Source organism: Choloepus didactylus, chromosome 7 (genome assembly GCF_015220235.1).
Source record: "Choloepus didactylus isolate mChoDid1 chromosome 7, mChoDid1.pri, whole genome shotgun sequence".
In the NCBI taxonomy this organism is placed as follows: Eukaryota; Metazoa; Chordata; class Mammalia; order Pilosa; family Megalonychidae; genus Choloepus; species Choloepus didactylus.
Window position 1 is genome coordinate 125,723,912 of NC_051313.1, and position 72,089 is coordinate 125,796,000.

Below are 72,089 nucleotides of genomic sequence, written 5' to 3' on the forward strand. Positions count from 1 at the left end.
TTATTAATAATAGCCAACCTGGTGGGTATGAAATAGTATCTCATCATGGTTTTTACCTGCATTTCCTTAAAGATGTTGAGCATCTTTCCATGTGCTTGTTGGCCATTCATACATCTTCTTTGGAGAAATGTCTTTTCATGTCCAATGACTGCTTTTTAAACTGAATTTTTGTTATTGAATTGTAGGAGTTCTTTATAAATTCTAGATATTAAACCTGTATTAGATACGTGGTTTCCAAAGATTTTTCTCTCATTTGTAGGCTGTCTTTTCACTTTCTTGACAATGTCCTTTGATGCACAAAAATTTTCAATTTTGATGAAATCCAATGTATCTATTTCTTCTTTTGTTGTTTGCACTTTCAGTGTAAAATCTAAGAACCCATTGCCTAATACAAGGTCCTGAAGATAGTCCCTTGTGATTTCTTCCAAGAATTTTTATAGTCTTAGCTCTTATATTTAGGTTGTTGACCCATTTTGAGTTAATTTTTGGATATAGTGTGACATAAGAGTCCACTTTTACTCTTTTTCACGTGGATATCCAGTTTTCCCAGCATCATTGTTGAAGAGACTATTCTTTCTCCCTTGAGAGGACGTGGCATCCTTATCAAAAATCACTTGGTCATAGATGTGTGGGTTTTTTTCCTGCACACTCAATTCTATTCCATTGGTCTATATGTCTGTCCTTATGCCAGTATCACACTGTTGTTATTACTGTCGTTTGTAATAAGTTTTGAAATTGGGAAGTGTGAGCCTTCTAACTTTGCTCTTCTTTTTCAAAATGATTTTAGCTATTTGCATACCCTTGACCATCAAATGAATTGATGATTGACTTTTCCACTTCTGCAAAGAAGGCTGTTGGAATTTTGATTGAGGTTATGTTGAATCTGTAAATCAGTTTGGGTATAATTCACATCTTAAGAATATTTAATCTTCCAATCCATGTCAGCCACCACTATGGCCCCAGTTCCTTTCCCTTGGCTTCAAATACGGCTACAGATGAATACCTTATGACCAGTAGATGGAGGAAGAAAAAGTCCAACTTTGATTCACAGATGGCCCAGCTTGAAAAGAGAAGTGCAAAACAAAAATGGTCTTTACAGCAAGGCTCTAATTATAGGTAGCCCTGAATGATGGTGGGTTGAGGGAAAATTCTCCAAATGGATAAAGTTTTGGACAGTGAAACTGGTCAACCACTTTCTTGAAAGAGATATGGCCAAGATAAGAATATACACAACTGTGGTGGTTTGAAGCTGTTATATACACCAGAATGGCCATGTTCTTTTAATCCACTTCTGTGGGCACAGAACTGTTGTAGGTGGGATCTTTTGGTTAGATTAATTCAAAGTGGGTCCTAATCCTTTTATTGGAGTCCTTTATGAGAGGAAAAAAGATAAAAAAGACAGAGAGCTCAAAGAAGCCCCAGAGAAGCTGAGCGACAGGGACACACCAACAGAAGCTGAGAGAGGAAGCCACTGAAGTTGATGCCTTGAACTGGACATTTTCACAGCCTAAGAACTGTGAATTGTAAGTTAATAGATCCCCATTGTAAAAGCCAACCCATTTGTGGTATATTGCATTCTGGCAGCTTTAACAAACCAAAATAACCTCATGGGTAGGGAAAAATGGCCTGGTTGGTTTGTCAGAGACTTCGTGTGCCAGTTTGAATGTATTATGTCCCCCCAAATGCCATTATCTTTGATGTAATCTCATGTGGGCAGACCTATCAGTGTTAATTAGATTGTAATTCTTTGAGTGTTTCCATGGAGATGTGCCCCACCCAACTGCAGGTGATGACTCTGATTGGATAATTTCCATGGAGGTGTTACCCCAACCATTCAAGGTGGGTCTAAATTAAATCACTGGAGCCATATAAATAAGCTGGCAAACAGAAGGGACTCAGTGCAGCTGTGAGTGGCATTTTGAAGAGGAGCTACAGCCAAGAGGGACACTTTGAAGAAAGCACAGGAGCTGCAGATGAGAGACATTTTGATGATGGCCGTTCAAAGCAGACTTTTCTCTGGAGAAGCTAAGAGAGGACAAATACCCAAGTGCAACTAAGAGTGACATTTTTGAGGAACTGCAGCCTAGAGAGGAATGTCCTGGGAGAAAGCCATTTTGAAACCAGAACTTTGGAGCAGACGCCAGCTATGTGCCTTCCCAGCTAACAGAGGTTTTCTGGACACCATTGGTCATCCTCCAGTGATGGTACCGGATTGTTGATGTGTTACCTTGGACACTTTATGGCCTTAAGACTGTAACTGTGTAACCAAATAAACCCCCTTTTATAAAACCCAATCCGTCTCTGGTGTTTTGTATTTGAGGAGCATTAGCAAACTAGAACACTTGGAACATAAAAGATAAGCAGATTAAAGATAAGGATACCTGGCATAGAGACATGTGAATAAACCTATGGGAGTGGGCATAAAGTATGAATATCCTTAAATTGCATGTTTTCACCCACTAAAGAGAATCCACCTTAAAGAGGCACTAAACAAGTAGGAATGTTTTGGCTGCTTGAAATCAATCAGCATCTATCATCAGTCACTCCAGTTGGAAAAACAGGCATATATAATGAGTATCAACGAGGAAAAATCAAGTGTATATGTGTACTCAGCAGTATGGCCTCCTACTTAACCAAATCTGATCAGCAATTGCTACTACTGAATATCCAGCTGCTCAGCAATCAAGACCAAAACTTAGCCCCTGATACAGTATTATCCCTTGAAACGATCACCAGCCACAACACTCCAGTTCATTACATGGGACACCTTATATCCTGGAAGAGGAAATGATTCTTCTTGACTGGGATCAACACTTTTGGGGGGTATGGGTTTGACTTTCTAACCTGCAAGGTCACAACTAGTACTTCCATCCGAGGGCTTACAGAGCATTTAACACACCAACACAGGATCCTAAATAACATTGCCTTAGAATATAGGATCCACTTTAAAGAAATGGGGATGTGGAAACAGGCATATGACCATGAGATCAATTAGTTTTATCAAATATCACACTATTTAGAATCTGTTGACCTACAGGATGATGACACCTTTACAAGGCACAGTGAAGCACAGGCTTGGAGATGACGTCCAGAAAGGACAGGGCACAATCCCCAAGATGTGATATACACCCTAATTTCACAACCATTCTAAGGTGCCTTGCCTCCAATAGGTAAAACACAGGGTCCAGGAACCAAAGCAGAAGCTGGAGTGGCCCCACTTACCATCACTCCCAGTGACTCAGTGACAGACTTGGAAAATTAGTGGGTCCCATATGCTTAAATTTAGATTCTGTGCATATAGAAATCTTGGTTCCCAGAGGATCACATGTTTCCACCATGGACCTAGAAAAAGTCCCATTGAACTTGCAACTACAACTATTGCCCCATTACTTCAGTCTTCGTATGACAAGAGACTAGTAGGCAAGTAAGTTACCATAGCGGCAGGTATAATTGTCCTTTGTCATCAGGAGGTAGGGCTGCTGTTACACATGGGGGCAGGAAAGAATATGTTACTGTTCCGGCTTGCTAATGCTGCCATTAGGCAAAATACCAGAAATGGATTGGCTTTTATAAAGGGGTTTATTTGGTTACAAAGTTACAGTCTGAAGGCCATAAAGTGTCCAAGGTAAGGCATCAATAATCTGGTACCTTCACTGAAGGATGGCCATTGGCATCTAGAAAATCTCTGTTAGCTGGGAAGGCACCTGGCTGGCATCTGCTTGCTCCCAGGTGGCGTTTCAAAATGACATTCTCCAAAATGTTTCTCTTGGGGCGTTTTGTTCTCTCTTAGCTGCAGCTCCTCTTCAAAATGTCACTGTCAGTTGCTCTGAAGTCCTTCTGTCTGTGAATTCCTTTATACAGCCCCAGTGATCCATCTGAATGGGTGGGGTAACACCAATCAAACTATACAAGCAAACATTTCACTCACAGTTGATTGAGTCACATCTTCATGGAAAAACCCAATCAAAGGATTCCAATTCAATCAACACTATTACATCTGCCCCTACAAGATTGCATCAAAGAACACGGCCTTTTCTGGGGGACATAATGTATACAAACCAGCACAGTTACCAATCATGTTATGCACAGGGTAATCACTTGACACTTTGCTTGCAAATTTTGACCCTAAATGAACGAGTGCAAGTTAAGAGCCTGAGGAGAGCCTGGAGACCATGGCATATTCTTCTCAGGAATGAGTGTCTAGGTCACTCACCAGGAAGCCACCTAGACCAGCAGAGGTGCTAGCCAAGTGTGACAGGAATCTAGAATGGGTTGTAGAGGGAAATAAGGAGTGTCAGCTGTGGTCTTGAAACCAGTTGCAGTGCTGGGGAGCTATCGATTGTCCCACAACCATTCTCCTATGAATTTCCCAAGGAAATGATGCAAGCAGAATCCTAGAGAAGCTGTTCACACATAAAGTGAAGCTACTATGTGAAGCAATTGGATCCAAGCGTAGCATGGGGTGAATGATGTGCTCCCCAGATCCCTCTTTCAGAATCAAGTCTCTCATTCCCACAGCTTCCGGCAGTGTTGCCTGATTTAATCTCACATCTGTAGCCACCTCTAGGAATGGCTACCTGCCAAAGGTTATACTCTCCCATGATTACCCTGAGGCAGGCCATATCCAGTGACTGCAATTTTGCCTCCATCTGGGACAATTCTGATAGCCATCCCCACTCCAAAGCTCACCATGGGACTGGCTGAGGCCTCTATTGTGACTACTTTGCAGTTTTGCAGTTTCATTTTTCCTTTCCTTCAATCCTAGTTTCCTCACCTCCTTACAGGAATTGTTTTAGCTTGTACTCTGCAATAGATTTTGTGCACTCAAATTTCTATCTCAGGGTCTGTTTTCCAGGAACTCAAAATAAGTCATTCTGTGAGACAGAGTCTTGATTTTAATATTATTTCTTTTCAATTCATAGACCCGTTTAAGTTTATAAATTATTCTCTGAGTACTGCTTCAGGTATATCCTATCATGTCTGCTATATAATATTTTCATTATCTTTGTTTTCTAGACATTTTATACTTTTTTGTTTATATTATCCCTTTGTCTCTAGATTTTGAAAATTTTTATAATTTTTAGATGATCAGAAAATATTGTTTCTATTATTTTTACATTTTAGAATATATTGAGGTTTTGTTTTTTTTTCTTTAGGTTGGGTGCTAATATAAGAGCAATTTTCATGAGCATACCATGGACAATTTTCTCATTTAGAGTCAGAACCTAGGAGTCTGATCTCTCACACATCAGTCAATGTGCATTTGAGTTGTCTCCAGGTATTTAATATTGTAAGCAACTTTACTACGAGCCCTTATGCAAACATTGCATGGTATATAAGTACAAGTATTTCTCGAAGACAAATTGTTGATTTGTTAGGTTATGTAAATGCTTAACTTATTGAGGCAATGCCAAACTATTTTCCAAAGTTGTAAAAATTATGCCTCCACTGGCAGCGTATGAAATACTGTATATACAAATTCTCTCCAACAATTGCATTCTTAGCTATTAATGACCTGAGCATATTTACAGCAATATCATAGCCTCTATCACGGCTGTTCATTTTAGAATTTCGAAGAATCGTGGAGAAAACCGTTTTACAGAATCTTGTAATAGAGATTCCAAATGAAGATCAATGAATTTCTCAGCAACTCTCTGCTCAAAAAAGGCCCAGCACCCACTTGCCAATACTCTACAAATGAGATTTTTCTACTACAGAGTCCATGTCTTCGATTTTGGTATAGTGGTAAGTATCCCCGCTTGTCACGCGGGAGACCGGAGTTCCATTCCCCTTCCGCGAGGCTGTAAGCTGAGTTTCACCTCTAGCGTCAAAACCAGTCTTTCGGGAGGTCTTCCCCCCAGGAAGACAGATCTTTCTGCCTATTTTCTGTGTTATTTATCTTTTTCGTTTTTTTGTTTTTTAAAGTGGGATTCCCGCGTGTTGGCTTACCGAGGAGTTCACCGAGCAAGCGACACTCTTCTGATGGAAATCCACTGCCGCCTTCTCTCTCGGAGGAGGGGACACCGACGGCTCCGGGAATCAAAACGTGACCCGTTGGCTCTGCAAATACTCCAGGATCTCTCATTGGTAAATTTCGTCTGTCGAATGTTTGGTTTGAGATGCGAGAATGGCTCTTTCTTTGCTGCAACGTGTTCCAGCACTTTGGTGAGAGTCGGCGGGAGCGGCGTAAGGGGGAGCCAAAGGTGGGGCATCATGGACGGGACAAGCGGTCGTGATTGGAAGAACAGGAGGAACCTTGAGCGGGGAGCAAGTGTGTGGGCTGAAAGGGACTCTTAAACTGGTCAAGCAGGAGCAAAAGTACAATCCTGTCAGAAGCGTGATTCGAACACGCCGCCAGAGGTGGAGCTCAAGACTCGCTACCTGGTTACAGGAAGCTTTAGCTTTAGTAATACGTTAAAACTGTAGGCAACACCTGGTCAAAGTTGTATTCAGAAAGTATTTTTTAAAGACTTCTGGACGAAACGGCAATTCCGGGTTGACTGTATACAAACTGGAAGGGCAGGAAAAGACGAGCTTCACTGGAGCTGGAGGTGATCGCGGGTGTCAGAAAGAGCACAGCCCTGCAGACCCGGAGCCTGCCCCCGCCGCCCGCTCCCCTACCCCATTCCCGAGAGGCTCCTCCTGGGCGAGCGTTCAGCGAACCTCAGAAGGACCCAAGTTGGTGGCTAGCGAGCGTGGGCGCGGGCCTCGCCGCAGCAATCTTTTTCAGCCAGATGTTCTCAGAAACCACGCTATCTCCCTCCGCTCAAATTTTAACTTAAGAAGTAGTATTGGTGTGGCGGACGACTGTGGGCGGGGCTTAAACACTTCGGTAAAACTCTAATTTCAGAATTTTAACTGTCCCACTATAGGTTCATGGCGTGCACGTTGAGCTTTACTTCTCCTCTTGAGGGTCCCACCCTGTCCCCACCATGTTTCCTCCTCTGGCCTCGTCCATTTCTCCCTCACCCTTTTCTCACTTCTCTTTGCCTCCTGCTTCCTGGTATGCAGTCAGCAATAGCTACTCTAATGGCATATAGCGGGGGACCCAGTAGGGCAGTTTTTTTGCAACGTAATCTCACGGACAGCCATCAGTGGTTTCCCAGAGACTCCAGAAGGCATAAAAGGAGGTTGCTAAAGCCTTTTCAGTGAAGGAATCTCTGGAGGGTCCTAACAGGTGTGCCTACTATGTCGCACATACAATGTTGGACAGATTCTAGAGCCTTTTGTTATAGGGGACTCCATTCAAGTGGGTCCGACATGTGAGCAACAACATAAATTCTTAAGAAAAAATTCTGAAGAGAAACATATTGCCTCCAGAATCCAAAAAAGCCCAAAAGATTTGGGGCTTGTTTTAACGTTATGGGTGCCAAGAGGGTCAATAGCTGTTTCTTGACAGTGTCAGGGATGTAACAGTTCTTCACTGACCATATAACACCTAGAAATTTTCCTGAGGTGACAGAACTTTGTACTTTTGTTTGGGGTTGTGGGTGGGGGGCAATGGCCCATCCCTTTTTCTGCACTCTTTTGTGAATCTATGTATTTCTTGAATGAGGACTGTTCTGATTTTGCTAATGCTGCCTTATGCAAAATACCAGAAATGGATTGGCTTTTATAAAGGGGGTTTATTTGTTTACAAAGTTACATTCTTAATGCCATAAGCATCACTGGAGAAAGGCCACAGACATCCGGAAAACCTCTCTTAGCTGGGAAGGCTGCTTGTTCCCAGGTTGTGTTTCAAAATGGCGTTCTCCAAAATGTCAGTGTCAGCTTCCAACGACCCTCTTCAAAATGTGTCTCTCAGTACAAATATGTTCTTTTACGAGGGAGAACAAGCAAATGTCAACCTTGCAAGGTGTTAAAAATGGGGAGGCATTGGGGGAGAGATGCAATCAGCATAAACTAGAGACTGTAACTAATAGAATCATTGTATTATGCTTCCTTTAATGTAACAAAGGTGATATACCAAGGTAAATGCAGATAAGAGGGAGGGATAGGGGAGGCATGTTAGACACTTGACATTGGTGATATTGTCTGATTCTTCATTCTACTTTGATTTAAGGTTATTTTTCCTTTTGCTGCTTCCTAGCTGTCATTTTTTTTTCCTCTTTCTTTTGCCTCTCTGCCTTCTTTGACTCTCCCTCCTGCCTTTTGGAAGAAATGTAGATGCTCTTATATAGATAGTGGTGAAGGTGGTGAACACATAAATGTATGACCATGCAGAAAACCATCGATTATTTACTTGGGATGGTATGTATGATGAGTGAACAAAACCATATTAAAAAAAAATGGGTTGATGACAAAACCTCGAGGGCAATAGACTGAGTGAAATAAGCCAGACACATAAGGACAATTATTACAGGGTCTCACTAACAGGAACTAATTATAATATGTAAACTCATAGACATGAAATATAAGGTACCAAGATATAGGTCGAGGTTTAAGAATGGGGAGTGGTTGCTTAATATGAGGAGAATGTTGAATTAGGATGAACTCAAATGTTTGGAAATGAACAGGGGTGTTGGTCGCAAGATGTGAGAATAACTAACAAGGCCGAATGCTGTGTGAATGAGGTGGAAAGGGAAAGCTCAGAGTCATATATGTCACCAGAAGGAAAGTTGGAGGTCAAAAGATGGGAATGTATAAAACTGAATCCTATGGTGGGCAATGTCCATGATCAACTATACAAATACTAGCAATCACTTCCATGAACCAGAACAAATGTATGACAATACAATTAGAAGTTAATAATAGAGGGGCATATAGGGAAGAACTATATACCTATTACAAACTATATACTACAGTTAGTAGTATTTCAACATTTTTTTTCATAAACAGTAACAAATGTACTATATCACTACTACGAGTCAACAATTGAGGGGGGTTGGTTAGGGATAGTGGAAGATTAGAGTTTCCTTTTCTTTTTTTCTTTTTGCATCTTTCACTTTATTTCTTGTCTGGAGTAATGAAAAGTTTCCAAAAATTGAACAAAAATTAAGTGTGATGGATGCACAGCTGTATGAGGGTACCCAGGGGCAAGTGATTGTACACTTTGGATCTTTGAATAATTGTATGGTATCTGAACAATCTCAATAAAAATGGAAAAAGAAAAAGAAAAAAAAAAGGTGCTTGTCATGAGAGCACATATTAACATGTTGACTTGAACTGAAAATTAAGAAGTCTTTTCCAATACAAAGTAATATGACTTGGCTGATTAGTGTAACAGTGAGAACTGGCTTTGCCAATAAGAATATGTGACCAATGTTTTTAATATATGAGTTAAATCTGCAGCTCCAATACGCTAATGATATTTAAAGCATGTAATAAGGTAAAGGGGTTTTATCCAAAAAATACTGTTTCAGCAAAAGTGTGTTGGAATTAACGTTTTTAGTTTCCCAAACTTTTCTGAGTATATCATGTTAAATAAGGTGCCTCTAAGTGAAAAAATAGCAGATATAATAATTCCAGAAATGGAGAACCTGAATAACACTTATGACCAGCTAACAAATCCTTTGTAGGTTTCTCAGTCTTTGCTTTCACAAAATGGAAGGAGGACCTAGTTAAGCTGTCAGATAGTAGCTCATTGAAAATAATTTTTCATGACATATTATTATATGTTTTTTAATCATGTAACTCAGAGGTATTAAAAGAATTGGCTGACATTCCTATAATGAAACGTCTTTCTTTCCCATCTAATTTATGCAAGCTAGGTTTCTCAGAGCTTATCTGTAAAAGTGAAAAATAGGAAGAAAATTAATGCTGAACCCAGTCTCAGTATAGCAATAAGTTATAATCATCCACAGATTTAATAATCATTTGGAAAAATTCAGCCCTATCAATGATCATTAAGAGATGTCTTTCAAAAATATTTACTTTTTATGTTTAGTAAATTATTTATCAATTGTGCCAGTTTGGATGTATTATGTCCCCCCAAAACACCATGTTCTTTGATGCAATCTTGTTGGGGCAGACCTATTAGTGTTGATTAGGTTGAAACCTATTGATTGAGTGTTTCCAGGGAGATATGACTCAATCAACTATGGGCAAGACCTTTGACTGGCTAATTTCCATGGAAGTGTTACACCCCCCACCCCCATTCAGGATGGTTCTAAATTAAATCAACTAGAGCCAAATAAAAGTGCTCACAGACAGAAGGAGGTGCTGCAGCCAAGAGGGACACTGTGAAGAATGCACAGGAGCTGAGAGAGAAGCTGGAACACAACCTGAGATCAGCAGATGCCAGCCATGTGCCTTCCCAGTTAACGGAGGTTTTCTGGACACCACTGGCCTTCTTTCGGTGAAGGTATATTTGTTGATGCCATAGCTTGGACACTTTTGTGGCCTTAAGACTGTAACTTTGTAACCAGATAAACCCCCTTTATAAAAGCCAACCATTTCTGGTATTTTGCAAAACGGGCAGCATTAGCAAACTGGAACATCAATATTTTAAAAATCCATGTTTTTTGATCCATTGTGGATTAATAATATTGTAATGATAAAATCCAGAAGAAATTTAGCATTTCGAACCCTTTGGTCACAGGAAATACTTTTTAAAAATTAATTACTGGTTGTATGCATATTTTTGTTGCAGAGAAGAATGCATAAAATACATCAGGATATAATTCTATGAGAAAAGTAGAATGAAAATAGTATTTCTAGAAGAACAATGAGGTTATAAAATTTCCAATTGTTAAAAAAAAAAAATAAATGTGTCTCTCAGCTGTGGCTCCTCTCTCAGCTGCGGCTCCTCTCTCAGCTCCTGTGCATTCTTCAAAGTATCCCTCTTGGCTGTAGCAAGCTTGCTTCTTCTGTCTGAGCTTATATAGAACTCTAGTTAACTATCAAGGCCCACACCAAAGGGGCAGGGCTACACCTCCATGGAAATTATCCAGTCAGAGTTATCACCTACAGTTGGGTGGGTCGCATCTCCATGGAAACACTCAATCAAAGAATTATAATCTAATCGACACTAATATGTCTACCCACACAAGATTGCATCAAAGATAATGGCGTTCTGAGGGACGTAATACATCCAAACTGGCACAAGTACTTTAAATAAGTCTCCTCAGAGGAGGTAATCAATGTAATGTCATACCTGTGTTGGTGGAGGAAGTTGGATGTCGTTTAAAGCTATTGAGGTGTCCCCAGGGGTGTGGGAAACTGAGTCTTCCATGTTGCCTGAGGCATATCTAGGGTGGTGGCTTAGAACGCTAAGCCTCAGGCCTGCATGGAACGCCATGCGGACCCGCCCTGTAAAGATATGTGTCTTGTGACTATGACGACAACGTTTACTATTGTCCTAAACCTAGATTGTTCCTTCTGATATGCAACAGGATGTAAACATAGGTATCTGGTGGGCTCTCCTGAGCCTGAGGACATTTAGCATATACTCCCTGATCTTCTGAAATAAATAACTGGAGCAAAGGTGCATTATTGTCCACTTAGCACGAGATGCCGTGGGCCCCCTGCTCCCTTAATTCTTAACTTTGTGCCTGTGTCTCATTCCTGCGCCGCCCTGTCAGCAACACAGCGGTAGCCAGGTAAAGGTGTATTGTGTCCCTTCAAAGACGAAGGCAAACTTAGAGGAAGGTTGTTGAAACTGGCAATGAACAGAATGTATTATCCAAATCTGTGACTGTAGAGTATATCCAGTTACTGATTGAATGGCATCAGTAATTTCAATAATATTTGGTATGAAGATGTTAATGGGTGTGTTCTGGTTTGCTAATGCTGCCAGAATGCAAAACACCAGAGATGGATTGGCTTTTATAAAGGGGGTTTATTTGGTTACACAGTTACAGTCTTAAGGCCATAAAGTGTCCAAGGTAACACAGCAGCAATCGGGTACGTTCACTGAAGGATGGCCAATGGTGTCCGGAAAACCTGTGTTAGCTGGAAAGGCATGTGGCTGGTGTCTACTCCAAAGTTCTGGTTTCAAATGGCTTTCTCCCAGGACATTCCTCTCTAGGCTGCAGTTCCTCAAAAATGTCACTCTTAGTTGCACTTGGGATAGTTGTCCTCTCTCAGCTTCTCTGAAGTAAGAGTCTGCTTTCAATGGCCGTCTTCAAACTGTCTCTCATCTGCAGCTCCTGTGCTTTCTTCAAAGTGTCCCTCTTGGCTGTAGTTCCTCTTCAAAACATCCCTCAGCACTGAGTTCCCCCTGCCCGTCAGCTCATTTATATGGCTCCACTGATCAAGACCCACCCAATGGGTGGGCCAACACACCATGGAAATTATCCTATTAGAGTCATCACCCAGAGTTGGGTGGTGCGCATCTCCACAGAAACACTCAGAGAATTGCAATCTAATCAACATCGATAACATCTGCCCACACAAGATTACATCAAAGATAATGGCATTTGGGGGACACAATATATTCAAACTGGCACAAGGTGGGATTACAAACATTAGGTTGCAGCAATATACCATGAGGTTTCATTCATTCTTTCCAGGTTTAAGGATTGGACTGTTGGAGAAGCCATGGAGATAGTCACCCCTTCTCTAAATAGGCCTTGTATAAATGTTTTGAATCCTTGAAGGCCCTGTTTTAATTTATATTGTTCTATAGCAACTATTTTGACTGCTGATGGTGATGGAGGGAAGGTCCATGGGATCTCATTTTGTCAAGCTGATTGTAAGTGTCAAAGACTTAATTTTACTTACTTTATCCATTACTTACTGGGATAGAGTGCCCATGCCCACTATGGATAATTTAGGGTAATGAGGACAATATTATCATGGGGAACTTAGACAAGGCAATAGTTCTGATGGTTAAAGTGAAGCATACCTATTTGTCCACCATCTTATGTTTAGTAACCCCCCTAAGAATATAGGGACAACTTGTTTAAATATAATAGGACCCCTAGGTATCAGAGATCTTGTTTTAAGTTAGTGGGATGCCCAGGTGTAACTGTAATTTGAGCCCCATTAACAATTAAGCCTATAAAGATTTATCAATCGGTGTATTTCAGCAGATGTTAAAATTAATTTAGAACCTGTGTTGTAGAGGCACAAAAGCCAATTGGCAATCTTTTTATCTTTTATTGTATATATTTTTAGTAAATTTAAATTTCCAATTGAGTCCAATTGTGACCTCTGTTTCAGTTTTTTATTTCCTCCCCCTTTATTCTGGTTGTGTGTGTGTGTGTGTGTGTGTGTGTGTGTGTACTGGATATACTTGGGGCTGGGGGTGGGTCCTCTCCACCCTGCTCACATTTATAAGTTTCTTTTCTGACGAGTCCCAAAACAGTATTGTCAGGGTTAGGGGGCTGCCCCTTGGTAATTGTTTCTTTATTAGGTTCAGGGCTCCCAGCCTTAAGTTTGGTTTGATTTGACTCCTTGGTATGTTGATAAGCCATCATACTCAATCAAACCCTGAGTCTTTGTTGGTCTGTTTCATAGTCACCCAATAGGGTGATAGAGGTGTGGAGACAAAGCATTAAGGGCTGTTTTTTATGGTCTGCACTATGAAGAGAGAGATGCCATGAGTGTTTTTAACTTTCAGGTCAGGATAAGGATTTTGTTTTGATGACAGAGTGAGAGGTGGCAGCAGCAACAGCATAGGGTCCTAGTGAGCCATCTGCTTTTAGGAGTGTTGACCTCAGCGTACAATATTGTGCCTGCTCTTCCTCACATGAGTGATCACCTGAGGGGGCCATGTATTGCACAAGATATCAGCATTTCCCGAGTGTTCTGTAGAATAGGGCCAATGCCTGGTTGCAACACACAACCAATGGGTTGTTCCACTGAGCCTGGCATCAGTCACAGTTTATGCTGAAATCAAGACCACAATTCAATCTGAGACACATAGGTCCAGGTTAAGACACATGGCACAATATGGGCCACTTTAAGGAGGACTCTAGTACCGTACTCCTGTCCCTGAGTGCTAATTATTAAAACTTCCAACTTAGTTGTGTTAAATCTATAAAAGCTAGGACTCAGCAAATTCAGCACGTGCAGGACAGCTCAAAGTGCATGCTCTCCAGCAGGCAGCTTTCTGGTTCCAAGATCATGCTAGCCAGTAGGCAGCAGCTCATAGTACATACTCATCAGCAACAGCAGAGCAAGTTAGCAATCCATAGCAAGAGAGGAAAGACTCCTTGTGGTGGTGTCATCACCTAGATATCCTGCTCACAGAACCAATTGTTGTGGTCACTTAGTAGAGAAGGATGGATCCCCTTCTAATTAATGGTCAGATGTTGAGACCGGTGATACCACACACAAACCAAGAGGATGAGAGCAGATTCATTCACTAATACACTGGGCCTTTCTAGGGAAAGGCACCCAAGCAGTCTGTTTCATGAGTGAAGGGAAGGGAGAGTGACACTGGGTTTTACTGTAGTTAGCGGTTGGGGCCAGGGTGAGGATTCCTGCCGGCAGTGCAGACTGGGGCTTTCATGGTTTGAGCTCCTCCCTCCCCCACAGCCAAGGAAGGAGGCAAGCACCTGGGATTTCTTATCAGCTTGGCCACAGGTAGGGCAAGAGGCAAAGATGGAGTGGTGAAGCTTGAAAGCTGTCAGCAATAAAACACAAAAAGTAGAGTCAGGTTCTTTATTACAACAGCATTGACACATAGAGCATTTTGTTATTTTTTTATTTGATTATTGAATTATCCATGTCTAATTAAGCCACATTTAGATTAGGTAATTGGAACCAACACAGTTGAAATTTTGAGGAAAGAATCCTTTAGGAATCTGGCGAACTATTCATAGATCAACATATTATCTTTCTGTAGTCTGTCCTCATCCTGGGCTGAGGAGAAAAAGCATACTCAAGTTGTCAAAGACAGATCTTCTCCTTAACACTTGTAAATCATAATTTCAGTTCCAGAAAGATAATGCGCTAGTTATTTCTATATACAATTCAAATAATATGTGAGACTAAAGTAAAATCCAGGAAAGTGTAGCTATTATCATTATCATTATTATTATTATTTGCTGAGAGTAGACTATAGACATTTAATATTACATAGACATTAGAGAATAAAGCTGATGGAAAGCAATTAAGAGGACTACTGGGTAGGAATGAATAGAGGGTAGGGGCATTGGAGTGGTTCCAGAAAAAGATCAAGTTTTTCTCAGATCAGAGGTGAAGGAAAGACTGCAAGAAGTCTCTTTCCCCCCAGATGCTGGTGACTTCCCCAATAATGGCGTATGGTATAACAAAAATTCCTGACAATGGAGGACTTAAACTCATGCTTTCAGAACTCAATTAACTGATCAAGTCCTTAACAGTGAATATCACAGATTTTGATCTCTTTTATGCCATCTCAATACTGGTAAAGGAATTTCCACACTGCACTTTGACAAGGCAATCGACTACCTGAATAGAAAAACGCCAGAGAACGTAAAATGTGGGAAAGGGAGAAAAACCTGAATTTAACTTTTCCAGGCTATGTAAAACAATGAGTACTTAATATTAATTTAGGTTCCACCTTCCTTTTTACAGCTTTCACACTTGACAATGCTCGTAGCCATGTCTACACACACCCTCACATTCTTTGGCCAAAACTTGCTGGTACACAATATTTAAAGAAGAGAGAAATTCAGGAGAGTCTTGAGATGAAAGAGAGAAGTTAGAAGAGACGGGTGGAAACAGAAGGAAAATAAATTAAGGAAAATGAATAAAATTGGACTTGTGCAGGAAGCTGAAAGAATTCTTATGAATGAAGGAGACTGATTTCGGCCGCTTACCGTACTTTAGCAGAGTGGCGCAGCGGAAGCGTGCTGGGCCCATAACCCAGAGGTCGATGGATCGAAACCATCCTCTGCTAGGAGGTTTGCTTTAGGCGTTCTCTCCTTTTTCTTTTAGAAAAGACGTTTGTATAATTACGAATGCTATTTGCTATTTTCCCCAAATTTAAGCCGCAGTCCCGCAGTCCACCGCAAATAACATTACGCTGCTTTCCATTTCTTGTCCTGTTCGATGGCGTCACCGCCAAAGGTTTTTAAACTGACGTTATTGTAGGAAACATCAGATCTCAAAGGTGCTCAAAAATGTCTCGTAAAAGATTGAAGACCTAACGGGACCAGGACCGCGAATACTACTACCGCGACAGCCAGGTCGTTCTTGTCTTTGAAGCTCAAGACAGAGGTGGTGAAACACACTAGAGGAAGACCTGGATTGACGTGGAACTCCTGGTGTTCAGGTGGATTACCAAGTGGTTCCATTTTGCCTTAGTAGACAGGAAAGAAGCAACCTACATGGTAAACGACGTGTCACAGAACAGAACAGAGAAGACGGAAAAGGAAGAGAGGGGACTGGGTGGAGAAAAGAAGGAGAAAGAAAGAAAGTGAGAACTAGGGCGGGCATGCTGAAGCGTGAGAAGCAGGAAAGAAGTGGGTTCTGAGGGATGTGGTCTTCCCCAACTACAGAAACCCTTGGAAGTGGATGTCACATCCCACCCTCGTTTTTTTCCCCCGGCCCTAAAAATTCCTGGAAATCCCAACTATAAAGTTCAGGAAAACTCCGAACGGGTCAACGGTCTTAAACCACCTGCCTTGTGCTATTAGACATAACCATCTACTTTCCTCGTCTTTTCTTTCCTTGAGTTTTCTCTTTGCTTATTTCAGCCATTCCTAAATTGAACACATTCTCTCCTCCTCAGATTCATTAGAGCCTGTGCATCCTGCTCTTCTCTTATCTCCTACCAGTATATTCCATCTCCCAGGACTCCTCTGCTCTGCCCAACAACCCCTTTTCCGCAATCTCTGACACGGGTGAAAATGCTTCTGAGTGGATCCCGCTCTGTTCTGAGCCGGATTTCCATCTTCATCCCCCGGCAATTGTGCGCATTAATCTCCCTTTTAAAGAATAAACAGAGAAGAGATTAAATGATCTGCTTGGTGATAATAGCCTCCAGTGCCGGTCCGAAACCTGGGTGACCGAGCCACACTTTTGGGAGAAATGGGCTTCTCTAGCTCCTTTTGGAGACCTCATCCATTTACACATCGAATTAGGACTCTGGCGTAGACTGGAGGGCTCAGTCGGGAGAAGATCATACTGTTGATCTTTTAATACATGTTTCAGTTGAGGGGCTACTTCACACGATGTCGGGCACATCTAGATACAGAGGATTGCTGCTGCCCTGCACGCTGGAAGATTTCTGGGGTACATTTTAAGGAGGGAAACCCCACAACTTTTCACATGTGTTTCTCTGACAGGAATTCCTTCACTCCTCTTCCCCTCAGGACACATGACATCGTGGAAATAAGGGAAATGGGCATGAAGTAAATGCAATTCTGCTCTTCACACGCAGTATCCACCGTGGACTTCTTGGCTAGTAGCCATTTAAAGTCTTACAAAAAGTATAATACACAGAAAAAGTGCACAGAAGCTCATTTTCAGGGTTTTTGTAGATTTATATCTAAATCCCAGGGGAAGGAGAACAGTTCTGTAATGAATGCACAAAATAGACAGCTTTCATTGACAATGTCAATTTCAATGTCAAAAGGTTTGGACTGTACTTTATCAGCTGCTTTTTGCAGGGTGGTGCAGAACTTCAGTGCACTAAGGCCTAGTCTAAGACGCGGGGAACCTGGGAGACCAAAGAGGCTCTCAAAGAGTGTATATAAGAGTGTATATTCTAACAGGGCCTACCCCTGTAGCGCCCTACCATCTAGAACAATTGGCCAACTCCACACCAAGGAGTTTTTTTTTTAAGTATCCCTTTTCCTTCGATTGCCCACGTTTCTAAATCCTCTTAGGAGTCTCTCCAGGAGCGGTCGAGGTAATAAAACTAGCTCCGATGAGGTTAGCCCACAAAAGACCGTGTGTTTATTTGGGCAAGAGTTTAACAGGAGACCTAAATGGAAACTACACTTAACGCCTGAACAGGGACTTGAACCCTGGACCCTCAGATTAAAAGTCTGATGCTCTACCAACTGAGCTACCCAGGCTTCGAAGAGAGACGTTCATCGATCCGAAACAACTGAGTGTCGTATGTAATTTAGTGCACCAGGAAGACCTAGAGGAATCTATGCCTTCAGGAATGGTTAGGGTCTTCCAAAAGTGTAGCTCAGTCACCCGGGTCTCAGGATTCCTGAGTCACTTACCACTAAGCGAATCATTTAATTTTCACACTGTACATTCATTAAACAGCAGATTTATGTGAGCAATGTCAGGGAGAAGGATTGTTCTAGAGTCAATCATTGCGGAAAGGAGATACTAGGCTTGGACATAGGGTCCCTCGGAGACCGCATTTACTCCTCAGAGGTGGTGAGATTTCCCCTCACCAGTCTGTGGGAGATCGAGGAGGAGGTGACCATTTTAGGAAGGACTGGAGTAATCGAGGAGAATCTTGGAGAAAATCTGCAAAGGGAGACAGTGTGCACAAAATCCCAAAGCAAAAGTGGCAGAAAAGAAGATAGGAGCTGTACCAAACATGGACTGCCTAAGCCAGAAATACTTATTTTGAGTCAATACTACTTCTATCATTTAAGACACAATTTATTATTTTTTTCCATACATGAAGACAAATACATTCCTGACCAAATAGGAGGAAATAATGCATAAATGTGATATTACCCATGGCACCAACTATTGTAAAACAGTGTGTGTATAAATGTCATTTTGTTATATAGATTGCACATAGAATTTCAGAGATTAAAAATAATATGACATATATATATATATATATGAATGACATTTAGATATTACTAAATGTTGATCAGAGGTTGTTTTCACTTGACCTAAAAAACAAACCATCACATCTGCAGGGTTTTGGGGGTTTTGCTCCACCACCACCCCGCCACCCTCCACCCTTGAATGTCCAAGTAATGTACGAAACAGACATCCTCATTCACTCTCTGAGCTTCAGGCCATTTAGGTACCTTTTCCTGACTCTCAAGGTCATTGATGAGGTAAAAGTCAGAGATGGAAGAAAGGATGGGATCAGGTGTTTGGGGATGGAGCAATGGGTAAGATGGGATGATGATTGTGGTTTGGGAAAGGGTGGAGGTCAGTCTGGCAATGAAATTGTAGGTTGCACAAAATTTCTATTCCAGCTACATAGGTCCTTGCTTTTACTCAAAAACTCCAGGCCTCATCGCACTTCATCAACCTTGCTCTTGCTGTTCCCTCTGCCTGGAAATACCTACCCCAGATAGTCAAGTGACTCAGTCCTTTTATTCTTTCAAGTCTTCGTTCAAATGTCACCTTCTCAGTGAGGCCTTCAGTGACAACACTATTTAATATTGCAAAAAGCTCCCTCACATCCCACATCCCTTCCGTACTTAGGTTTTCTTTGTGACACTCATCACCATCTAGTCATCTGTGTCATTCAGAAGCTGGCCTGGCACTCAACGGTAGGTCCTGATGTTCTCCTGTTGAACATAAACAATTTTACAGAACGTCACCATCAGACAAGTTCCCTGAAGACAAAAAGCAAGACCACCCCATAACGGTGTCGGAACAGACAAGATGTAAACACTGCCCAAGCCACAAACACCAAACATCTCTCTCTTACAGTTAATATGCGTGACTGTTGCTTCTTTACCAACTAGAGCTTCAGCTTTACCAACTAGTCTGCTCTTCCCTAAGAGAAGACTCATTAAGCTATCCAACCATAGAATTACTCTCACTACTTAACAGTATCAAACCAACACAAAGCCCCACTTCCTTAAACCCTCCCCCAAATCTCCCAACCAAAACCCAAATCCTGTAATTGTTTCCTTCTGACACTCTCTTACTGCAACACTCTGCAGTTCCTGAGGGTCTGTATTCTCCCTTGCTGCAGCAAGTAATACTTATCCAAATTGGTCAACTACAGGTTTGTGTCCCTGGTGGTTTTTGGCACTGACTAGTTTGGTTTATTGTCTGACCCCCCCCCCCCCCCCACCGCTCCACTCTGTATCTTTGGTGCCAACTACAGAATCTGAAACTGAGTATATACTCAATAAATATGTGTTAAATAAATTAATACATTATTAAAATTTATCACAGGAAAGAAAAAGTTCCCATTATTGGGAAGGGAAAATCAAGAGCAGCACATCCTGTCATGTGCCTGACTCTCCAGAGAGGCTGGATCAGTACAACTGGAATAAAGCAGGCTACTTTCACTCAGAGTAGCATGCTGCCCTTCTTGTCAACTTCATAAGCAGATCACTGGTGTATACCCTCTGTGCCTCCACTCCCCCCTTATTGCCAGGAAAAACCTGCCAAGAGTGAGAGTTTTAAAATTAAGTCAACCATTTTCCAACTGGAAGCTCGCGCTATCTCTCTCTCTCTCTCTCTCTATCTATCTATCTATCTATCTATCTCTATCTCTATCTATCTATCTATCTATCTATCTATCTATCTATCTCTCCCTCTCTCTTGTCTCCCTCCCTCCCGCTCCCAGTTCAGGTCTCTTCTTTCTACCACGTGGTCATTTCTTTCAGAATTTCCTACTTTGCAAATCCCAAAACAGTAAATCTGTTGGACCTACCTAATAAACATTTTCCTATTGGGAAGATTTTTGATTTAGACCTCACAGGTCGCTTGACTGGCTGTATTAGAGGTACCTCTGGTCTTCAGTTGGGTATTGGCAAGTGGCTTTATAGATCATGGATATCCCCGTTTCAAGTGAAAATTAGGTCACTTGTCTAAATGGAAAACTTTTCTTTAAATGAAGCCTCTGGAAATAGCAGTCTCGTTGACAGTCCTGCTCAAAACTATTCCAAATATCTCAAACTACTTTCCATCACTTACACCTTATTGTAGTTCTTCCACAGCGTGCCTCTACTTGTGTTGACACTGAAAAAAAGTGTGCTCTTTTCTGAACATTTCAAAAATCGTTTCACCGGTGAGAATTTCCGTGTCCATTTCCTATTTCTAATCTTTTAATTTTGGGTTGCATAGTTGCGTGCATGTAGGTGAGAAGTTGCAATCCAATATCACACGACTCTTGTGTGGCGCAGAATTAAGTGCATTGCTTGTTAAACAGGCTTCTTGCCCATAGATCACATCGTCTCATTCTTCCTTTCAGGAAAGCTTCCAGATCTGGCGGTTCTCACAACCTGCTCTGCTGCCCGCCTGCCCAAACCATCATCTCTGCCTGGGTTACTGCAATGGTCTTCTGACCATGGAGCCTGAATTCAAACCCACTTATACCTGTCTCGAGGCCCTCACTCGTTCCGCGTCTCCACATGGCACTAAAATAATAGTTTAGATGCTACGTCAGGACAAAAAATTAGACAAGTAAAAACAAACGAACGAATTCCTCTTTAGCCATCGCCCATACACAAAGCAGCCTGAAAATGACTAATTTGCAATCGGTGTGTCTAACGTCTGGAACCTTCCCGTAGGAGATGGAAGCGACGGAAGCTACGAACTAGATAGGACCATTTTGTCAAAAAACGAAGAATGAACAATGGATTCAAAAAACGCCCACCTTCACCACTTCACAAGGCAGGAGGGATGGAGGGAGGTAGTGGGGGGCGGGGGGGGGCAGATTGAGAGAGAGAGAAAGAGGGAGGGAGGGAGGGAGAGACTATTTATTACAATGGGCATCCGTCCATTTTACTCGTTTCTCTATTATCGTACGTCATGTATCACGTCCCATTTCTTCTCTTCAGATCGCCTCTCCCTAAGATTGCAAGAAGAAGAGAATGGGAGAAAGAAAATGAAGGATTAAAAGCCAGCGGGTGAAGAAAAGTGATGGAAGGAGAGATGAGATTCCTGGGGAGGAACACCGGGCGGAGGGAGCTATAGTCTGTCACGTACTTTTAGAGGGACAGATAGTTCAAATGTTGAAAACAAGTTTATAAAAGGAGGGTTTAAGTCCTTCTCTCCGGCTCCCTTTTTACCGATGTTACTTCTTAAATGTCATTGTGGGAAGGAGTGAGAGTGAGCACAGCTAGAAGCGGCTGAAGAGTTCTCCGCAGCCAGAGCTAACACGGTTTACAGACCCGTTGTCGTAAGTTCGAGAAATTCTCGCATCCTAGCCACCGACTTGAGTGGTGGGGCTGCGGGTCAGTGGGAGGAGGGGAACCTCCAGCGATAGCCTCTAGATGCCATCAAGATTCGTCTTTTCTTCTCTTTCCTTTTCGCAGAACTCGTGTTTTAGCCTTCATAGCCCGGTGTTCTCCCGGCTCTCACTGGCAGCCGGACCCAACCGGCGGCTGTGTCAGGATGGCCGAGTGGTCTAAGGCGCCAGACTCAAGCTTTCGCTTCCCTTATCGGGGCTTCTGGTCTCCGTATGGAGGCGTGGGTTCGAATCCCACTTCTGACACGCGCTAATATTTTGTTCCTGCCATGCTCCGTCAAACGTTTCGTCGAAGTTCGTCTCTGACTTCGTAACACCTGAGGTTGCTTCGTGCTCTTCCCTCCGCGACTCCTCTCATTGACCATTTCACCAGATCTTCCCACTGCCCCTCTGTCTTGTACTTTTACGTTGAATTCACGAAGAAACATTATGAAATCTGCAACAAAAGCTAATTTCCAAAGCCATGCAGTGATTGATGACAGTGGTTGAGGACGGTTCTCATCCAGAAAAATTTCAAACTTGGACTTGAGCTGAAAAATTCACCAAAAAAAAAATCTTTCCCACTGCTAACCTTTGAACTGCTGTGAGGTAGGGTAAGCCAGGATATTCAGCTTGTATTAAAAAAAAAAAAAAAAAAAAACATTCACTGAACTGGAGGCAGTTAAGCCTGTGAGAATGAATAAAGTTCACTGTTGACACTACTGGTTCAATAACACATGACAGTTTCAAATATTTTCAGCAAAGTACCTGCTCATGAATAATACAGTCAGTAACCACAGGCTTTAACCACCTTTCATTTTCACAACCCTTGTCAATTTGTCCAACTAAACGTTTTCTGCTCCATTTTTTACAGAGTTTTATCACCCCAGCATACAATCCATCCAAACTGTATAATCAGTGGCTCCTAGTTTAATAACAGATTTATGCATTCACCACCACAATATATTTGAGAACATTTTCACTGCTCCAAAAAAGATTCCCATATCCTTTATGCCCCACTATTATTTATGCTTAGCTTGATATATTACCTTTTTTATGGTTGATGAATTTTTCAGTGTTACTGTAAGCTATAATCTTTCATTTTCTTTAGTTGTAGTTTTCCCATATACCACTATATTATTAACTCATCATAATAGTGATGTACATTTGTTCTAGGTCATGTAAGAACTTTCTTATATTTGTACAATTAACCACAATCATCATCCATAACAATTTTCGCTGTTATACAGTCCCATGTTCTCTCTTCTAGCTTTCCTTCTAGTGATGTACATGACCCTAGACTTTCCCTTTCAGCCTTACTGACACTCAGCACTTACCATATTGTACTACCATCACCTCTATCCATTTCCAAACATTTACAATCAACTTTATTAAAAATTTGCTACACCTTATGCTCATCTGCCCATTCTCTATCCTCTTTCTATCTCCTGGTAACTCATACTCTAAATTTTAACTCCCAGAGCTTGCTCATTATAATTAGTTCATATTAGTGAGTCCACACACTATTTTGCCTCTTGTGTCTGGCTTATTTTGCTCAACATAATCTCCTCAAGGTTCATCCATGTTGTTGCATGCATCAGGACTTCATTCCTTCTCACAGCTGCATAATATTCCATCATATGTATATACCACCGTTTGTTTATTCACTCACCAGCTCATGGGCACTTGGGCTGTTTCTATCTTTTGACAATCATGAATAATGCTCCTATGAACACTGGTGTACAAATATCTGTTCATGTCCCTGCATTCAGTTCTTCTGAGTATATACCAGCAACAGGATTGCAGTATCATGTGGCAGTTCTATACTTAGATTCCTGGTGAACCACCAAACTGCCTTCCAAAGCGGCTGCACTATTCTACATTCCCACCAGCAGTGAATAAGCATCCCTATTTCTCCACATCCTCTCCAGCACTTGTAGTTTTCTATTTTTTTTTTTTTTGAAATTGGCCATTCTAGTGCATGTGAAATAATATATCATTGTGGATTTGATTTGCATTTCCTTAATAACTAGGGATGTTGAGTATCTTTTCATGTTCTTTTTAGCCACTTGTATTTCTCTTTGGACAAGTATCTATTCAAATCTTTTGTCCATTTTTAATTGGGTTCTTTGTCTTTTTTATTATTGAGTTGTAGGATTTCTTTGTCTATTCTGGATATTAAACCCATAATCACATATGTGGTTTCCAAATATTTTCTCCCATTGAGTATGCTGCCATTCCACTTTCTTGACAAAGTCCTTTGAAGCAAAAAAGTATTCAATTTTGAAGAGCTCCCACTTATCTATTTCTTCTTTCATTGCTTGTGCTTTGGGTGTAAGGTCTAAGAAACCACCTCCTACCACAAGATCTTAAAGATGCTTCCCTACATTTTCTTCTAGGAATTTTATGGTCCTGGCTCTATTGTTTAGGTCTTTGATCCATTTTAGTTAATTTTTATATAAGGGGTGAGATACAGTTCTTCTTTCACTCTTTTATTGAATACATTTATCATCATCCATTTATTGAAGAGACTGTTCTGTCCCAGTTGAGTGGACTTGGCATCCTTGTCAAAAATCAAGTGACCACAGGAGAGAGAAGATGGCAGCGTAGAGAGGAGTGGAAGCTAAGTGGTCCCCGTGGAACAACTACAAAAAAACAACTAGTAAATAATCCAGAATAACTACAGGGGGACAAACGAGACCATCCACTCATCATACACCATACACCAACCTGAAATGGGAGGAATGCCCAAGAACACAGCATAAAATCTGTAAGTAAAACCTGTGGATCCCTCCCCCATAGCCTGAGCTGCAAAGCCTCATGGTGCCAGAGAGAAGCTCTCTGCCAGCAAGCAAATATAGCTCAGCTGAGCTCTAACTGGGGTTTTCAGTAGTGAGTGTGAACTGCTCACTACAGGTACACATCCCCAAAAAACAGACAGAGGCTTTGGGTGACGACTGACCTCGGAGAGCTGGAGGGTCGCCTTGGACTAGGTCTGAAGGGGACTATCTGTTTCTTTTTCAGCTCAGTGGAGAAAGCCCCAGTCATTTTCTGTTTCCAGGGCTGTGACTCAGAGAAGGGTGGAGACAGCACAAGCAGAGAGAGAGACCACTGAAATGCTAATGACCTCCCCCTAGGGGCTCTATCTTCTCTAAGAGGAAAGGGGTGGAGCCCTTTCCATTCAGAACCAGACCCCAGAACCTGGGGGAACACGGCCATACCTCCACACACCAGTCAAGAATTATAGGCTAACAGGCATCACCTGCTGGGCAGAAAAGCACAGTGACCTGAGGCATCACAGGGTGGAGCAATTTTATAAGACACACCCTCAGGGAAACCAGATACTGAATATTTTTTCCCTCTGGGACCTGAGCGTGTTCTGGTCTGGGAAAACCTGATTTGGATAACCAAGGAAACCATGCCTAGACAACAGAAAATTACAACCTACACTAAGAAAAACAAAGTTATGGCCCAGTCAAAGGAACAAACATACACTTCAACTGAGATACAGGAATTTAAACAACTAATGCTAAATCAATTCAAAAAGTTTAGAGAAGATATTGCAAAAGAGATAGAGGCTGTAAAGGAAACACTGGGCATATATAAGGCAGAAATCGAAAGTTCAAAAAAACAACTAGTAGAATCTATGGAAATGAAAGGCACAACACAGGAGATGAAAGACACAATGGAAACATACAACAGCAGATCTCAAGAGGCAGAAGAAAACACTCAGGAACTGGAGAACAAAACACCTGAAAGCCTACACTCAAAGGAGCAGATGGAGAAAAGAATGAAAAAATATGAGCAACATCTCCGGGAACTCAAGGATGAAACAAAGTACAATGATGTATGTATCATTGGTGTCCCAGAAGGAGAAGAGAAGGGAAAAGGGGAAGAAGCAATAATACAGGAAATAATTAATGAAAATTTCCCATCTCTTATGAAAGACATAAAATTACAGATCCAAGAAACGCAGCGTACTCCAAACAGAAGAGATATGAATAGGCCTAAGCCAAGACACTTAATGATCAGATTATCAAATGTCAAAGACAGAGAGAATCCTGAAAGCAGCAAGAGAAAAGCGATCCATTACATACAAAGGAAGCTTCATAAGACTATGTGTGGATTTCTCAGCAGAAACCATGGAGGCAAGAAGGAAGTGGTGATTTATTTAAGATACTGAAAGAGGAAAACCACCAACCAAGAATCCTATAGCCAGCAAAGCTGTCCTTCAAATATAAGGGAGAGCTCAAAATATTTTCTGACAAACAGACAATGAGAGACTTTGTGAACAAGACACCTGTCCTACAGGAAATACTAAAGGGAGCACTACAGAGTGATAGAAGACAGGAGTGCGTGGTTTAGAACACAATTTTGGGAGATGGTAGCACAACAATGTAAGTACACTGAACAAAGATAACTATGAATACGGTTGAGAGAGGAAGGTGGGGAGCATGTGAGACACCAGAAGAAAGGAGGAAAGATAATGACTGGGACTGTGTAACTTGGTGAAATCTAGAGTATTCAACAATTGTGATAAAATGTACAAACATGTTCTTTTACGAGGGAGAACAAGCAAATGTCAACCTTGCAAGGTGTTAAAAATGGGGAGGCATTGGGGGAAGGATGCAATCAACGTAAACTAGAGACTGTAACTAATAGAATCCTTGTATTATGCTTCCTTTAATGTAACAAAGGTGATATACCAAGGTAAATGCAGATAAGGGGATAGGGGAGGCATGTTAGACACTTGACATAGGTGGTATTGTCTGATTCTTTATTCTACTTTGATTTAAGGTTATTTTTCCTTTTGCTGCTTCCTAGCTGTTATTTTTTTTCCTCTTTCTTTTGCCTCTCTACCTTCTTTGACTCTCCTTCCTGCCTTGTGGAAGAAATGTAGATGCTCTTATATAGATAGTGGTGAAGGTGGTGGACACATAAATATATGACCATACAGAGAACCATCGATTATTTACTTAGGATAGACTGTATGGTGAGTGAACAAAACCATATTAAAAAAAAAAATGGGTTGATGACAAAAGCTTGAGGGCAATTTACTGAGTGAAATAAGCCAGACACATAAGGACAATTATTGCAGGGTCTTACTGATAGGAACTAATTATAATATGTAAACTCATAGACATGAAATATAGGGTACCAAGGTATAGGACGAGGCTTAAGAATGGGGAGTGGTTGCTTAGTATGAGCAGAATGTTCAACTAGGATGAACTTAAACATTTGGAAATGAACAGGGGTGTCGGTAGCAAGATGTGAGAATAACTAACAGGGCTGAATGGTGGAAAGGGGAAGCTCAGAGTCATATATGTCACCAGAAGGAAAGTTGGAGGTCAAAAGATGGGAATGTATAAAACTGAATCCTATGGTGGGCAATGTCCATGATCAACTGTACAAATACTAGAAATCGCTTCCATGAACCAGAACAAATGTATCGCAATACAACTAGAAGTTAATAATAGAGGGGCATATAGGGAAGAAATATATACCTATTGCAAACTATATGCTACAGTTAGTAGTATTTCAACATTTTTTCATAAACAGTAACAAATGTACTGTACCAATACTACAAGTCAACAATTGAGGGGGGTTGGTTAGGGATAGGGGAGGATTAGAGTTTCCTTTTCTTTTTTCTTTTTTCATCTTTCACTTTATTTCTTGTCTGGAGTAATGAAAAGTTTCTAAAAATTGAACAAAAATTAAGTGTGGTGATGGATGCACAGCTGTATGAGGGTACCCAGGGGCAAGTGATTGTACACTTTGGATCTTTGGATAATTGTATGGTATCTGAACAATCTCAATAAAAATGGAAAAAAAAAACAGAATTAGAAAAAAACAATCAAGTGACCATAGATCTAAGAGTTTATTTCTGAACCCTCAGTTTGATTCCATTGATCAAGATAGCTATCCTTATACCAGTACCATGCTGTTTTAGCCACTATAGCTTTGTAATATACTTTAAAGTCAGGAAATTTGAATTCTCCAGCTTCATTTTTCTTTTTCAAGGTGTTTTGGCTATTCAGGACCCCCTGCCCTTCCAAATAATTTAATAATTGGCTTTTCCATTTCATCAAAGTAAGCTGTTGGAATTTTGATTGGGATTGCATTGAATTTGAAAATCAATTTGGGTGGAATTTACACCTTAACTATATTTTGTCTTCCAATCCATGAACACAGACTGTCTTTCCATTTATTTAGGTCTTTCTTGATTTCTTTTAGCAATGTTTTGTAGTTTTCTGTGTATAGGTCCTTTACATTCTTGGTTAAATTTATTCCTAGATATTTGATGCTTTTACTTACTACTGTGAATGGAACTTTTTCTTTATTTCCTCCTCAGTTTGCTCCTTACTAGTGTATAGAAACACTACTGATTTTTGCATGTTGATCTTGTATCACGCCAATTTGCTTAACTCATTTATTAGCTGTAGTAGCTTTGTCATAAATTTTTTGGGACTTTATAAACATAGGATCATGTCATTCATCTGCAAACAGTGAATATTTAACTTCTTCCTTTCCAGTTGGATGCTTTTTATTTCTTTTTTCTTGCCTAATTGCTGTAGCTGGAACTTCTAGCACAATATTAAATAAAAATGGTGACAGGGGCACCCTTGTCTTGTTTCAGATCTTAGCAGGAAAGCTTTCAGTCTTTTGCTATTAAATGAAAGCATGGGCTGTATCATTGTATTATAAACTGCATTCCTAGCAGTCCCTGTACCTGGCATGCTTCCATCTGGTATAAAGGAAGGATTGGTCAACCCCTGCCTTTGCTCGCTGAGCCTTGATTTAGAAATCCCCTAATAAAGCCTTTCCTTAAACCATGCCCTGTGACATGGTGGTTTTTTCTCTCCCCACCTTGTACAACAATTTGACAATTGCACACCCTTTCAACATGATCAGAAAATGTCTTGATTATCCATATTAAGAAATATTTATTGTCCATTACACTCTCTACATTTTATGATGTAAATCACACCTCTGGTTAGGAAAGACAATGAAATAGAGTGGAGTAGTTGCATAGCCTCTGGCCCCATTTATTTCTGTATATATTTCTTAGTAAATTACAGTGTCCTACTCTAACTACAGTCCCATTTTTCTCCATGTGTTAAATTTACATATATATGTGGATGATTTCTAACCTCTCTATTCCATTTCTTGCTTTGTTTGTCTATTCTTGCATGCTTTTAATTAGTTGAATCTGGATATCTAGTGGGGTAAATGCCACTACCTTTTCTTCTTCAAAATTCTCTTAAACACGTGCCATCACAGGGCTCATCATTTCTGTTTCTTTTTTTCTCGGGGATCATAATCCTACACTGCTTTTTTTCTAGTCTGTTTTCTAATAATTGTTTCATATACTTGTTCTGGTTTTCTTGTATTTTAAGGAAATTCTGCTAGCAGTTAATCCTTCATGGATAGAAGTAGATTTCTCACTTTTTAAATATGTGGTCCTCAAAGATCACCAATTCTCAAATATTTTGGTTAGATTTTTTAATCACTTCAACTATAAATGGGTCTGTGTAAGTCCCTTTGTTAATCAATTGATTTATTTCCTTTTATCTTCATATCCTATTCCCTATATTATTTTTTTCACAAGAAATCATCCTAATGTAATAAATGTTTTAATTTTTATTGTGCTATTTTCTTGCAGAATATGTCATGATATTTTGCACATATATTATAATGCATAAATTATATTTTATATACACTTTTATTTTTTCAAAGTCATCATTATTTTATTTATGTCCTTTAAATGCTGCAAAATATGCCATGGTTTGCATCCACTGTATTTTGCCTTTCCATGCACTCAACAAGGTGCCCTGTAAGATCCTGTCATGGGAAACCCTGCCCAAACATCATCAGATACATCCTTTAAGGGACATGTGGGACTTTTTCCCTGGATATATACCAAAAGACAGAATAGTAAGAGAACATATTATGCTTATATATTAATTGGATTGATTGGAACCAAGTTGCTATCCAGAATGAATGCAGCATTTCAGCAAAATTGTCAAACATTTGAGAATACACACAAAACCACCCAGCTGTGGCATCATCAAGCTTAGCAGTCTAATAGTTGTAAAGTGATGTCACATTGTTTGAGTTTTAATCTCTCATACAACAAATAATTCTAAACACTTCATGTCATGGCTGTTAATTTTTTCCATAAACTTAATGTTAATTTCCTTTGCCTGCTTTCTAATTGTTCTGCTGTTTTCCATCGACAGTTTATAGGCAATTTTTTGTATATAAGTATGAATGCCTTATCAGTTTCAAATAATTTTCTTGGGATTTAGTAATATTGTTTGTATTTTCAGACCCAGTAAGAATACCAAGCTTATTTTGGTAAAGATACACTGTTAGTATCAAGATTAAACATCTTCAAAGTTAAGCACAGGTGAAAAAAACTCAAAGAAGACCTGCATAAATGGAAGTACCTTCCATGTTCATGAATTGGAAGATTTATATTGGAAGTATGGGACATAACTATTTCACACTATTTTCATACATCCCTTAGGGAACCAAAATTCCAAGTAAAATTGATTGACTTACAGGAGAAAAGGACAGTGATCCTTTCCTGGAAAAAGATCATTCTGCAGTGTGAGTTAAGTGGGTATGAACTCAGCTGTGGAAGTCTTGGCCCCAGCTTCTGTACTAGGATGTCAACATAAAGTCTATATTTCTGTGGCAGAAAATAGGGGGGAAATGGAATGCCATAAACCACCTGGAGAAGGTCAGCACCCTTCAGAATTTAGGGGGAAATCAAGAAAGGGCAAAGGATGGTCCTGGGAGGGGTCAACTGGACATCCACTACAGCTCTGGCTCAGGCAATATGCTAATCATCACATAGAGGTGGACAGTCTGGGACAAAAACCTGCCAGCTTCAAATACTCCGGAGAGGGAGGTCTGTCTCCTGGGAAACAGAAGGAACAATCAAACTCCTGTAAACAGGGGAATTCCAAAACAACTAACAATCAATAAGCCCAGGAAAAGACAGAGGCCCAGATTTCAGTAACCAAAAAAAAAAGGGGGGGGGGGATCCATCCAGAAGAAATAAACTTGTTTAAGACTATTAGCCTTTCTGCAGAATAGTTGTGGCTAATGTCAACAGTCAATTACAAAACAAGGTAAATAACTTTTTGAGCAGTTTTTCCTGGCTCTTGATTTATGGACAGATGTTACCAATACTGTTAAGTTGTTTATTTGAGGAGTCAATGCTGAGTTTGAGCTGATAGAAGAAGTAGCCTCTCCCAATAGTCAGCCTGGAACAACGACAGAGTAGAATATTTTATTTCTCAAAGAAGTTGACAGATCATTAATTCACGGAGCCTGAAATGGAACCTGGCAATACGTGTTACAACTGATGGTGGCAAAAATAAGTATGGAGGAAAAAACGTTCAGTTGGACAAATTGACAAGGGTTGTGAAAATGAAAGGTGGTTAAAGCCTGTGGTTACTGACTGTATTATTCATGAGCAGGTACTTTGCTGAAAATATTTGAAACTGTCATGTGTTATTGAACCAGTAGTGTCAACAGTGAACTTTATTCATTCTCACGGGCTTAACTGCCTCCAGTTCAGTGAATTTTTTTTTTTTTTTTTTTTTTTTAATACAAGCTGAATATCCTGGCTTACCCTACCTCACAGCAGTTCAAAGGTTAGCAGTGGGAAAGATTTTTTTTTTGGTGAATTTTTCAGCTCAAGTCCAAGTTTGAAATTTTTCTGGATGAGAACCGTCCTCAACCACTGTCATCAATCACTGCATGGCTTTGGAAATTAGCTTTTGTTGCAGATTTCATAATGTTTCTTCGTGAATTCAACGTAAAAGTACAAGACAGAGGGGCAGTGGGAAGATCTGGTGAAATGGTCAATGAGAGGAGTCGCGGAGGGAAGAGCACGAAGCAACCTCAGGTGTTACGAAGTCAGAGACGAACTTCGACGAAACGTTTGACGGAGCATGGCAGGAACAAAATATTAGCGCGTGTCAGAAGTGGGATTCGAACCCACGCCTCCATACGGAGACCAGAAGCCCCGATAAGGGAAGCGAAAGCTTGAGTCTGGCGCCTTAGACCACTCGGCCATCCTGACACAGCCGCCGGTGGGGTCCGGTTGCCAGTGAGAGCCGGGAGAACACCGGGCTATGAAGGCTAAAACACGAGTTCTGCGAAAAGGAAAGAGAAGAAAAGACGAATCTTGATGGCATCTAGAGGTTATCGCTGGAGGTTCCCCTCCTCCCACTGACCCGCAGCCCCACCACTCAAGTCGGTGGCTAGGATGCGAGAATTTCTCGAACTTACGACAACGGGTCTGTAAACCGTGTTAGCTCTGGCTGCGGAGAACTCTTCAGCCGCTTCTAGCTGTGCTCACTCTCACTCCTTCCCACAATGACATTTAAGAAGTAACATCGGTAAAAAGGGAGCCGGAGAGAAGGACTTAAACCCTCCTTTTATAAACTTGTTTTCAACATTTGAACTATCTGTCCCTCTAAAAGTACGTGACAGACTATAGCTCCCTCCGCCCGGTGTTCCTCCCCAGGAATCTCATCTCTCCTTCCATCACTTTTCTTCACCCGCTGGCTTTTAATCCTTCATTTTCTTTCTCCCATTCTCTTCTTCTTGCAATCTTAGGGAGAGGCGATCTGAAGAGAAGAAATGGGACGTGATACATGACGTACGATAATAGAGAAACGAGTAAAATGGACGGATGCCCATTGTAATAAATAGTCTCTCCCTCCCTCCCTCCCTCTTTCTCTCTCTCTCAATCTGCCCCCCCCCGCCCCCCACTACCTCCCTCCATCCCTCCTGCCTTGTGAAGTGGTGAAGGTGGGCGTTTTTTGAATCCATTGTTCATTCTTCGTTTTTTGACAAAATGGTCCTATCTAGTTCGTAGCTTCCGTCGCTTCCATCTCCTACGGGAAGGTTCCAGACGTTAGACACACCGATTGCAAATTAGTCATTTTCAGGCTGCTTTGTGTATGGGCGATGGCTAAAGAGGAATTCGTTCGTTTGTTTTTACTTGTCTAATTTTTTGTCCTGACGTAGCATCTAAACTATTATTTTAGTGCCATGTGGAGACGCGGAACGAGTGAGGGCCTCGAGACAGGTATAAGTGGGTTTGAATTCAGGCTCCATGGTCAGAAGACCATTGCAGTAACCCAGGCAGAGATGATGGTTTGGGCAGGCGGGCAGCAGAGCAGGTTGTGAGAACCGCCAGATCTGGAAGCTTTCCTGAAAGGAAGAATGAGACGATGTGATCTATGGGCAAGAAGCCTGTTTAACAAGCAATGCACTTAATTCTGCGCCACACAAGAGTCGTGTGATATTGGATTGCAACTTCTCACCTACATGCACGCAACTATGCAACCCAAAATTAAAAGATTAGAAATAGGAAATGGACACGGAAATTCTCACCGGTGAAACGATTTTTGAAATGTTCAAAAAAGAGCACACTTTTTTTCAGTGTCAACACAAGTAGAGGCACGCTGTGGAAGAACTACAATAAGGTGTAAGTGATGGAAAGTAGTTTGAGATATTTGGAATAGTTTTGAGCAGGACTATCAACGAGATTGCTACTTCCAGAGGCTTCATTTAAAGAAAAGTTTTCCATTTAGACAAGTGACCTAATTTTCACTTGAAACGGGGATATCCATGATCTATAAAGCCACTTGCAGATACTCAACTGAAGACCAGAGGTACCTCTAATACAGCCAGTCAAGCGACCTGTGAGGTCTAAATCAAAAATCTTCCCAATAGGAAAATGTTTATTAGGTAGGTCCAACAGATTTACTGTTTTGGGATTTGCAAAGTAGAAAATTCTGAAAGAAATGACCACGTGGTAGAAAGAAGAGACATGAACTTGGAGAGGGAGGGAGGGAGAAGAGTGGGGGGGCGGGGAGGGAGAGAACTTCCAGTTGGAAAATGGTTGACTTAACTTTAAAACTCTCACTCTTGGCAGGTTTTTCCTGGTAATAAGAGGGGAGTGGAGGCACAGAGGGTATACACCAGTGATCTGCTTATGAAGTTGACAAGAAGGGCCGCATGCTACTCTGAGTGAAAATAGCCTGCTTTATTCCAGTTATACTGATCCAGCCTCTCTGGAGAGTCAGGCACATGACAGGATGTGCTGCTCTTGATTTTCCCTTCCCAATAATGGGAACTTTTTCTTTCCTGTGATAAATTTTAATAATGTATTAATTTATTTAACACATATTTATTGAGTATATACTCAGTTTCAGATTCTGTAGTTGGCACCAAAGATACAGAGTGGAGCAGTGGGGGGGTCAGACAATAAACCAAACTAGTCAGTGCCAAAAACCACCAGGGACACAAACCTGTAGCTGAAGAATTTGGATGTGTATTACTTGCTGCAGCAAGGGAGAATACAGACCCTCAGGAACTGCAGAGTGTTGCAGTAAGAGAGTGTCAGAAGGAAACAATTACAGGATTTGGGTTTTGGTTGGGAGATTTGGGGGAGGGTTTAAAGAAGTGGGGCTTTGTGTTGGTTTGATACTGTTAAGTAGTGAGAGTAATTCTATGGTTGGATAGCTTAGTGAGTCTTCTCTTAGGGAAGAGCAGACTAGTTGGTAAAGCTGAAGCTCTAGTTGGTAAAGAAGCAACAGTCACGCATATTAACTGTAAGAGAGAGATGTCTGGTGTTTTGTGGCTTGGGCAGGGTTTACGTCTTATCTGTTCCAACAGGGTTATGGGGTGGTCTTGCTTTTTGTCTTCAGGGACCTTGTCTGATGGTAACGTTCTGTAAAATTGTTTATGTTCAACAGCAGAACATCGAGACCTACCGTTGAGTGCCAGGCCAGCTTCTGAATGACACAGATGACTAGATGGTGATGAGTGTCACGAAGAAAACCTAAGTACGGAAGGGATATGGAATGTGAGGGAGCTTTTTGCAATATTAAATAGTGTTGTCAGTGAAGGCCTCACTGAGAAGGTGACATTTGAACAAAGACTTGAAAGAATAAAAGGATTGAGTCACTTGACTATCTGGGGTAGGTATTTCCAGGCAGAGGGAACAGCAAGAGCAAGGTTGATGAAGTGCGATGAGGCCTGGAGTTTTTGAGTAAAAGCAAGGACCTATGTAGCTGGAATAGAAATTTTGTGCAACCTACAATTTCATTGCCAGACCGACCTCCACCCTTTGCCAAATCACGATCATCATCCCATCTTACCCATTGCTCCATCCCCAAGCACCTGATCCCATCCTTTCTTCCATCTCTGACTTTTACCTCATCAATGACCTTGAGAGTCAGCAAAAAGTACCTAAATGGCCTGAAGTTCAGAGAGTGAATGAGGATGTCTGTTTCGTACATTACTTGGACATTCAAGGGTGGAGTGTGGCGGGGTGGTGGTGGAGCAAAACCCCCAAAACCCTGCAGATGTGATGGTTTGTTTTTTAGATCAAGTGAAAATAACCTCTGATCAACATTTAGTAATATCTAAATGTCATTCATATATATATGTATATATGTCATATTATTTTTAATCCCTGAAATTCTATGTGCAATCTATATAACAAAATGACATTTATACACACACTGTTTTACAATAGTTGGTGCCATGGGTAATATCACATTTTTGCATTATTTCCTCCTATTTGGTCAGGAATGTATTTCTCTTCATGTATGGAAAAAATAATAAATTGTGTCATAAATGATAGACGTAGGATTGACTCAAAATAAGTATTTCTGGCTTAGGCAGTCCATGGTTGGTACAGCTCCTCTTGGAACCAAACTCTTCCTATCTTTTTTTCTGCCACTTTTGCTTTGGGATTTTGTCCACATGGTCTCCCTTTGCAGACACTCAAAACATGTCTCAAGAACCAAGGCACACTGAGTGAACCGTGAACACTATGCCCTCAGCTGCTGGATGGTTCCTATTTTTTAATGAGTTGCAGCTCAAGATTAAACGCGGAAGAGAAAACTAGAAGAGAAACTGGATATTTTTTTCTGGCTCCAAAGAACTCAGGTACCCTATCTCTGAAAGTGCAGGGGGAAGGGAGGGGATACCGAAGGCGACAACAGGACTTCATTCCCCTGCCTTGTGTCAAAGTTCTTCATCTTCGTTCCCCCACTTTGATTTTCTCCAAGATTCTCCTCGATTACTCCAGTCCTTCCTAAAATGGTCACCTCCTCCTCGATCCCCTACAGACTGGTGAGGGGAATCTCACCACCTCTGAGGAGTAAATGCGGTCTCCGAGGGACCCTGTGTCCAAACAAAGTATCTCCCTTCCGCAATGATTGACTCTAGAACAATCCTTCTCCCTGACATTGCGCACATAAATCTGTTGTTTAATGAATGTACAGTGTGAAAATTAAATGATTCGCTTAGTGATAAGTGACTCAAGAATCCCGAGACCCAGGTGATTGAGCTACACTTTTGGAAGACCCTAACCATTCCTGAAGGCATAGACTCCTCTAGGTCTTCCTGGTGCACTGAATATACATATGGCACTCAGTTATTTCGGATCGATGAATGGCGCCCGCAGAAGTCTGGGTAGCTCAGTCGGTAGAGCATCAGACTTTTAATCTGAGGGTCCAGGGTTCAAGTCCCTGTTCAGACGCTAGGTTTAGCTTCTGTTTAGGTCTCCTGTTAAACCCTTGCGCAAATAAACACACGGTCTCTTGTGGGCTAACCTCATGTGAGGTAGTTTTATTACCTCCACCGCTCCTGGAGAGACTCCCAAGGGGATTTAGAAACGTGGGCAATCGAGGGAAAAGGGATACTTAAAAAAAAAAAAAAAACCTCCTGGTGTGGAGTTGGCCAATTGTTCTAGAGGGTAGGGCGCTGTGGGGGTAGGCCCTGTTAGAATATAAACTCTCTGAGAGCCTCTTTGGTCTCTCAGGTTCCCCGCGTCTTAGACTAGGCCTTAGTGCACTGAAGTTCTGCACCACCCTGCAAAAAACAGCTGATAAACTACAATCCCAACTTTTTGACATTGAAATTGACATTGACAATGAAAGCTGTCTATTCTGTGCTTTCATTACAGAACTGTTCTCCTTCCCCTGGGATTTAGATACAAATCTACAAAAACCCTGAAAATGAGCTTCTGTGCATTTTTTTCTGTGTACTATACTTTTTGTAAGACTTTAAATGGCTATCAGCCAAGAAGTCCAAGGTGGATACTGCGTGTGAAGAGCAGGATTGCATTTACTTCATGCTCATTTCCCTTGTTTCCACGATGTCATGTGTCCTGAGGGGAAGAGAAGTGAAGGAATTCCTGTCAGAGAAACACATGTGAAAAGTTGTGGGGTTTCCCTCCTTAAAATGTACCCCAGAAATCTTCCAGCGTGCAGGGCAGCAGGAATCCTCTGTAACTAGATGTGCCTGACATCGTGTGAAGTAGCCCCTCAACTGTATTAAAAGATCAACAGTATGATCTTCTCCCGATTGAGCCCTTCAGTCTACGCCAGAGTCCTAATTTGATGTGCAAATGGATGAGGTCTCCAAAAGGAGCTAGAGAAGCCCATTTCTCCCAAAAGTGTGGCTCGGTCACCCAGGTTTCGGACTGGCAGTGGAGCCTATTATCACTGAGCAGATCATTTAATCTCTTCTCTGTTTATTCTTTAAAAGGGAGATTAATGCGCACAATTGCCTGGAGATGAAGACAGAAATCCGGCTCGGAAAAGAGCGGGATCCACTTAGCATTTTCACCGGTGTCAGAGATTGTGGAAAAGAGGTTGTTGGGCAGAGCAGAGGAGTCCTGGGAGATGGAATATACTGGTAGGAGATGAGAGAAGAGCAGGATGCACAGGCTCTAATGAATCTGAGGAGGAAAGAATGTGTTCAATTTAGGAATGGCTGAAATAAGCAAAGAGAAAACTCAAGAGAAAGAAAAGATGGGGAAAGTAGATGGTTATATCTTATAGCACAAGGCAGGGGGTTTAAGACCGTTGACCCGTTCGGAGTTTTTCTGAACTTTATAATTGGGATTTCCAGGATTTTTTAGAGCCCGGGAAAAAAAAAACGAGGGTGGGATGTGACATCCACTTCCAGAGGTTTCTGTAGTTGGGGAAGAGCACATCCCTCAGAACCCACTTCTTTCCTGCTTCTCACGCTTCAGCATGCCCGCCCTAGTTCTCTCTTTCTTTCTCCCTCCTTTTCTCCACCCAGTCCCCTCTCTTCCTTTTCCCTCTTCTTTGTTCTCCCTTCTGTTGAGTTATCCGTCTTTTACCACTTAGGCTCCTTCTTTCCCGCCTACTAAGGCAAAGTGGAACCACTTGGTAATCCACCTGAACACCTGGAGAGTCCGCATTAATCCAGGTCCTCTTCTAATGTGTTTCAATACATCTATTTTGAGCTCCGTCTCTTTCAAAGACAGGAATGACCTGGCCGTTGACGCAGTAATTATGAGGGCATTTTTGAACCCCTTCGTAGTCTTCAAGCAGAGGCTGGGAAAACCGAAAGTTAATACACTCCAGGAAATTGTATTTCATAAGAAAGAAACAATTATTAGTATTTACTTTGATAGTCAACTTTTTTCGTGTCCATTGCACTTGATATGGCCATCGGGCCACTAGACAAGTGGAGATGTGCATGACGAATGTCTTCAAAAGCAAACAGTGGTAAGCAGAATTGAACCGCAGTGAGAAGAGCAGGGTCAAGGAATTCGTGTACTGTGAAGAACAACTCCAATTTCTAGGAACGGAGAAATTGTTGTAACACAGTTGCCGGACTGTCAAGGAAACGCCCTACTCCTGGGAACCGAGAAGTTATTGACAGGACAGATAAACGGAGAAATCATTTCTAGGAATGGAGAGCTTTCCTCACTGAATGACGGGACGAAAACAACAGGGACTCTGGCGGGACTCGAACCCACAACCTTTGAATGTCGTTCAAGACACAAGCTAGAAGTCCAATGCGCTATCCATTGCGCCACAGAGCCTACCTGAGATAACTTTCCTGGTTGCCGTTTTAAGACCGAGTGTTTAGTTAGTTATTGAGGTAGGACATTTCGTGACTACTTTCAGTACCCGTGAAAGCTCAAGGAACACAAAAACAAGACAAAGCAAGGGAGACGCAATTACCTACTTGGGGGAGTTTCTGAGCCTTCCAGTGACGATCATCTCTCCTCTCCATGAGATAAGGAATAGTTTGACTAAGGATCAAAGACTACGTCTCATTTAATGTCACCTCTCCAGTGCCACGCTTGGGACCCTTGACTTCACAAAATGGAATTTGAGGGACTTCAAGTATGTGCCCTTAGGAGATAATTTTAATACGTAACTGGGCCCCACCACTCCTTTTCCTCCAGCTCCAGTTCATAGTTCTCTCCCCGGAAAGGCGAGTCTTTCTTGTTTGCATCTGTGTTCTTTTTGAAAAAGACGGGTTCCGCAAGTTGTTGTGTGAGTGGACAAAGCTGTGATGCAAATCCACTCTTATCTTCTCTCTGGAAAAGAGAGGTCGAGGTTTTAAAATGATTCCTGGTAACTTTGAAAATATCACAGGTTTCCTAACTCTGGAATTTCCTTCTGTGACTGAGCTGGCACACAAGAGACGCCTTTTTCTTTGCTGCCTCTTCTGAGACAGTGTGGTCCAGCTACAAGGGCTCCGTTAGCAACCGTCCCTCAGATGGGTACCTGTTCTCTAGGAGGAAAGAAAATTACAGGTGACGTCGCTCAGGGTGCTGCTCAAGTCCAGGATTTATCGATGCGGACTACGGTAGCTGTTGTAATATGCCCAGAGGGAGGAGAGCGGCAAAGGAAAGGGAGCCCGAACTAAAGGCGGCCTTGGCGCAATAAAGCAGAACAGGATTGGAACTCTTCCTCAAGGAGACCAGAATTCCCAAATCAAGAGCCTTAAGACCACTCGGCTAACTTCACACACTGCTTAATAATCATGAGGGCGAGAAAGGAAATTCTTGGACTCTTCGACTTCTGAACTCCGCGCTTTGAATCTAGAAAAGAAAAGGATTAATTCTAAAACTTGCAGGAGCAAAACACGAGCTCTGACCCTGAATGCCTGCAAAAAGCAAGACAGAAAGGACGACTTTTAGACCGGAGCTGAAAGTTTAGCGGAGAGTTTAGTTCTTGCAGCCCTGGAAGCCGGGGTCCCATGTACTGTACTGAAAGCAGGTTTCTGTCCTCGTCTTCTCCCGGCACCGCTCCCCTGACCACTTTCTTCCACTGACATTACCACCCATTGTCACTCCTCTAGCTCCTGGACGGGGCTTCCGGGACCCGAAGGACTGGGAGAGATGGTAGGTAGATCTTGTAGGCGTCCGCTTCAGAGAACTCTTCCAGCCAGATTTGCTCACGCTTTCTCCCTCGCCCAAGTTAAGAATTAAGATAGATGCAGAGAGCGCCCTTGAGAAAGGATTAGAGCCCTTCGTACAACCCTTTCAACATTTTAACGGCTCTCTAAGGCAGGCGTACAGAGCATCCTTTCGAGTGTTCCTTCCTCCCCATCGCTCTCACCGCTTCTTCCTTCAGTTTTCGTCATCTTCTGAACTTCTTCCCTTGCTCTCATACTCTCCCCTTCCTTTTTCCTGCTGGTCGAAGGAGAAAGCTAGGAAGTAAAGAAATGGAATGTATGAGCTATATGAGAGTGAGAATTAGAAAGAACCTCTTCAGCTTCCTAACCACTTGGTGACCACTGCTGAGAAACAAGTGATATTTTTTATTTTATACCTTGGTGTAGGTGAGTGGTTTTCATCCACTGTTCATTCTTCTCTCTATAACATAGAATTCTCCCTAGTTAATAGTTTTCACAGAATTTTTTAATTGGGGAGAAGCCAAACGTTCTAAACATTGGTTGTAAACCATTTGCTACAGACGATCTATTTTCTGTGCCAGCAATAATCGGGCAGTTGAAATTTTTTTTATTTGTCTGTAATATTTTGGTCCTCCAGCTGGTCATCTAAAATATTATTGGAAGGCGGAGTAGAAGAGTAGTGATTAGGGATGGCTGTTAGATGAGTTGAATACAGATGAGTTAAATTCAGAAGCCATCCCTTACTAACTGCTTGACATTCAAGTTTAGTCTTCTCTGGGCCTCTTTCCTCCATCTGTAAAATGGGAATAACAAAACCTCAAGGTTTTGGAAATATTAAAAAGAGAAAAGACATGTAAATTGGCTAGAGACCAGATGACTTGAAGCACATATTTAGCAAATATTTACCTTTATATTTCCATCTACTGACTTGGCATTCTGACCTCCTTATGGTTTGGCTCTCTACATTCTTGGCCCTCTCTTCACCGTGGTGTTCTACATTTCAACCACATTGAATAAAACCCCATAAGTCCTTCACGCCATGAAAAATTGTATTTTTGCCATTTTGTCCACTGAAGTCTTTCTAAATTTCCAAACCCAGATCTGTCATGTCCTTTACATCTTCGATGCCCTAGGCAGGAATTCACTCTCCCTCTTTTGAACAGCTCCCCCAAACTATTTTTAATGTCAATCATTTGATATCCCTTATAAGTTGCCATAGATGTTAAGATGGCAACTGAGAAGTTAAGGTGGAGATGGTAGGGAGATATTTTCCTATTTCTTCTTAAAAATAAAAGACAAACTTGATTTGTGTCCAAGATGAATGAAAACAAATACACGTTCTGGTTTTGTCCTGAATCTCATTTGTACTCCTACATGTATGCTCATCATTAATTGGAATGGCTTTCTTTTCTTCTGTAAGAATGAAGTATCTTTGAGATCCTCAAAGGAAGGTCAAATCTGGCAGTCCAGAGATATAACCAAGGACACTATAGGCTACTTAATGTGACACTATAGGCTACTTAATGTAATTAATTGAGGTAATTAAGTTCATACCCCACTCTTCTCAGGGAATTTTAAAGCTTTCTATCACAAAGATCTCTTTTTGGGTAGAAAGCAGGAAAAGTAAATTTTTCATTAATTTTTTCTCTGGAAACAAAGAAGTTCAGTTTTAAGGACTCTTTAACAAACAATAAGATGCCTCAGGCTATCGCATTTAAGTTTGTTACTTCAAACAGCTTGGTAAGCAGATCTGTAGCAAGCTTGAAAAATTAGTGGTCAATGGAATGAAATATTCTTCTAAATCCTATTTCATCTTATTTTAGTAATATCAAAAATCCACTTGAGTACACATTTTTGAAGAAATGACTTGATGCAAAGATGATGCCAGTTCTTAGTCCACCCAGCATCAGTAGCCTAGATATTGATCTAAATATCACTTTTATTATAAAGTCCTCTAGGCCATTTCTCTGTCATTGGCTACTCTGTTTATGTACAGAGATTATCAAAATACTTTGGTATTTTCCATATGTAAAATCCAAATAGTTTGATGTAGGATTTATCTTCAAGACGATGATGATCTGTCACTATTTCTTTCAAACTATTGTGCAGTCCATCATGGGTGAACTACTTTGGCTCTCTGAAAACTCAACTGTCTCACACCACAGACTGTGAGCAAACTTTTGTCTTTGCCAAAATGCCCTCTCCTATGATTCCTTGACCTATAAATTGTACTGTTCTTCTGCCTCTGCTTTATTGGTTGTACCTTCCACACTGAGTATGCACTTAATGTGTTCTCATCCGTGTTCACACAAAAGGGTAATTTTTCGTGGTTAGGTTGCTTCCTCCAGATTTCTGTGATAACTGACTGAGTGACACTAGGCATCTTTGAGAATCAATTTTGTTTTTCCTTCGGGCCTGGAACACACAAACTTTAAAGCCACCTTTATTCATGTGGACATCATCATGATCAATGACCCAAGCTCTTCAATCTGGGAATGGGGAGCATATTGAGAGGCTGATGCTACTGTTACCTGGATGCCATTGCTTCACCTTTATTCTCAGACTTCCCTAACTGTAGATCCATATCCTAACTCTCTTCTAAAAAATATGTTCTTCACTCTAAATTTACACCTTTGACACTGAAACCACCTAAAGCTCTAACAGGTTTATCTCTTGCCAATCAGTCCAGTGGTGTAATATTTTATGCTGTTGTTGGAAAATTAAATGTTTGCAGATGCAAAATTTTAAGAATTTCCAGGTGTTTCCTTCCAGTGTGATCATTTGATGAAATTGTTCCTTGTGCCCATTTTCCTCCCTAGCAAGTGTTCACCCTTGGAGACCAAGAAAGAAATTATCTATATATACATCATCTTGGAGAACATTTCACCACCTCCTTCTCTTTCCCTCTAAGGACACTGGTTCTCCCAAAAAGAATGGAGAATTGAAAGCAATATTTTTGCCAAGACTTCTAGACCCAGTGATGGTTTGAAGCTGCACAGACCCCAGAAAATCATGTCTTTAAAGCTAATCCATTCCTGTGGGTGCAAACTTATTGTAAGTTGGACCTTTTGATTAGATAACTTCAGTTAAAGCATGGCCCAGGGTGAGGCTTGATCATGTTGCTGGAATCCTTTATAAATGGGGGGGGGGGGGGCAGGGGGAGTACAAGTCACACAGACAAGAAGCTGAAGCAACCAAACCTGGAAGATAAGGGAGAGACCAGCAGACCCCGTCATGTGCCTTGCCATGTGACAGAGGATTCCAGGATCACTGACAGCTGATACAGGGGAAGAAAACATCACTTGATGATGCCTTGATTTGGACATTTTCACAGCTTCAGAACTGTAAGCTTGTAAGTTAATAAATTCCCGTTGTTAAAAGTCTAATAGTATCTGCATTTTGGCAGCCTAGCAGGCTAAAACCTCAATAAAGTCAAAGAACTTAACTCTTTCCAAGCTTTTTTACTAAATTTGAGTCAATGTTCTTGTTCCTCCTACCTTATTTATAACCAGAAATAATACAAATGCAGAACCAATTTCCTGGTATACAATGGCTAGTCTTGGATGCTGTTTTTGGTTTTATTATACCCCATCTACCTTGCAGAAATTAATAAGCACAATTTCAAAGAGTCAACCAGATTGAGGGTTTGTCTCTCTGAAGGATATTCTAATATATTCTCATAAACTAACATCTCATGAGCTTCTAATCAAGTTGCCCTTTATTGACAATAGGAAAAAGAGAGTTTGTCCAAGGGCATTAACTGAGAAAGAGTGTTTGCAGGGGAGTTTTGTGACTGAGGATGCTCAAATTAAGAGTGGCGGTGAGGGGTAAGATCCCTCTGGTATTTTGCTTCTCCTCTGCATCATGCTTTTCATCTCTTCTTCTCTCTTGCCTGGAACTTTGATCCCACCCTCATTTCTTCAGAGCTTGAGACCAACTGATATGCCTCTGAATCTTTTTTCCCCCTATGGAGTCATTATTGAAGCCCACAGAAATGTTCTCATCCCATGAAAGTGCTATGGAAGAGGAAGGAAGAACACAGATCAGATCCATTTTGCTCTGGGATCTCTAAGATGCAGGTGAAAGCATTTAACACAATTCTTACTGTGCTTGTTTGTATATATTATGTCCCCCAGAAAAAGCCATATTCTTTAATGCAGTCTTGTAGGGGCAGGCTTATTAATGTTATTCGGTTGGAATTTATTGGTTCAGTGTTTCCATGGAGATGTGACTCAATGAACTGTGGGTGAGAACTTTCATTGGATTATATCCATGGAGGTGTTGCCCCACCCATTCAGGGTGGGTCTTTATTGGATCACTGGAGTACTTTAAAAAGAGGCCCAGAAGCAGAGCAACTGAGAGTGACATTTGGAAGAAGAGCTGCAGCTAAGAGAGACAAAACGCCCCAAGAGCGACATTTTGGAGAACACCACTTTGAAACACAACTTGGGAGCAAGCAGACGCCAGCCACTTGCCTTCCCAGCTAACAGAGGTTTTTGGACGCCATCGGCCATCCTTCAGTGAAGGTACCCTGTTGTTATTGCCTTACCTTGGACATGTTATGGTGTTAAGACTGTAACTTTGTAACCAAATAAACCCCCTTTATAAAAGCCAATCCATTTCTGGTATTTTGCATTCTGGCAGCATTAGCAAACCGGAACACTTACTAACATGAAATTTGTGCTACCTAATTTTAAGTAGACCTGGATTTGCTTTATAAAAAAATTTTAACCCCAATTCTTTCCAATATGTGTAGTGTGCCTCCCATTTCCTACCACCTTTTGGGCCATACCACTTTTTACATTTCTGATAAAACCATCTGTTCCTGACTTTCAGCTGAGGTGAGGACTCTGCCCTTAATCTTGTTGCCCTTAATCATACCAGGCTAAAAGGTATGACATGTGTGGAGCTCTTTGTAAATTAACAAATACTATTATGATGACTCAACTTGCTCAAGTCAGGTAAAACCTCTTGGCCTGCTGAGTGATGCCCCTAAATATGTGATAACCTAATATTAGCCATCTCAGGCTAAGTCCAGCTGTGTAGACCACCCAGCACACAGCCATATCAGGAAGTAGCCAACAATTCCACTTATCCAGAGTATAAATCCAAACTGGCAAGCCTAATTGAAAACCTGTTCATGGCATTTTAACCCAGGTTTGCAGGTGCAGATTAGAACTGCTGTTGTGTGTGAGGGCTCTGGAGCCAATTTCAGTCAGTATTCTAGATCTACTCTGCTTCTCCCTGCCTCTGAGAGCTTGGTCATATTATTTAACCCCTATGGGCCTCAGTTTTCTGATCCATAAAATGAGAATGTTGTGAAGACACTACAAGTTAATATAGGCAAAGCTCTTGGAAGTGTGGTGTGAGTACCTGTTTGAAAAAATGGGACCTGATATCAATAATTTCTGCATACTGAAAAAACCAAACTTGAATCTGCTAACCACTTTATTTATTTGTTTTTTAATATTTTGTATGTTTTTTTATTTGCTCCAGGTGGGGTTTTAACTGCCACTTTTCCCACACTCTGGATTATTTCTGATGCTACCACAAGGAGCCTTGAATCAGTTAACATGAGATTTGGGGAATGGAGACCCCTTACCCTGCCACCTTTCCAACGGAATCTCCTTTTAGAAAGGAATAAAAAAGTTATTGCCTGCCTCTGGATAAATTCCACCCTTAGCTTTCCACAGTACCAACTACTTCATTTTACCCCCTCCACTTCCTTATTTTTAGGAAATACTCTGTAATAAATGAGAAAATTTGAGTTCACAATCACATTTGGGAAGTCCTCAATTCCAATACAGTTTCTCTGTGTGGTCTTGGGGAAAATTATTCTTGGATTTCATCTGTAAAATTGTATTAATGATATTTGCCTACCTTATAGAGGAACTTAGCTCAAATTCTGGCACATTTTCAGTATTCAATTAAAATATGTCTCTTTCAGTCTTTTTTTCTTTTTTTTCAAGAATTCTGGATCACTTGAATAGACATTGCCCAACAGAGCAGACTTAACCTTCTCCTACCAGCACTGTCACAGCACAGGTAGATTGAATCTGACTTAATGTTCAGGGTTTGCAAATGTCCCTGATTCCAGCTGGTTGTGACCTAAAGTAGGGAACTGCCTTCTGCAAAGTAGGGCTGTTTTAAAGTAAGGTCCACCCAAACACGTATAGACACCCACACTTGAGATTGATTTGAGTTTTTTCAGACTCAAAATCTCCAAGATGAGAGAAACAAGACTATTTGAATCAGTGGAAAGGGATGTAAAGGGACGGGGAAGGGGAGGGGGTGGGCTGGTGCGCAGGAATTTGCATAAGCTCTGGCGAGCAAAGGGAAAGAAACCAACCAGGAGAAAAAAGAAAACTCTCTGGCACCTTTGGTAGTAAAATCGTAGTCAACGGGGTTCGAACTTACGGATAGAAACCTCAAAGAACTTCAATTCCTTTAACCACTTGCAGTGCCTTACGAAGGTACAGTAGTAGGCACTGTCCACTTTTGCGCGCGTGACACATGTCTGGTCTGCGGCGCGTCCGCAAACACTTTGGCAACAAAGAATTTCCTGACTGATCCAGGGCCCTTCGCACGTAGATTAAAACCTCATTCCTAGCAAATCGTGAACCGGTCGAGAATCGTGACATTCAAAAAGAGCGCCCTACAAGAGATTGAGCTTCCTTCACCATAGAGATGATCCTCCAGCCACTCCTCTCTGAGGACGCGTGGGCTCACATCTAAGTCTCGGGAACCGGTCGGAGGGTGCGTTGGGGCTGAGCGTCAGTCCTAGGCAGCTCAGATTTGGGGGAGACGGAAACCAAATGAAGGGAATTTGAAAGAATCGGGTCATCTGCGTTCACTTTCACACCTATATAAGTTACCTCAGATTCGTTTGACGGCATGAAACTGGGTTGCCCTTTTCCAGGCTCAAAGGACTCAAAGGAAATCAGGCTGGAGCAGAAATATCAGGTAAGAGGCTGTGGGGAACAGACGAGCTTCCTTCCTAACTGAAGAGGATTCCAGGAAGGTCTCCAAAGCGTTCAGAGGGAAACGAAAGAGTTCCGGAGAGGTCTCTCCCCAAGTGAGCGAAGCGAGGGAAAAGCTCAGAGAACAGGTTTTCCAAAAAGCCAGATTTAGCGTTGGACCTTCTGTTCCGCCCCAAAGAGGAAAGGACAGATAAAACTATGTAAATGCTGGACAAAATTAAGCTATATTATATATTAATAGGGTTGATTCTGTGATCAGAGATTAAGTGGTTTATGAGAGAAGACATTGAGCCAGTTTCCTTTTAACGGGTATGGCCTGGAAAGTAAATCTACAGACGCTGGCTCAGACAAGGTCACTCTGTGACCGTGATGGATCAGAACATAATAAGACCACTCTGGAATCATGTCTGAACACAGACAAAAAGATGAACTTTCTTAAAATCACGAAAAAGACTGAAAACCCCCCATGTTGGCAAATATGAGTGACTGCAACTCCTACAAATTCAGTCTCAGCCTTGCTCTCCTTCTAGATGAGATTTATTAACCCACTCGATCTCGCACATTACACGTTTCCAAACAGCATCTCATCAGGAGGAAAGGCCTGTTTTCCTTTTATATGTTCTTTTTCCTGAAATTACCCATAGGTTTGTTCTCCCTCACTGCAATCCCCTTTGGTTCGGGGTGATAAACCACATTTTTGCATTCAAAATTTCCGGAAGGAGTTAAGTGTGAACTATTGGTCGTAGTCGGCAGGATTCGAACCTGCGCGGGGAAACCCCAATGGATTTCTAGTCCATCGCCTTAACCTCTCGGCCACGACTACACCACATTTCGTGTGTCCTGTACACTTGCTTTTGTGACCTATAGAAAGAAAACATCGTTGCGGATATGCCGTCACAGACGCAAAGATTTAAACAAAACAAAAATATTCTTGTGCACAAAAAGGTGCATTCAGAGAGTTGAACAAAAACCCTCAGGCGAAAGGAGGGTTTGGAAAGAGGGGCCAAGTTTTCTCTCTCGGACAGTCCCTAACATTTAGGAGCGCTGGGAGGAGAAAGGTCACCGCACACTCACCTACGTTGAATTTTGTTGTTGCTTGTTGCAGTTTCTAGAAATACAACTAATTTTTATATTGACCAGGTATACACTGCCCTTCCTAATTTACATATTCATTCTAATAATTCATCTGGAGATACTTTGGATTTGTCTGTGTAAATACTAATATAATGTATGAATTATGACAGTTTTTTTTCTTTTGAATCTTCATACCATTTTTTCTAACCTTAGTGCACTAATACATGTAGTAGAATATTAAACAAAAGTGGTGAAGGTAGGTAATTTATTCAACATTGTACTACAAATAATGTTTGCTATAGCTTATTTTCCCTTTATAAAATGAATTTGCTTCATATTTTTGAAAAATCATGAATATAGCCAACTGACTTTATACATGAGAAGCCATGGGTTTACAAAAAAAATCATGTGCAAAATACAGGTTTCTCATACACCACCCCACCATCAACACCTAGCATTGATGTGGAACACCTGTTACAGTTGATGATAACATATTTTAATAATGGTACTATTAACTAGAGTCTATGGTTTAATTTAGGGTTCACTGTGTAGTGTTATTCCATGGATTTATAAAAAATTTGTTCTGTTACCATATATAGAATCTAATATTCCCCCTTTTAAATCATATTCAGATATGTATTTCAGTGTTGTGAATTGCATTCACAATATTATGTTACCACCACCAACATCCGTTACCAAAACATTTTCCGTCATTCCAAATAGGAACTCTGTACATTATAAGCCTTAAACTCCCATTCCTTATCCTCACCTTGCCCCCTGGTATCCTATGTTCTAGCTCCTGACCCTATGAGTTTCCTCATTCTAATTGTTTCATATCAGTGAGATTATAAAATATTTGTCCTTTTGTGTCCTGGCTTATTTCACTTAACATGATGTCTTCAGGGTTCATCCATGCTGTTGCACGTTTTGGGATTTCATTCTTTTTTTTTACAGCTGAATAATATTCCATTGCATGTATATACCACATTCTATTTATCCTTTCATCAGTTAGTTAATGGACACTTGGGTTGCTTCCATCTTTTGACAATTGTGAATAATGGCACTATGAACACCAGAGTGCAAATATCTGTTTGAGTCTCTGATTTCAGTTCTTTTGAGTATATACATCTAGCAGTCAACTGATTTTTGAAAAAGTACACAAGCAATTCAATTCAAGAAGGATCATCTTTTCAACAAACGGTGCTGGTGCTGGAGCAATTGGATGTCAACAGGCAAAAAGTGAAACTTGACCTAAGCCTCACATTTAAACAAAAATTCACTAAAAATAGATTACAGATTTAAATGTAAAACTACAAAAGTTTTAGAAGAAAATATATGAGAAAATTTTTGAGAACTAGGGCTTGGTGAAGAGGTCTTAGAGATAACACCAAAAGCATGATTCAATTCAGAAAAATTGACAAATTTAAAACTTTTGCTCTGAAAAAAAGACCCTGTCAAAAGGATGAAAAGACAAGCTACAAAGAGAAAATACTTTGTCATGTTTCTGACAAAAGACTTGTATGAGAATATATAAAGAATATTCAAAATTCAACATTTAAAAAATTAAATTAGAAAACGGCCAAAAGACATGAAAAGACATTTAACCAAAAAGGATATATGGAAGGCAAATATATGGATATCCAACATCACTGGCCATTAGAGAAATTAAGACCACAATGAGATATTGCTACACACTTACTAGAATAGCTAAAATATATATAAAAAAAGGACAATATCAAATGCTGATGAGGCTGTGAAGAAACTGTATCACTCATACGTTGCTGGTAGGAATGTAAAATGAACAGTCATTCTGGAAAATAATTTGGCAGCTTCTTATAAAATGGAACATGAAATTAGCATATGACCCACTTTTGAACACTTATCCCAGAGAAATGCAAACTTATTGCTCTAAATGGAGCTGTTACGTACCTGAGAAAAGGCCGTGTTCTTTTAATCCATTCCTGTGGCTGCAGACATATTGTGGGTGGAAACGTTTTTTTTGTAAATTGAGATTGTTCACATACCATACAATTATCCAAAGATCCAAAGTGTACAATCAATTACCCCAGTACCATCATACAGCTGTGCATTGATCACCACAATTAATTTTTTTCAATTTTTAAAACATTTTCATTATTCCAGAAAAGAAATAACGACTAAAAAGGAAACTCAAATCCTCCCATACCCGTAACGACCCCCCCCTCAATTATTGACTCCTAGCATTGGTATAGTATATTTGTTACTGTTGATGAAAGAACGTTAAAATACTACTAACTGTAGTATATAGTTTGCAATAGGTATATATTTTTTCCCTGTATGCCTCTCTATTATTGACTTCTAGTTATAGTGTCATACATTTGTTCTGGTTCATGAAAGAGATTTCTAATGTTTGTACAGTTAATCATGAACATTGCCCACTACAAGATTCACTGTTTCATACATTCCCATCTTTTAATCTCCAACTTTCCTTCTGGTGACAAACGTGACTCTGAGCTTCCCCTTTCCACCACATTCATGGACCATTCAGCACCGTTAAGTTATTCTCACAACGTGCTACCATCATCTCTGTCCATTTCCAAACATTTAAGCTCAACCTAGTTGAACATTCTGCTCATAATAAGCAAATGCTCTCCATTCTTTAGCCTTGTTCTATGTCCTGGTAACTTATATTTCATGTCTGTGAGTTTACATATTATAATAAGTTCATGTCAGTGAAATCCTGCAATGTTTGTCCTTACGTGTCTGACTTACTTTACTCAATATAGTGCCCTTAAGGTTTCTTCATCAACCCACTTTTTTAAGATGGTTTTGTTCACACACCATGCATTCCATCCTAAGTAAACAACCAATGGTTCCCTGTATAGTTATGTATTTATGTATTCAGTACCACCACCACTATCTATATAAGGACATCTAAATTTCTTCCACAAAGAAGGAGGAAGAGTCAAAGAAGGTAGAGAGACAAAAGATGAAGAAAAAAGAAAGAGAAAAACAAAACTTGACAACTAAGAAGCAACAAAAGGAAATAGAGCATTAAACTAAAATAGACTAAAGAGTCAGACAACATCACCAATACCAAGAGTCCCATACCCCTCCCTTATATCCCCTCTTATATGCATTCAGCTTTGGTACATTGCCTTTATTACATTAAAGGAAGCATAATACAATGTTTCTGTTAACTATAGTCTCTAGATTGCATTGATTGTACTTTTTCCCCAATACCACCCAATTTTTAACACCTTGCAAGGTTGACGTTCATTTGTTCTCCCTCATGAAAAAACATATTTGTACATTTTATCACAATTGTTGAGCACTCTAAGTTTCACTAAGTTATACAGACCCAGTCTTTATTTTTCCTCTTTCCTTCTGGTGTCCCACATGCCCCTAAACTTCCTCTTTCATTCATACTCACAGTCATCTTTGTTCAGTGTACTTACATTGTTGTGCTACCATCACCTAAAACTGTGTTCCAAACCTCTCACTCCTGTCTTTTCCTACCTGTCTGTAGAGCTCCTTTTAGTACTTCCTTTAGAGCAGGTATCTTGTTCACAAACTCTGTCATTGTCTGTTTCTCAGAGAATATTTTAACTCTCCCTCACATTTGAAGGGCAGTTTTGCCAGATATAGGATTCTTGGTTGGCAGTTTCTCTTTTTCAGTATCTTAAATGTATCACACCACTTTCTTCTTGCCTCCATGGTTTCTACTGAGAAATCTGCACATAGTCTTATCAAGCGTCCCTTGTGTACTGGTTTGAATGCATTTTATCCCACCAAAATGTCATTATCTTTGATGCAATGTTGTGCAGGCAAATGTATCAGTGTTGATTAGATTTTAATTCTTTGAGTGTTTCCATGGAGATGTGCCCTACCCAACTGTAAATGATAACTCTAATTGGATAGTTTTCATGGAGGTGTGGCCACGCCGATTCAGCATGGGCCTTGATTAGTTTACTAGAGGACTATATAAGCTCAGACAGAAGGAGCAGTCTTGCTATAGTCAAGAGGGACACTTTGAAGAATGCACAGAAGCTGAGAGAGTAGCTGCAGATGAGAGACAGCTTGAAGACAGCAGTTGAAAGCAGACTTTTGCTCTGGAGAAGCTAAGAGAGGACAAATGCCTCAAAAGCAACTGAGAGTGACATTTTTGAGGAACTGCAGCCTAGAGAGGAATGTCCTGGGAGAAAGCTATTTTGAACCCAGAACTTTGGAGCAGATGCCAGCCATGTGCTTCCCAGCTAACAGAGGTTTTCTGGACACCATGGGCTATCCTCCAGTGAAGGTACCCAATTGCTAATGTGTTACCTTGGACACTGTATGGTCTTAAGACTGTAACTGTGTAACCAAATAAACCCCCTTTTATAAAAGCCAATCCATCACTAGTGTTTTGCATTCTGGCAGCATTAGCAAACTAGAACACCTTTTATGTGATGGATTGTTTTTCTCTTGCTGCATTCAGGATTCTCTCTTTGTCTTTGACATTTGGTAATCTGATTATTAAGCATCTTGTCATAGGTCTATTGAGATCTATTCTGTTGGGGTATGCTGCTCTTCTTGGATCTGTAATTTTACATCTTTCATAAAAGATGGGGAAATTTCAGTGATTATTTCCTCTACTATTGCTTCTGCCCCTTTTCCCTTGTCTTCTCCTTCTGGGACACCCATGACACATATATTCATGCATTTCATGTTGTCATTCAATTCCCTGAGATATTGCTCATATTTTTCCATATCCATTCTTTTGTGTGTAGGAATTCAGGTGTCTTGTTCTCCAGTTCGTGAATGTTTTCTTCTGCTTCTTGAGATCTGCTGTTTTATGTCTCAACTGTGTTTTTCATCTCTTGTGTTGTGCCTTTCATTTCCATAGATTCTGCCTGTTGTTTTTTCAAACTTTTGATTTCTACTTTATGTTTGCCTTGTGTTTTCTTTATACCCTTCATCTCTTTTGCCATATCTTCCCTAAACTCATTGCCTTGGATTTTGAATTGACTTAGCATATTGATTTGAAATCTTTAATTGATTATTTCATTAAAGTGAAACAATATCTCAACAGTTTCTCAGTTGAGGTGTAAGTTTGTTCCTTTGACTGGGCCATATCTTCATTTTTCCTAGTGTGAGTTGTAGTTTTCTGTTGTCTAGGGATCTGGCTTCCTTGGTGTTCTAGTTTGCTAATGCTGGAGAATGCAAAACACCAGAGATGGATAGGCTTTTATAAAACGGGGTTTATTTCACTACGCAGTTACAGTCTTAAGGCCACAAAGTGTCCAAGGTAACACCTCAGCAATCGGGTACCTTCACCGGAGGATGGCCAATGACGTCTGGAAAACCTCTGCTAGCTAGGAAGGCAGCTGGTGTCTGCTCCAAAGCTCCAGCCTCAAAACGGCTTTCTCCCAGGACGTTCCTCTCCAGCAAGCTTGCTCCTCTTCAAAACATCACTCCCAGCTGCACTCTCTTTCTTCCCCCCTGAGTCAGCTCATTTATATAGCTCCACCGATAAGGGCCCACCCTGAATGGGCGGGGCCACACCTCCATGAGAACATCTCATCAGAATCATTACCCACAGCTGAGTAGGGCACATTCCAAGCAAATCTAGCCAGCACCAAAAACGTCTGCCCCACACAAGACCACAAAGATAATGGCATTTGGGGGACACAATACATTCAAACTGGCACACTTGGTTACCTCAGATTTTCCTAGACCAGAATGGGCTCAGGTCTCAGAATGGGGCTATATTCAGTGTCAGGTTTTCCTGAGGGCATCCCTTAGAAGATTGACACACTTTCCTGTGAGGCCCCTAGCTGCTGTGCTTTTCCTAACATGCCCAGCATGTGGTGCCTGTCAGCCTGTCTCTCCCCACTGGTGTAAAGAGGTGTGGTCCCTTTAATTCTCAGCTTAAGTTTTTTCTGTTTTGAGAGTTTTCCCTCAGGCCCTGGGGTCTGAGTTATGAAGGGGGAGGGAGGCATTAGAGCTGGACCCCACCTCCTTCCTCTTAGGGAAGTGTTGCAGCCCAAGAGGGCCATGCCAGTCCAGAGGCCAAAGAAGACAACAAGCATTTTCTGATACCTGTACTTTGATTCAGGGCTTACTTACAGGGTGAGAAGTCATGGAGAGATCATCATGGCTCTCTCAGGCTGGGCAGGCATTGCATTTGCAGGGAAGATGACCGAGTGATGCAAAGAGAACAGAAAGCCTTTTATAAGGGCTTAAGACAAAGGCCTTCCTAAGGGTGGGGGGAGCATAAATGCAGGAACAGGTCACTCTGACCTGGGGGGTGGTGCAGGAGGGACTAGAATAACATTTGAACAATTACATTTTGCTCTTTTTGTGAGACTAAGAGCCTCTCACTTCCTGCCTGCTTCCCATAAAGTTACATTTTAAGGTCAATTTACCCTTTTTCTCTTTACTGGCTTAGAAAGACAATAGGTTAAACATTTAGCTGCCTAGATCATGCAGACTGCTGTGCACCAAAGATCTACAGGCCTGTTTTGCTCAGGCCATGGGTTGCCACAGGAAGATACACCACCTAGGGAGTTATCTTCTGCACTTCAATTACTCCTTTATCTCTCTTACTCTGTTAGCTGCACCTTTGTCTGGGTCAGAGCACTGCAAACTGAAAATGGCTGGGGCTTTCTCCACTGAGCCACTCAGGTTGAGAGAGAGAAAAAAGGGAAAGAAAGCCCCTTTCAGAACCAGTTCATGGCCCCCCAGTTTCACCCATCAGCCAGAGATAGCTCCTGGTCTTCTGGGCTCCCTTTCCCAGGACACAGGTGTTTTCTGGCTCTCTTAGGTCAGCTGTCTCTAAAAGCCTGTGTATTTTTTTTTCCATCAGCCCCACCTCCTCTCCACTGTGAGCAACTTCAGGGTACTTTGCTGCTTGTTAGTGGTTTGTCTATATTTGTAGCTTGTATTCAGCAGTCCACATTTGTTAATTAAAACCCCAGTTGGAGCTAGGTTGAGATATATTTGCTTGCTATGGGAATGCTGCTTTCTCCCACAGCGAGGTCTTGTAGCTCAGCCTGCTGTAGGGGGAGGGGTCTCCTGGTGTAGTTCTGCAGTTTTTACTTACAGCTTTTATGCTGCAATCTCAGCCATTCCACCCATTCCAGGTTGGTGTACGATGTGTGGACAGTCATGGTTGTCCCCCAGCAGTTGTTCCAGATTATTTACTAGTTGTTCCTGGTTGTTTGTTAGTTGCTCTTGTTGTTTATTAGTTGCTCCAGGGGACTAACTGAATTCCACATCTCTCTATGCCACCATCTTGCCCCTCCTCAAAAGGATTTGTTTTTATATGAATTAAGATTTTAATGTTTAATGCATTTCTTAAATAAACCCAATTATACTATTATTTATTATCTCTTTTCTGTATTGCTGGATTTATTTTGCTAAAACTTTTAAAGGTATTTGCTTCTAAATTCATGTGATATTTTTATCTGATATTGAAATTGTGGTTATTCTGACCCCATAAGATAATTTTCTGAGTCCTCTTCTATTCTTTTTAATAGCCAAAGAGTGGTAATTATCTTCCTTAAACATTTGGTGGAATTATGCTGATTTGGGCTTAAATTTTTATTGTGAGCATTGATTTAAATGATAGGTTCAATTTCTATATTGTAGGATCATTAAGAGTTTTTATAACCTATTATAATTTAGGAAATTGTATTTTTTCCATAAATTTTTGCATTATATTTAATTGAAGTTTTTCATCTTTTCCTTTTCTCAATTTTGATTTCAGGTTGAGTTATAATAGTGCTTTTTCCATTACTGATATTGATTATGACTCCTTTTTTTCCTGTTTTTTTCTGAAAGATTGTCAATTTTTTTAGAAGATTATCAATTTTATGAAGAAATTACCATTTTTGTTGGCTTTGCTGATCATTTCCATTTTGTATTTGTTTTCTATTATATTAATATCTACTCTTGGCTTCATTATTTTTTCCTGTAATTTCTTTGAGTATAAATTTCTGGATGATTTCTAATCTCATCTAATGTATGCTTAGCTCTTTACTCTTAAGCATTTATTTTATTTATATACATGCATTTAAGGGTGGCCATCTGAAAACACCTTTAACAGCACACTATGTCTCTTGATATATACTATTTTTATCATTTATTTTGAAATTCTTTCCAATTTCAATTGTGATTTCTTTTCTGAGCCATGAATTATTTAGAAGCATATTTATTATTTTGCAAACAAAACACTTTAAAATTTTTATGTTATTGATTTCTGGCATAATTTTATTGCTGTGAAACAATAGGGTGTATCTTTCCAGACCTGTTATGTTTTTGGAAACTTGCTCTGTGGCTGGTAAAATGTCAAATATGAGATGCTTCCATGTGTTTTGTAAAAAGTTTGAATCCTGAAGTTGATATATACACTGTTCCCTCTATATATGTTAGGTCAAATCTGTGAATTGTATTGCGTAAAATTACTTTGTTTTTAAGTTTTTTTCATTTATTTTTTAAAATTAGCTTTTCAAAGAGGCAAATTGTTTTAAAATATCCCAATATAACTGTGGTTTTATCTATTTCTCCTTTTACTTCCATCAGTTCTTGGTATCTTTTTCCCTATCTCTTAATCTTCCATCAAGAAATTCCGGATAGTACATGACTTACACAACAGCTATGACTTGGAACTGCAAGGTGCCACCTTCAAGTGAAAAACTACAAGAAAATCCTGGAGGAATAATAAGAGTTTAATTTACATGGGCTTTAGAATATCCACCTGAGAGAAATGCTGTTGCTTAGAAATACGTTCACAGGTTTCCTTCCTCAAAAGAAACAAGGAAAATAAAATTCAAATGTAATTTCTCTCATGGGCAATTCAGGATAAAGACTGAGGAGAAGCAGCAGCAAATGTTCTATCACCCTCTGGTTAAAAAATGAACATAATTCCATCCACTTGGCCTTTCCAAATTGCCTTGTCAGGAATCTATGTTCCATAAACACTCTGAAATGAGACACTCACAGAACCTGTTTGACTAGCATCTCCGTTTCAGGTGTGGGTGAACCTTTTGCCTCCTAATATACAGTATTGAGGTTAATGAATCATGCAGCCTCAATTTAAAGAGGATGTTTCTTTAGCAGCTTTATACTTAATTTCACTTGAGAGACTTTGTTTCTTAATAGTTACAATTAAGTTACATGATATGAAGGAGAAGCCCAAATGCAAGGGATTCATGATCTGGGGCACAGAAACTTCAATAAATTTGTGAATTCTCTAGAATGGTTTGCTAAGTGGTATGGTTTTGTGTCTAGGTTCCTCTTTGTGTGAGAAGGTACAAAGGTTTAATTCTATATGTCATAGGGTGTTAAGCCAAAAAGGATTCAGAAGTCTTTCCTAATAACTTCACAATCCATTGAAGTGAGGGAAAATACCTTGTGAGCTGCATGAGTGGACATGCAGGCCCACAAACAAATTCGTTTTAACTAATACAAGCATCTTCTCTATATGGACTCAACACCACTTTTTCCCATGAAACCCAATGCTCACTATTATATTAAGAATGAAATATTTTTTTTCCATCCTTTCACTTTCAATTTCTTTGTGTCCCTGTGTCTAAGATGAGTCTCTTGTATGCAACATATTGATGGTTCATTTTTTTAATCCATTCTGCGAATCTATATCCTTTTTTTTTTTCATTTTTATTGAGATTGTTCAGATACCATACAATTATCCAAAGATCCAAAGTGTACAATCACTTGCCCCTGGGTACCGTCATACAGCTGTGCATCCATCACACTTAATTTTTGTTCAATTTTTAGAAACTTTTCATTACTCCAGACAAGAAATAAAGTGAAAGATGAAAAAAGAAAAAAAGAAAAGGAAACTCTAATCCTCCCCTATACCTAACCAACCCCCCTCAATTGTTGACTCATAGTATTGATATAGTACATTTGTTACTGTTTATGAAAAAATGTTGAAATACTACTAACTGTAGTATACAGTTTGCAATAGGTATATATTTCTTGCCTATATGCCCCTCTATTATTAACTTCTAGTTGTATTGCGATACATTTGTTCTGGTTCATGGAAGCGATTTCTAGTATTTGTACAGTTGATCATGGACATTGCCCACCATAGGATTCAGTTTTATACATTCCCATCTTTTGACCTCCAACTTTCCTTCTGGTGACATATATGACTCTGAGCTTCCCCTTTCCACCCCATTCACACACCATTCGGCACTGTTAGTTATTCTCACATCTTGCTACCAACACCCCTGTTCATTTCCAAACATTTAAGTTCATCGTAATTGAACATTCTGTTCATACTAAGCAACCACTCCCCATTCTTAAGCCTCGTCCTGTATCTTGGTACCTTATATTTCATCTATGAGTTTACATATTATAATTAGTTCCTATCAGTGAGACCCTGCAATAATTGTCCTAATGTGTCTGGCTTATTTCACTCAGTATATTGCCCTCGAGGTTTTGTCATCAACCCATTTTTTTTTTAATATGGTTTTGTTCACTCACCATACAGTCCATCCCAAGTAAATAATTGATGGTTTTCTGCATGGTCATACATTTATGTGTTCATCACCTTCACCACTATCTATATAAGAGCATCTACATTTCTTCCAGAAGGCAGGAGGGAGAGTCAAAGAAGGTAGAGAGGCAAAAGAAAGAGGAAAAAAAAAATGACAGTTAGGAAGCAGCAAAAGGAAAAATAACCTTAAATCAAAGTAGAATAAAGAATCAGACAATACCACCAATGTCAAGTGTCTAACATGCCTCCCCTATCCCCTCCTCTTATCTGCATTCACCTTGGTATATCACCTTTGTTACATTAAAGGAAGCATAATACAATGATTCTATTAGTTACAGTCTCTCGTTTATGCTGATTGCATCCCTCCCCCAATGCCTCCCCATTTTTAACACCTTGCAAGGTTGACATTTGCTTGTTCTCCCTTGTAAAAGAACATATTTGTACATTTTATCACAATTGTCGAATACTCTAGATTTCACCAAGTTACACAGTCCCAGTAATTATCTTTCCTCCTTTCTTGTGGTGTCTCACATGCTCCCCATCTTTCTCTCTCAACCGTATTCATAGTTACCTTTGTTCAGTGTACTTACATTGTTGTGCTACCATCTTCCAAAATTGTGTTCCAAACCACACACTCCCGCCTTCTATCACCCTGTAGTGCTCCCTTTAGTATTTCCTGTAGGACAGGTGTCTTGTTCACAAAGTCTCTCATTGTCTGTTTGTCAGAAAATATTTTGAGCTCTCCCTCATATTTGAAGGACAGCTTTGCTGGATACAGGATTCTTGGTTGGTGGTTTTTCTCTTTCAGTATCTTAAATATATCACACCACTTCCTTCTTGCCTCCATGGTTTCTGCTGAGAGATCCGCACATGGTCTTATTAAGCTTCCTTTGTATGTAATGGATTGCTTTTCTCTTGCTGCTTTCAGGATTCTCTCTTTGTCTTTGACATTTGATAATCTGATTATTAAGTGTCTTGGCATAGGCCTATTCATATCTCTTCTGTTTGGAGTATGCTGTGCTTCTTGGATCTGTAATTTTATGTCTTTCATAAGAGATGGGAAATTTTCATTGACTATTTTCTCTATTATTGCTTCTGCCCCCTTTCCCTTTTCTTCTCCTTCTGGGACACCAATGATACGTACATTATTGTACTTTGTTTCATCCTTGAGTTCCCGGAGACGTTGCTCATATTTTTTCATTCTTTTCTCCATCTGCTCCTTTGCGTGTAGGCTTTCAGGTGTTTTGTTCTCCAGTTCCTGAGTGTTTTCTTCTGCCTCTTGAGATCTGCTGTTGTATGTTTCCATTGTGTCTTTCATCTCTTGTGTTTGCCTTTCATTTCCATAGATTCTACTAGTAGTTTTTTTGAACTTTCGATTTCTGTCATATACATGCCCAGTGCTTCCCTTACAGCCTCTATCTCTTTTGCAATATCTTCTCTAAACTTTTTGAATTGATTTAGCATTAGTTGTTTAAATTCCTGTATCTCAGCTGAAGTGTACGTTTGTTCCTTTGACTGGGCCATATCTTTGTTTTTCTTAGTGTAGGTTTTAATTTTCTGTTGTCTAGGCATGGTTTCCTTGGTTATCCAAATCAGGTTTTCCCAGACCAGAACAGGCTCAGGTCCCAGAGGGAAGAAATATTCCGTATCTGGTTACCCTGCAGGTGTGTCTTAGGAAATTGCTCCACCCTTTGATGCCTCGGGTCACTGTGCTTTTCTGCCCAGCAGGTGATTCCTGTTAGCCTATAATTCTTGACTGGTATGAGGAGGTATGGCCGTGTTCCCCCAGGCTCTGGGGTCTGGTTCTGAATGGAAAGGGCCCCACCCCTTTCCTCTTAGAGAAGACAGACCCCTCAGGTGGAGGTCATTAGCTTTTCAGTGGTCTCGCTCTATGCTTGTGCTATCTCCACCCTTCCCCGAGTCACAGCCCTGGAACCTGAAAATGACTGGGGCTTTCTCCACTGAGCCAAAAAAGAAACAGATAGTCCCCTTCAGACCCAGTCCAAGGTGACCCTCCAGCTCTCCCAGGTCAGTCGTCACCCAAAGCCTCTGTCTGTTTTTTGGGGATGCACACCTGTAGTGAGCAGTTCACGCTAGCTACTTAAAACCCCAGTTGGAGCTCAGCTGAGCTGTATTCACTTGCTGGGAGAGAGCTTCTCTCTGGCACCACGAGGCTTTGCAGCTCGGGCTATGGGGGAGGGGGTCTCCTGACTTGGTTCCGCAGGTTTTACTTACAGATTTTATGCTGTGTTCTTGGGCATTCCTCCCAGTTCAGGTTGGTGTATGATGAGTGGATGGTCTCGTTTATTCCCCCGCAGTTATTCTGGATTATTTACTAGTTGTTTCTGGTTTTTTGTAGTTGTTCCAGGGGGACTACTTAGCTTCCATTCCTCTCTATGCCGCCATCTTGCCCGAGTCCCCAAATCTATATCTTTTAATTGGGGAGTTTAATCCATTTACATTCAACGTTATAAACGTGAAGGCATTTCTTGAATCAGCCATCTTATCCTTTGGTTTATGTTTGTCATATATATTTTTCCCCTCTCTCTATCAATATCCTTTAATGTACCCATACCAAATCTCTTTAGTACTGAACCTTTCTCCAACTCTCTCTCCTTTCTTTGTTTCTGTGTCTGTAGGGCTCCCTTTAGTATCTCCAGTAGGGCAGGTCTCTTGTTAGCAAAGTCTCTCAGCATTTGTTTGTCTGAGAAAAATTTAAGCTCTCCCTCAAATTTGAAGGAGAGCTTTGCTGGATAAAGAATTCTTGGTTGGAAATTTTTCTCACTCAGAAGTTTAAATATATCATGCCACTGCCTTCTCACCTCCATGGTGGCTGCTGAGTAGTCACTACTTAGTCTTATGCTGTTTCCTTTGTATGTGGTGAATTGCTTTTCTCTTGCTGCTTTCAAAACTTGCTCCTTCTCTTCTGTGTTTGACAGTGTGATCAGAATATGTCTCGGAGTGGGTTTATTTGTATTTATTCTATTTGGAGTTCGCTGGGCATTTATGATTTGTGTATTTATGGTGTTTAGAAGATTTGGGAAGTTTTCCCCAACAATTTTTTTGAATACTCTTCCTAGACCTTTACCCTTTTCTTCTCCTTCTGGAACACCAATGAGTCTTATATTTGGACATTTTATATTATCTATCATACCCCTGAGATCTGTTTAGATTTTTTCGATTATTTCCCCATTCTTTCTTTTGTGCTTTCATTTTCCATTCTGTCATCTTCCAGGTCACAGATTCATTGTTCAACTTCCTCTAGTCTTGTACTATGAGTATCCAGAATCTTTTTAATTTGGTCAACAGTTTCTTTAATTTCCATAAGATCATCTATTTTTTCATTTAGTCTTGAAATGTCTTCTTTATGCTCTTCTAGGATCTTCTTGATATCCTTTGTATCCTGTACTATGGACTCATTGTTCATCTTTAGTTCTTTGATTGGTTGCTCTAGGGACTGTGTCTCTTCTGATCTTTTGATTTGGGTGTTTGGGCTTGGGTTATCCATATCGTCTGGTTTTTTCCTATGCTTTAGAATTTTCTGTTGTTTTTGGCCTCTTGGCATTTGCTTAACTTGATAGGGTTCTTTTAGGATTTGTAGACCAATTGAAGTCCTTATCTCTACTTTATCAGATCTATAGGCTCGTGGCATATACTTTCTCTAACTAACCAGCAGGTGGCGTCCACGAGCCACCTGTTCTCCACAAGCCAGTTCTCCCCTGCTTTGCCTCTGTGGTGAGTGGGGTAGTGAGTCTTGTGGGGTCCAATTGGTGTACCAAGCTTGCGTGTGTAGTTGGTGTTGCCCGCCCTGTATATGGGGTGTGTGTCTGGGCAGTCAGGGAGGAGGGTGGCTCTAACAATCAAATCTCCCTGGTGTTCCTGGAGTTTTAAAGCTGCTGCAATAGTCTAATCCTTCAGTTCAGTCCTGCCATATTTTGTCTCTGCCACTGACCCACAAGTCCTTGGTATTGGCATATGGCCCCTGAGACTTGCAAGTGTATCCCTCTTCCAGGCCGTGCACCCCCTGGTCCTCTCTTGAGGGATGACTGTGCTATGTCACAGGTGAGTGACATTTCCCCAGGGCAGTTCTGGGCTGCTGGGCTGTGTAGGGAGGCTCCCAGTCTGCTGAAATGATGGCTGAATGGGGCTTTGTTAATTCACACTGCTCTACCTTCCCAACTCTGGGACAACCAGCTGAGGGTGCAGGGAAGGCTAATGTCCACGCCCAGTTTTGTGGTGTGTGCGTGTTATTTGAAGCACTTCTGTCACACTGTGTTGCCTGGGGAAGCTCTGGGCTATGGGGCTGGCGAGGAGTGTTTCCTGTCCACCAGGATGATGGCTGTGAGTGGACACTCCCCTTTTTCTTGGGAAGTTGTGGTGTTTAGTGAATTTTCTCAGCCACTGGATTATTGCCTTTTGTCTCAGGGCTCTCTTAGTTCTGCCCTTGTCTCGACCTGCCCAAATTGCAAGTCTTTGAGGCTTTCTGTATTGGGTTTCTTAGAGTAATTGTTTTAGAAAAAGAAAAAAAAAAGATAAAAAAAAAAAAAGCCCTCCTTGCAGATCTAATGGGTTATTGAAATGCTAAGAGAGAAAGCAATTAGGGCCATTAAGGAAAGATCCAGGGGGCAGAGAGATCAGTTTTTCTTTGGGATTTGCATATGAACCTCCGGGCCTAAAGCTCTGCCCTTCCCCTTTCTATGTTCACCACAACTCCAAAAAGCCTCTGCTTTTATTTTGGAGTTTTTCTTGCTGTTTTTTGCTATGCCTATCTCCTCTCTGCTGGGCTGGCTGCTCTCAGATTCTCTGGTGTCTGGTCTCAGTCTATCTATGGTTGGAGTTTGGATCAGTAGAATGAGTTTCCAATAAGAGCTGCCACTGCAGTTCTCCCTTCTCCTTCCCAGCACTGACGGCCCCTCTTCCCACGGGACTGAGCCTGGCAGGGAGGGGCGCAGGTCCCTTGGCCGCAAAAACTTACAGATTTCGCTGATCTCAGCAGTTCAATGTGTTCATGAGTGTTGTATGAAGTATACCCGACATCAAATTGCTCTGCAGTGTCCAGTCCATGCAGTTCCTGGCTTTCTACCTACTTTCCTGGAGGAGTAACTAAAACATACAGCTCACCAATCCACCATCTCGCCCCGCCTCCAGATTGGCTTTTATAATGGGGATTTTCTTAGTTGCAAGTTACAATTCTAAGGCTGTGAAAATGTCCCAAATAAGGCATCAACAAGAGGATACCTTCTCTGAAAAAAGGCTGCTGGCATCTGGGGTTTCTCTGTCACTTGGGAAGGCACATGGCCAGTGTCTGCTGGTCCGTTGCTCCTGGGTTCTGGTTTCAATGGCTCTTTTTCTCTCAGCTCTTGTGGGTTCTTCTTCTTCTCTGGGCATTTCTCTCTCTAAACTCTCCTATATTAAGGATGAAAGCCCTATTGGAAGTTCTAATGCTCACTGGAATTGCCCTGGTGATTTTTCATGTTCACATACCAAAGACGGCACATGTGTTCCTAAAAGTAAATGGCTTTGGAGGCTTGTCTATGCAATGATTCTAAGTCCACTATAGAACTTTTTATTTATCTTCTCTTTTATATTTTACTATCTGATTTCTTCCCAGAATAAACCATCACCTCTTTTATTATCAGGATCCACAAGTTGCACTCCTACTATGTGTCTTCTGCATGGGAAATCGTGGACCAGCACTTTCTTCAGAGCAGCATAATCAATTCTTGTCAAAAAAATCCCATTTTTATTTCCATCCTATCAGTGCCATTAGGTTGCCAGTTACAAACATATTCTCCAAGCTATCCCTGTGTTGGTTTTGTTTCATGTACTGTTTCTGGAGCACCCCTTTTTAGTAGCCACCAATCTCCACAAGGGCAGGGACTGTGCCTTTATCGTGTTTACCTTTCTGTTTCCAGAACCATGCATATCACCTGGCCCACCACAAGAGTTAAAAAAAAAACTAGTTAAATTACCTCGAAGAGGGTGCTAGTCTAATGAGTTTTTTTTTGTGAGAAGAATTTAAAAGAATGTGTTTCTCTGTTTGAATCCTCTGATTTTATGTCAGTTCTGGTTTCTTCTCTTCCCAATTCCCCCTTCCTTCTTCCAAGTCTGTACATTTTCTTGGAACAACCCTGACCAAGAAGTGGTTGCCCAGAGGAACATGGGCTACCACGGGGCCTGTTCTTAGGGAAATGCCTATACATCCACTGGAACAGGTGCTGGGAGGGCAGCCTGCATCCCTGCAGTTCCACCAACATGAATTCCGAGATGCGACTTAGCTAAAGCTCTTGAATTTAGATGGAAACTTGCAGCTCAGGAACCTCTGTCTATGCTGTTGAACGAAGGTGAGAGCCAAGGGAGCGGAAGAAAACCCGACAGGGCGCTTTCCGGCTGATGAGGCTGAGCACTTACCTACACTACCCACACTTGCCCTAGAAACCGATTGTTGAAGGAAGCACGCTGAGTCTAAGAAAAAGTTCTCTACGGAATAGTGGTAGAGATCATCTTCAGGACAATTTCGTTTGTTTTCCTAGAGGCAATGGACCCGATAATCTGTGTGGAGAAAAATGTCACATGGTTGAAATTGAGCAGAGTTGCAGACAACAAATATGAGATCCCTAAGGTTCAATTTCCCCATCTGGGTGGGGACCAAAAATACCCACTTCACTAGCTTCTCCCACCACCATCACCACTGGGTTTTAATTATTGAATCACTTAATGAATATAAAACTTTCAGTATAGTGTTGGCATGTATGAGAATTGTTCACTGTTTCCCTATTGGATAAAGGCCCAGGATCACCAAATTTGAGTTAGTTGAGGGGGGAAAAAGACTATGAGTTCGTGTACTTGATAAACATAAAATAAAATCTTCCAGGGCTTTGTTCCAAAGGGTGTGATGAACAGTCATAAACTAAGAAAAATGTTTTCAGAAGTTACTATCACCTGTCATAACAGCTTATGGGCCACAATAGGTTGTGGCAAGTTACAAAGGGTTCCATGGTGTAATGGTTAGCACTCTGGACTCTGAATCCAGCGATCCGAGTTCAAGTCTCGGTGGAACCTTCACGATTAGTTTTTCCACTTGTTTTCCCAAGGAAAATACCATCTGCCTAAATTAACGAAATTAATTTTGTCCTTGGTATGTCCTGTGAGTTCCTGCAAGAGCAAATGTACTTGTGTCTGGATGGTGAGGCTGGATAGAATTCCATTGTGCTTTAATGCTATTTATTTTATAATCAAGGGAAAAAAAGCCTCAGAAAAAGCTAAGGCTACTTATAATTATGCCTCAGAGTCACCCCCAGAGAACCTCTTTTGTTGCTCAGATGCAGCATCTCTCTCCCAGCCAACTCTGCTTAATAAATTCACTACCCTCCCCCCTATGTGGGACATGACTCCCAGGGAGGAGTCTGGCCCTGGCATTTGGGATTGAGACTGCCTTGTTGATCAAAAGGGGGAAAAGAAACAAAATAAAGTTTCAGTGGCTAAGAGATTTCAAATAGAATCAAGAGGTCCTCTGAAGGTTATTCTTCTGCATTATATAGATTTTCCTTTTTAGTTTCTGATGTATTAGAATACCTAGAAGGTATTATCTGATTCTGTTGAACTATAATCCAGTAGACTTGATTCTTGATGATGACTGTATAACTATATAGCTTTTATTGTGTGACCATGTGATTGTGAAAACCTTGTGACTGACACTCACTTCATCCAGTGTATGGGCAGGTGAGTAATAAAGACAAAAATATGTATAAATAATGGGGGTGGGGGGTAAGGAGTATGGGATGTTTTGGGTGTTCTTTTTTATTTTTATGTTTTTCTTTATTTTGGAGTAATGCAAATGTTCTAAAATTGATTGTGGTGATGAACGCACAACTATATTGTGATACTGTGAGTCATTGACCGTATACTTCTGATGGACTATTTGGTGTGTGAATATATCTTAATAAAATTGCATATAAATAAATGAATAAATAAATAAATAGGTAGATACTGGCTATGGGGAAATACTAGTCTTCTCAACAAATGATGTTGGGAAAACTGGATATCACATGCAAGAGAATGAAGTTGGAGCTCTACCTCACACTATACAAAAGTTAACTCAGAATGAATCAAAGGCCTAAATATAAGAACAATGGATTCTTAGATACAACACAAAAACCATGAGCAGCAAAGGAAACAATAGACAAACTTGACTTCATCAAAATTAAAAACTTTTGTGCAACAAAGGACACTATAAAGAAAATGAAAAAGCAATCTACAGAATGGGAGAAATAGTTCTGATAAGAGCTTAATGTCAAGAATATATGAAGAACTTCTACAGTGCAACAATAAAAAGACCAACAACCCAATTTAAAAATGGGCACAGGACTTGAACTGACATTTTTCAAAAGAGAATTTACAAATGGCCAATAAACATATAAAAGGATGTTCAACATCATTAGCCATTAGAGAAAAACAAACCAAAACCACATGATACCACTTCACACCTCAAAGGATGGCTATTATTAAAAACAAACAAGTAAACAAAAGTGGAAAAGAACAAGTGTTGGAGAGGATATGGAGAAGCTGGAACTCTAACGCATTGTTGGTAGGAATGTAAAATGGTATATCCACTGTGGAAAGCAATATGGCAATTCCTCAGAAAGTTAAATTTAGAATTATTATATGTTCTGGCAATTCCACTCCTAGGTATCTACCTAAAGAAAATGAAAACAGTGTCTCAAACTGATACTTCTACACCAATTGCTCATAGCAGTATTATTCACAACAGCCAAAATGTAGAAACAACCCAAGTGTCCATCAACAAATGAATGGATAAACAAAATGTGGTATATACACACAAAGGAATAGTATTTGACCGTAAGAAGGAATGAAGTTCTCAGACGTACTGCTTGAAACCTTGAAACCATTACACAGAGTGAAATAAGCGAGGCATGTAAGTACAAATGTTGTGTGATACCTTCTTTATGAGATATCTAGGAACAGGAAATTCACAGAGATAAAGTAGATTAGAGGTTACCAGGAGATTGGAGATGGGGAGAGTTTTTGTTTAGTGAGTATAAAGTGTTTATAAATAAACACAGGAAGAAGATGGCAAAATAAAACAAAACAAAACAAAAAACAAATCAAACCAAACCAAACCAAAACAAAACAAAAACACTGCACTCTGCTGTAACTAGAAAACAAATTCTAATAAAAAAGCAATAATTGACTCATATAAAGTTTGCTTTCTTTGCACATTAAAAAGATTTCTGAAATCTTAAAATTTTTTTTAATTGGGAAAGTAATAATTCTGATTATATCAGAGAATGTATAGTTTGTACCAAATCACCCTTCTACCCATGACTTCTAGCTGCACAATTTCTGCCCTATCTCCCAATGCCCACTGAAACCAGTTTATATATATATATATATATATCTCCATATATGTATATGTATATAATAGACAAAAACATATACATAGAAACTAAATGTGGAAAATCTTAAATTAGCTGAATCTAAATAAAAGTGTATATAAGACCCATTAGAACATTTCTTTTATATATCTACAGCGTAACAACTTTCAAAGTAAAAATTTGGAATAATCCATACTAATATCTTGATTACAATCTTCACCTGGTCACTGTGCCACTCACAAAGCACCAAACATCCCATTTTCTCAGCTAAAGTGGGTGACCGCTATTTCTTTACAAATTGCATTCTTTGTAGAAATTTCCTTTTAATCCATTAGTTCTGGTACTGTTTTGCATAGGTCTTAGATTTTTTTTAATTAGCATTTCATTTTCTTGGATAAAGTGAGTTTTTCCCCCAGGATTAGAAATTGTGAAATAGGAGATGGGGTAGATTCCCTTCCAATAAATATTCTCATTATGACACTGAGTGGTATGTGGGAGATTTTTAAGCACACATTTTTCTCACAACCAACACATATCACTAACTCTAAGTGTGTTCAGGGTGCAGATTCTCCACCGTCCCCTGGACTTACTCTCTGCTTCCTGTCAGGATGGTCCCATTGTGTAAACTGTCCATTCAAACATTCATATCCATGTTCTGCTCCACAGTAAATGAGTTCTGTGAATCTACTGCAGCTAGATACAAACATACTCCATTGTTCAAAACCAGAGATTGTTGATTTTATCTCTTAGAGTGTCCCACTACTGCAAAACATTGTGCACTCCTGGTGAGTACTGCCTTGAGGAAACATCAGTTATGGTCTCACTACACTTCTGTTGACCATCACACTATGTGGACCCTTCTCTTCATATGCCATCCTTCATATATACAGATTGTTTTTAGTGTAGTCAAAATTGAAGTTCGCTTTATTCTTTCTTATAGCCTATGTACTTTAATTTTTTTTCTCAGATGAAAATGTGAAGAAATATCCTTTTGCTGAATTGTGAAATCCTACAATATGTTGATGTCATCAGAAAATTTCATAGGTGAGTTGAAATCAGAAAATAGGAGATTGCCAATAGGCATTTTCTCTTTGCTTAAAAATTGGCAACCACTGTTGTTAAAACCTATAGCCCTATGGGTTACTTTAATTATCACAGAAATGAGGGGGGAGGACTGTGCAGATTCTTTTCCTTTTTGTTTTTTTGTTTGTTTTTTGTTTTGTTTTGTTTTTGTTTTTAGAAGACCCAGCATAATTTGGGAAGAAGGAAGTCATGGATAAAGTAGATGAATATCTGCCCAGCAAAAGTAGAAATTTAGTTTACCCACATTCAATACCAGACACTGATGATGAAGTTGTCATAGGAGAAAAAAATATATCTTTTTCTTTTTTCCAATTCCAACAATAATAAAGCATTTATTCCAGACTATACATAAATTGAACCTTAAATCCCCACTTTAAAATTTTCAAGTAATACCAGCTGAGTCATTTAAACTCTCTAGCACTTTATTGCTCCCAACAGGAAAAGATCCAGACAGTTCTTTTTTTTTTTTTTTTTCTAATCTTCATTTTATTGAGATATATTCACATACCATGCAGTCCTACAAAACAAATCATACATTCGATTGTTCACAGTACCATTACATAGTTGTACATTCATCACCTAAATCAATCCCTGACACCTTCATTAGCACACACACAAAAATAACAAGAATAATAATTAGAGTGTAAAAGAGCAATTGAAGTAAAAAAGAACACTGGGGGCAGAAGGCGGCGCTACCCCGGGGGCTGAGAGCTGAGATTTGGGGAAGTGAGAGCTGCGTGGGCGGGCGGTGCGGGTGGAGAGTCGGCCATGCGGTGTTTGTTTCCTTCCACCTCCTGCGGCAGCTGTTCACGATGAGGAGAGCGGGGCTAGGGCGGAGCGGCCTTGCCCCCCGGACCTGAGCGCTCACCCACCGCCGGGATTTCCCTGACTTGACCTGGGTCAAAGGCTATGAGTGCTCGGTAAATAGGAGGAGTTAGGAGTCGTGGGCCAGAGACTACGGGAGGTGATGCCGGCTGGGTTTTGAGTGGCTTGGGGAGAGTGAAGAAACCCAAAAATGGAGGACTTTTCCACCAGGACCTATGGCACCAGTGGCCTGGACAACAGACCTCTGTTCGGAGAGACGTCGGCCAAGTTATCCATTGGTGAGATGGAGATAACGTATTCCTTACATGCTTCATGGGTACCTTCTACCATTCTGGGTCCAAACCGTCTGCATGTATGTCCATCCATTTGAAAGGAAGATGTGACTCCTTTGGGGATCGAATCATCAATTTAGTTGTTGGAAGCTTAATGTCTTTATTGATTCTAGTAACGCTGATCAGTGCTTTTGTTTTCCCTCAACTACCTCCAAAACCATTGAATATATTTTTTGCTGTTTGCATCTCTTTGAGTAGTATTACTGCCTGCATACTTATCTACTGGTATCGACAAGGAGACTTAGAACCGAAATTTAGAAATCTAATTTACTATATCTTATTTTCTATCATCATGTTATGTATATGTGCAAACTTGTACTTCCATGATGTGGGAAAGTGAGGCTGCCAAGGAGAAACACTTACCAGGACTCTTCAAAGCTATATATTAGGACTGTGAAGAAGAGCTGGAAAAGGTATGCTGGAGAATCTCCTGCAGGAGTCTGACACATGATTTTCATGTTAATTGTAAATCTAAATTCCCTCTTGCAGGGGAGACCTAGCATAGATCACTATGCTTTTGTCTTTAAGGAGCTGATATTGATGTTGCACTTCAACATTCCAACTCAACTCTTAAAGCTCAAACAGCACAAATAATTTTCACTTTTAAAAATTAAAAATTTTTTATAATATAATTGCATGGCGAAGAAGCTATGTAACAAACAAAATCTTGCATCCTAAGACAAATATTCTTTTATTTCTGTTAAACTGAATATACAATTATTGTTCCCTATACAACCAACTTTTACTTATAACTACAACTTAATTTCACATTAACAAAACACAGTGAAAAGACAACTTTGATTGTGAAGGTCTAATTACAAGAATAAATAAAATAATTTATACAAGGAAAAAAAAAAAAAAAAGAACACTGGGTACCTTTGTCTGTCTGTTTGTTTGTTTCCTTCCCCTATTTTTCTACTCATCCATCCATAAACTAGACAAAGTGGAGTGTGGTCCTTACGGATTTCCCAATCCCATTGTCACCCCTCATAAGCTACATTTTTATACAATTGTCTGCGAGATTCATGGGTTCTGGGTTGTAGTTTGATAGTTTCAGGTATCCACCACCAGCTACCCCAATTCTTTAGAACCTAAAAAGGGTTGTCTAAAGTGTGCGTAAGAGTGCCCACCAGAGTGACCTCTCGGCTCCTTTTGGAATCTCTCTGCCACTGAAGCTTATTTCATTTCCTTTCACATCCCCCTTTTGGTCAAGAAGATGTTCTCCATCCCACAATGCCAGGTCTACATTCCTCCCCGGGAGTCATATTCCACGTTGCCAGGGAGATTCACTCCCCTGGGTGCCAGACAGTTCTTTAAAGTGTGATCAGGGTCATCTTTGTGATACTCTCCCATCAAAAGTATTGCCACCTACACTGACAAATTTTTAATGTCCATTTCCTAGGACAGTATAAGGATAGATGATTTTTTAGTCTGAAAACTAAACAAATGCTGCCAGGACATCAAGAACTCTCTGGAATAGAGATTATTCTAAAATGGAATGTGTCATGCCCATGACCTTCAAACAAATCAAAGTAAATTTATCTCACACCATGCAAGTGACTCCATTTGAGATTACTTTAATGTTCCTTCTCTCCCACATATTAGATTCTGTCCTGTTATGAGATGGAACTCAAGAGTTTCATCAAAATCAATTCCTAACTCCTATCCTGAAAAGAATTTTGATGTATGAGTTTCAATTTTACAAGTAAGAAGTAAAACAGCATTTTGTCATAGAAG

At 40.5% G+C, this 72,089-nt stretch overlaps 1 protein-coding gene and 8 non-coding genes across 9 annotated transcripts; 5 read left to right on the forward strand and 4 right to left on the reverse strand.

The window, feature by feature from the left end:
- The first annotated feature begins 15,700 nt into the window (after positions 1–15,700).
- Positions 15,701–15,772, forward strand: TRNAM-CAU. The gene has a single exon. It is a non-coding gene; the product is annotated as a tRNA-Met (tRNA).
- A 2,052-nt stretch (positions 15,773–17,824) lies between these two features.
- TRNAK-UUU lies at positions 17,825–17,897 on the reverse strand. Its single transcript has one exon. It is a non-coding gene; the product is annotated as a tRNA-Lys (tRNA).
- Positions 17,898–22,104: 4,207 nt separating this feature from the next.
- On the forward strand, positions 22,105–22,210 carry TRNAL-CAA. The gene is made up of 2 exons: positions 22,105–22,142; positions 22,165–22,210. It is a non-coding gene; the product is annotated as a tRNA-Leu (tRNA).
- Positions 22,211–31,936: 9,726 nt separating this feature from the next.
- On the reverse strand, positions 31,937–32,042 carry TRNAL-CAA. Its single transcript has 2 exons — positions 32,005–32,042; positions 31,937–31,982 (listed from the first exon to the last, which is right to left on the reverse strand). It is a non-coding gene; the product is annotated as a tRNA-Leu (tRNA).
- A 4,412-nt stretch (positions 32,043–36,454) lies between these two features.
- TRNAK-UUU lies at positions 36,455–36,527 on the forward strand. The gene has a single exon. It is a non-coding gene; the product is annotated as a tRNA-Lys (tRNA).
- A 2,231-nt stretch (positions 36,528–38,758) lies between these two features.
- Positions 38,759–38,849, reverse strand: TRNAR-UCU. The gene is given in 2 exon segments: positions 38,759–38,794; positions 38,813–38,849. It is a non-coding gene; the product is annotated as a tRNA-Arg (tRNA).
- Positions 38,850–47,898: 9,049 nt separating this feature from the next.
- TRNAS-AGA lies at positions 47,899–47,980 on the reverse strand. The gene has a single exon. It is a non-coding gene; the product is annotated as a tRNA-Ser (tRNA).
- Positions 47,981–65,707: 17,727 nt separating this feature from the next.
- On the forward strand, positions 65,708–65,779 carry TRNAQ-CUG. Its single transcript has one exon. It is a non-coding gene; the product is annotated as a tRNA-Gln (tRNA).
- Positions 65,780–70,088: 4,309 nt separating this feature from the next.
- LOC119539950 (transmembrane protein 243-like) lies at positions 70,089–71,192 on the forward strand. Its single transcript, XM_037843871.1, has 2 exons — positions 70,089–70,287; positions 70,413–71,192. Exons 1-2 carry the CDS (start codon positions 70,211–70,213, stop codon positions 70,690–70,692), a joined length of 357 nt encoding a protein of 118 aa, XP_037699799.1. The 5' UTR covers positions 70,089–70,210; the 3' UTR covers positions 70,693–71,192.
- The last annotated feature ends 897 nt before the right edge of the window (positions 71,193–72,089 follow it).

What these genes read in the sequence shown, in the direction of transcription:
- LOC119539950 (XM_037843871.1), top strand. Translation starts at nt 70,211, where the DNA reads ATGGAGGACTTTTCCACCAGGACCTATGGCACCAGTGGCCTGGACAAC. An exon ending in TTCGGAGAGACGTCGGCCAA is followed by an intron (nt 70,288 to 70,412) that starts GTTATCCATTGG and finishes TGACTCCTTTGG; the next exon opens with GGATCGAATCATCAATTTAG.